Source organism: Nothobranchius furzeri, chromosome 10 (assembly GCF_043380555.1).
Source record: "Nothobranchius furzeri strain GRZ-AD chromosome 10, NfurGRZ-RIMD1, whole genome shotgun sequence".
Lineage (NCBI taxonomy): Eukaryota > Metazoa > Chordata > Actinopteri > Cyprinodontiformes > Nothobranchiidae > Nothobranchius > Nothobranchius furzeri.
Window position 1 is genome coordinate 60,878,780 of NC_091750.1, and position 70,668 is coordinate 60,949,447.

Consider the following 70,668-nt stretch of genomic DNA (forward strand, 5'->3'; position numbering starts at 1 on the left):
ATTGTTTGCAGATGACACAAATGTTTTTTGCTCGGGTGTGGAATTGCAACAGGTCCTGGATGTGGTCACACAGGAAATAAATAAATTTAAAAAATGGTTTGATGTAAATAAACTGTCACTAAATTTAGAGAAAACAAAATTTATGTTGTTTGGTAATGAAAGTAGATACAATGAATTAGATATAGTAATTAATAATGTAAAAATTGAGAGAGTATATGAAATAAAATTTCTTGGGGTGGTCATAGACAGCAGGATCTGTTGGAAGCCACACATCAAATATGTTAGGGGGAAGCTTGCACGGGGCATTGCTATATTGGGGAAAGCTAAGTATATTTTTAATCAGAAAGCACTTTATATATTATACAATACGATGCTACTGCCATATTTGAGCTATTGTGTAGAGGTCTGGGGAAACATGTACAAAAGTCGTTTACAAACAATAATGACAATGCAGAAAAGGGCTATCAGATTAATAACAAATGCAGGATATTTGGATCACACAAATGAACTTTTTATTAAAACACGGACAATGAAGTTCCAGGACTTGGTTAAATACAAAACAGCACAAATAATGTATAAAGTAAGAAATAAATTAATGCCTGATAAAATACAGAAACTGTTCACAGAGAGAGAAGGAGGATATAACCTGAGAGGGACACTAAACTTAAAGATACATAAGTTTAGAACAACATTAAAACAGATGTGTATCACAATAATAGGGGTTAAATTATGGAACAATTTAGAAGAAGAAATCAAAGTAAGCACAAATATAAATGTGTTTAAAATGAATTATAAAAAACATATTCTGAACAAGTATATAGTGGAAAATAGATGATTTATGTGGGTGTCCTTTATTCTAAGGAAGAGTAAATTGTATCAATTGTAAAAAGATGTTTTTTTTCTTTTTTTGTTTTTTTCCATATAATTTGGTGGTTTTTTGGTGACTTGTACCATTTTGTTTGTTTTAATGTAGGTTTTGTGTTAGATTTAAGTAAACAAGTAAAAATGACTTGTATAAAGGGGTAGGGATATATAAGTTTCCACTTCAGCCTACTTCTTTTCAAACACAGATGGGATGATATGTATTTTTTCTGTTTGTGGTACTTTTTAAAAAATTATGTATGTTTTCTTTGTTTGAAATAAACTAAACTAAACTAAAAAAAATGCATTGATTAAACCTTTAAAGGTGGAGGAATTCTTTGTCAAGTCAGAAAACGTCAAATATGTATCGTAATCCAGAAGGTTTGTAATTAATCTGTGTAGTTAGGAAAGTCAGTCATTTTGGATAACAGGAGTAAATAAACAACATGTGTGTCAACAAGAGCTTCATTCCACTTCTGCAACCATGCATGCTGGTCTCTCTGCAACACTAACAAACAGAACTTTTGAAATGGAATGCGGCCCTCATTAATACATCTGTGCTTTCACTGATTTCTCAAATGTCTTCAACAACAAATGCTTTTGAGGTCTGCTGAGAAACTACTATTACCATATTAAACTGATAGTCAGCGGTTTGTTGTGTAATAAAGGAAATATGCACATTCACACTCTAAAAATGAAGTTATTTTCAACTTTGTGTATAGTGTTTCGTCTACTCAGGCAGCATGTGTTTCGCATTTTTGCGCTCTAGATTAAAGCCAGCTGATGTTAAAAGTGATTATTGTTGGGCGTGACATCTGTAGGAATGTGCTCCTCTTGTTCGACCCCTTTTTGAGGGGTGGATGGGAGCGGGGGGGTAATAACAGGCATTAACATGTTTTCCAAAGACCTTTTCCTCTGACATTATACCATTTTTCAACAACTTTTCTCAAAACTCTGAAAAAAACTCTGACAAACATGATGCTGAGTAAAATCATGATAAATGAACCAGATTTGAAATAAATGAATGGTCGAAAACAAATTATGTCTTTCACATCCTTCAAGCTCATCAAATTCTAAATTAAAAGAGAACAAAGTCAAGAAAAACATGCAATGCGCTATTTAGCTGCAGCTGCATTTATCACAAATATTTAAAATAATTTCAAACCTGCATGAGTGGGATAACCTGAGTGTTTTTGAAGCAATCAGTGGAAAATGTACCAAAACATTAAAACAAATAGTCTGATAATTTACACTTTTAACCAAACACCACCAATTGTTGTTGTTCTATTCACAATTGTCCCCTTCTCTGGATCAGGGACCAAATGAATGAATGAAGCGCTCCTCTGTGCGGATCTCAGTGTGCTAATTAGAGCATTCATAAAGAGATTATACCTGAGCTGATGGGAAGCACAAGGCTGATCTCAGAACAGACTTCCACGGTTGAGAAACACACACACACACACACACTTCAATCAAATGAACAACCATCTGGTGAGCACATTTTAAAACTACATTTAGAGGCGTGTAACTGTATCTACACACTGAAAGCAACAGGAAAGGGAGGGAGGAGCAGAGAAACTAACTGGGATGGGTGTTTTCTTGCAGCTTGTGGGTGTCAGAAGGGTCAGACTTGTTTCTCGAAAATCTACTCACCTCAGAGGAGGAACACACGCACAGGAAGCTTTTAAACGTATGGGGAGAAGACAGAACAGTGAGAGGGGACGCCTACCGCCATCACAGCAGCGTGATCTGCTTCTGAACCAACGCATGCAGCCAACCAGCTTCTCCCTCAGCTGGACGGACTGAGTGGTTTGTGTCAGTCATTTGACAGGACAGAATGTCACGAAGGGACCAGAGGTTTCGGAGGGGAATGAAAGGAAGGTGAGGACACTGATTTGTTCACTCATGAGGGATTTGAGTGGAAGGAAAAGAGAAACAGAAGGTGGAGAGAATGAGACGGGTGAGAGGACAACAAGAGAAGAGTAGCATAACTTCTGCAAGCTGACTTCCTCAAACCGGGGCCGAGTAGTTTCAGATTAACTTCATATGTTGGTGAAAAGTTTAGAAGAAAAATGAAAATGTGTTAATGACTGTCGATTTTCAGAAATGTTCTTTTTCTACATCTTACAGCTTGATTGAGACATTTTACCTAAAAACTAGCAGAATAAATAAAAAATGTTAAATATTTTTAAGACATTTTCACATTCTTGATGCACAGATATCATGTGGCCAACGTGCAACAACAAAAGAGAACATAGGAAATGTGTGTTTGGAAGCAAGGGACAAAAACACATACGGATGGTGAATCATAAATATTAGGAAAGTAGAGAGAAAATAATTCCCTGAGCTGAATCCGGGATCTCATCACCACCAGATGTTCTAGTATAATCACAGATGTGAAACTGAAAGGTTCCACATCAGTTGCCAGCAGAACTATAACAAAGGAGACAAAAATAAAACTGCAGCTTTGTGACTGCTTTATTACTTAATTATTTCCTCAGAGCTTCATGTTTTTTATTGAGCCGTCAGAAATGTGCCTCTACGTTTAATGCAGGGATTTCTGCCATTAAATCATTCTTCTTAGTAAGAAAAAAAAATCAGAAAAAGAGAACAAAGTGTTGTTGTTACAACAGTAAACAACGACTCACAAGTTCCAACATTTATGGTAAATGGCCTGTATTTGATACAGCACCTTCTAGAGTCCTGGAACCCCCCAAGGCGCTTTACAACACAAGCAGTCATTCACACATTCACACCCTGGTGGGGATGAGTGACATCATAGCCGCAGCTGCTCTGGGGCGCACTGACAGAGGCGAGGCTGCCGTACGCTGTCGTCACCGGTCCCTCCAACCCATGGACGTAATTTTCACTTTAGAGGTGGGGGGGTGGGGGGGGCACACGGGGGGGGGGGGGGGGGGGGGGGGGTTACAGTATGCTCTAATGGGAAACAGGCTTCAACACAAACGGTTGTTTTCTGCTTGGTCCTAGAGCTCAATCAGTGTCAATTTAACATAGCGTTATATTGTTTTTGGATGGTAAAAAGTACAGGGGTCAAAACTTGACTTTGGAAAAAGTGGGGGGGGGGACATGTCCCCCCTGTCCCCCCCCAAAAAAATTACGTCCAAGCTCCGACCACCACCAGCAGGCAAGGGGGGTTAAGTGTCTTGCCCAAGGACACAACGACAGCGACAGACTGAGTGGGGCTCAAACCTGCAACCTTCCAATTACGGGGCGAGGAATTAACTCCTGTGCCACCGTCGCCCCATATATAAAATGTTATGACCTTTTAATGAAAATATACAAATATCACATAATCTTCTATTGTCTTGTGTTTAAGAATGTTTCTAAATAAGATCAAAAGTCTGATCGACAACAGTGTTTATGCTTTCCTCTAACTTGCCCTCTAAATATTAGACTCCTATTTCGTTCCTGTTCACTGTAAGAAGCTTTTGAAATTTCCAGTTTAGGTTAGAAGAGAGGAAACGTGGATTCAGGAAGTCACCTCCCACTCCGGTGCTAGTGTTGATGAGATAAGGAAGCACGATTTTTGTCATTGTTGCAGCCAGGATGCTGCAAAGAGTTTCAGGACTTAAAAGAGAAAAAATATTCCCAAATTTCATAAAATAACATGTAATAATTTTCCTTTAGGAACAATTTGCTAACTGTAATAAAGGCTGGATTCTGGTTTAAAGCATCACCCGTGGATGGGTGAACTGATGAATGGATGAATGTGCTCTGTCATTGTGACTTAAGCAGTATCACTTATGCATCTTATGACTGCACTTCCTCTAGGCACACAACGGTGAAAAAGCAGCAGCTTGGTGTCTCGGTTTTAAAAAGTACAACCTGGAGGCCAAAAGTGGTCCTTTAACAAATGAAATAACCAGATAAAAACCGGAAACCAAACACGTTCCTAAAGCAGCCTCTAAAGTTTTAAATGTTGTTCTAGAAAAACCAATTTAACTTCACAAATGTAAGGAGCTCAAATGTTGTTTTGCAACCACACAGTGAGTTTAAAATAATTTGGTCACACGTTTATAACCAGTGAGGATGATGTAGCAAGGGGGAAGGCTGCTAATGTGATGCAAACTGAAAATAGAGCTTTGAACAAAGGTAACCAGACTTCTTTATTGACACAGATGTTTGTCATCTGAGGAGCTTTCATTCATTCAAAAGGAAAAGTGTTGAGTATTGTGCTTTTTAAACAGCAAGGAGAGCTTTGTCAATGCAAGCTGGTTTATTAAACCTTCCCCTCCCTCTGGAGGGTTGCTCGGGTCTTTGTTGTCCTGGCCCACATGAGGGGGGATTTGAAGGTGTGCACGGAGGTGAAACTGTCTGAGGATCAGATTCAGAGCTGTTGTTGTAAGAGTTCAAGGGTGGAAACCTCAGACCTCCCTTGCTCAATGTTGTTTTTCCAATTCGACATAAATGGATTATTTCAATGCGAATGATCCATCTTATTTTGTATCAAGTGTGAACGTTCCTCTCATCCAGATTGTCCTTTCTCATTTAGGTGTATGTGGGTCGTGCATGTGAATGTTTGGCTAGCTCTGTTGTGACCTGGCTCAGGTGGCCATCATTAAAATATACAAAAAGATGAGAGATGAGTAGAGATTTTTGTGGGAAATCAGGGAATTGTTAGATTCCCTTGCAGATCCACAAAAAGTATGATCGCGGAAATTTAAGATCAAAGGTTAAATTTGCTCTCAAATTACTTTTCTGTCATCAACAAAACTAATTACGTCAGAAAAACACGCCTTTAAGCCCCCATTCAACAGCCTGGCTTCAGATGAGCTGTTGCTCAACAGGAAATGGATTTAAAAAAAAAAACTCAGAAAATAAACCAAAACTCAGAATACGACGTCCAAAAGTCCTGCAACAAAATCTCTTCATTTACTGCTGTTTTCTTTCCTTTCTATTTGTCTGCAGGTGTTGTGAATGTGGATGCATCTTGTCTCACTGGTACTATGAAAGAGAGGGACAGCTGTTCTGTAAGAAGCACTACTGGTCTCGGTTTGGAGAACACTGCCATGGCTGCAAGGAGGCCATCACTACAGGGCTTGTCATGGTAAGGTAACACAAGAACTGTTCATTTTCAAGTCAGCATCAAGTAAACAAGAAAAACAGAAATGATGCTTTATTTCTTTCACATACAGACATGTTAATGCAACTAGTCCAAGCCAACGTTGTATTTTGTTTACCCACTTGCTCAAAAGCCTTTGACACACAGACAGGAACAAATTGATTGATAGTTGGAGGGTGATTTTAAAAATAGCTGGTTTATTGATCAGTAAAAGCACCGGTTATTCAACAGGAAAGTGTCATCGCAAAGGACAAAACGGATTATTATAAAACTTTCTTATGGAAGAAACACTCACAAAGCCATTAGGAATTAAAAAGGCACCCCTGACCCTTACCAGCTCAGTGGCCTAGTGGTAGAGCGTCCGCCCTGAGACTGGGAGATCAGGGTTCGATTCCTGATCGGGTCATACCAGAGACTTTGAAAAAATGGGACCCAATGCCTCCCTGCTTGACACTCAGCATTAAGGGGGTTGGATTGGGGGTTAAATTACCAAATGGTTCCCGAGCGCGGCTGTGTCTGCAGCTCACCGCTCCCCCAGTTGATGGGTCAAATGCGGAGAACAAATTTCGCACACACATCAGTGTGTGTGACAGCTAATGGGACTTTAACAGACGTTCACCATGCAGGAAGTTAAAGGAGAACATTGTTTTATTATGTTTATTTATTTGGCAAATAAATCCAAAGCAACATACAGTTTTTAACCTATAGGGCATGATGTGATCTGTGGGGGAAGCTGGAGCACCTGGAGGAAACCCACACATACATGAGAGCATGCAACTTCACGCAGAAAGGCCACAGCTGAGTTTTGAACCTGGAACCGTCTTGCTGCAAGGCAGCGGTGCTAACAACTGTGCCACCATGCAGCCCATTACTATAACAGAGCAGAGAAATATGAAATTCTCCAACCACAATGAAGAATAGCACATCTCAGCATGACATTAACTATTAATATCTTCAAAGGCTTCCTAAGTTTATATAGAGATTTGATACAAATGGCCCGGAAGGTATGAAAGCTTTTTTTGTTTGATTATTAAACTAATCCTGGGGATATCCTTCAAAAACCTCCTGAAAAAGCACTGTTTATAATTATCCCAAAAAGTAAATAAAATCTTCCGCACCGAGAGAAAAAAAAGTTAGTTTTCAGTTCTGTTAAATTCTTAATTTGTACTAAAAATTTTTGGCTTTGGCTTCCCAAGAAACTGCTAAATAATTCAGAATGCTGCTGCTAGAGTCTTAATTAGAACCAAGAGAACCGAACACATCACTCCTGTTCTTAAATCTCTACACTATTATCAGAAAACTACAGAAAACATTTCAAAGTGCCTCTACTAGATTATAAACCACTTAATGGCACAGGGCCAAAATACATCTCGGATCTCCTTACAGTATTTACACCGAGCAGGGCTCTGAGATCCTTAGGAAACAGTCAGGTTGTAGAACCTCGGGTCAGAACCAAACAGAGTGAAGCTGCTTTTAGCTACTATGCTGCACACAGATGGCATCAGCTTCCTTATGACCTCAATTTTGTCCTATTTGTAGTAGCTTTTAAATCAAAATTGAAAACTTTCATGTATCCATCAGCTTTTGAATTAATGTTTCTTATGCTGCACCTTCTGCACTGTAACTGATCTCCCTTTAACTTTATATATATATTTATTCTTAAATCTGAAATTAATTTGTGTATTTCAATGTATTTGTGTATTTTAATCGTGTTGTCACGTTTATTTTAATGTTCATGCTATTCTTGCTAATGGAAGACACATTGAATTGCCTCTGTGTGTGAAATATGCTGTACAAAAAAGCTGCCTTGCCTTGAAATAAGCAATAGAGAATTACTGTGATGGATTTGCCAGTTAATGGGTTCAACTACAAGTGTTTGACAACAATTTGTGTCTTTACATGCAGATTGCAGGAGAGCAGAAGTACCATCCTGAGTGCTTCATCTGCATGAGCTGTGAAATGGTCATTGGAGACGGAGACACTTGCATGCTTATTGAACGCTCCAGACTTTACTGGTAAAACCAAATATTGAAAAATAAAAAACATGAAGACATTATTGTCATTTTCCTCTATGTCACCTTTCTTGTGTCTCCTCAGTGGACACTGTTTCTGTCAGGGTGTTGTTCCAGCGGTGAAATCAGCAACCCTTGCAAAGAGACCCCACATGGTGGCGCTGGTGTCGCTCCCTCCTGTTGCTGCTGGTCAGCGAGGCCTGACTTTTGCCACTGACTTCAGCCAGGACACAAAACCTCTCATCACAGTCACAAAGTGAGTGTCTGAATCTCAGATATGAGCTAACTCTGCATTCAGTTATTGAAAAATATTTATTCATTTTTTATTTTTTTAGTTTGAAGCAAGCAAATCATAAATACACTCATTTACAGTAATCATATTTAGTTGTTGATTGCAAACAGTTCTTCAGGCGTAGGTCTAGCTAAGAAGTAATTACATGCAGTTAATAACATTTTTAAAGACTTTACTGACAATTGCATAAAGCTTTTGCAAAGACTCTCTTACATGCTGTCAATCAACTCCGGTCAAATACTGACCGATGGTGGCTTGTTCTTGCATAATCAATGCTGAGAGTTTATCAGAAATTATGGGATTCTTGTTTGTTGGTGAAGGTTCTCAGTCATCCAGGTCAAGGTAACCCAAAGGGGTTAGAATGAAGGCAACTGAACTTTTTATTTTATTTTATTTTTATTTTTTTTTTTGGTTTCTTGAAAAAGCTTTGATTCTCATCTGAGGAGCTTTATTCTGACTGGAATACGGGAGGGTCAAGCTTATAAACTTTAGCTGTCTGGTGTTTCTTAATGAGTACCCTTCCTGCCTACACTAAGGCATCATTGATTTTGTTAGGCTCTATTGTGTTCGAATGGCTGTTTTGATAAAATGCAGGAGGATGTGACCTAGTCTAAAACTTTTTTTGGTCCAGTTCATCCAACTCTTGAGTTTCTTGAACATGAACCAAAAATGTGGTGATTATGTTTGCTGAGCCACTTAATTATCACTTGAGTCTCAATGGCCGACTCCGACCCAAGAATGAGTTTCCCTGTCCCGCTGGGAGGGTTTCAAACACCGCCTTCCTCTGCTGAAGACCGTGGCATACTGCTGCGGCGCATTATTCGGTTATTGTTACCGGTACTTGTCTTGCAATGTGAAACGCGTCGCTTTGTCTCAGATTTTGTAAGAAAAATAAAATTTCCCCCCAAAATATGACTTATATATGTTTTTTTCTTCTTCATTATACATTTAATGACTGGTGCGACTCAGGAGCGACTTAATAGTCCTGAAAATACGGTACGTGATAAATAGTGAAATCTTGCTCAAAGCAAAATATATTTTCATTACGGAAATAACTTATAAACTAACCGATTTAATATTTTTTATTCACAGAAAGGTACTTCTCATGAAAAAGCACCGCAAACCTCCACCTGAACTCCATGCGGTCGATGGGTGTTCCACAGAGTTAGCTCCGGTTGTAGCTAGGTGGCTACATCCGTTAGCTCGGCTCCCACCTCCGCGTTAGCTTTGGGTTAGCTTCAGGTTAGCTTGTAGCTAGTTCGACCGGGTGTCGTCACTTGATCCCAGCCTTACAGCCCCACCCTCAGCTCCTCCTCTCTTCCCTTTTATGGAATTGTCTGGGCTGGACGGAACCTGTGACACGGTCAAAATGGCGGTGGTGGCCACCTCCCATTTTAGCACAAAAACTTGTTATTGGAGCCTATGGAAATGAACTGTCCAGTATATATGTCGATGGCCTCAAGGCATGTTGCTCCAATTTGCTGGAAAAGTAATTGTTCATCAGCAAAATAGCCTTGGATGGCTAGAAGAAGTTCCTCTTGGAAGATATTTTGGTACCTGTCTTTATTTTTGGTGTTCTGCCCTCTCTCTTGTCTTGGCCAGTAAATAACCTTACTTATTAATGGTCTTGGGATGATTCACTGTTCCCCAGGTGTACGGCTTATTGTAGAACTCCTCTTCATTTGTACACTTTGAAATCATTGTATCATGGCTGAACGTCTTTTCTTGGAGAGAAGTGGCTTCTTTGCTGCCCTTCCTGACACGAGATCCTTTAAATGTCCCCGCTAAATGTATCCACACTGGGACTGGTTTGTGCAGTTTTCCAGGTTTCTTTATTAGTTTCAGTCTTTCATCCTGCACCATTTCTTCATCTATTAACTGGTTTTTACTCTGCTTCAGATTAGACTCAACTGTCCTTAGCCCTGACCTGCTCTCTTCTGTCCAAGTTGGTGATCAAATAGTGGAGGTCAACGGCATCCCAGTCCACAACATTTCTCCAGATGAGGTATCATCATTGCAACATGGTGGCGGTAGCTCTTCAACGGGTGATGTTTAATAAGATATACCAAAGTAAACTCAACATCTTTTGTTCTAGATAATCCGTGTTATTCAGGACACACGCAGACCGCTGCAACTGACCATTGAATACAACCCGCAGTCTTCTCACAGTCTCCTTGGATCTGACAGTCCTCCAGTCAACAACAGCTGTTCTGACTCTCATCTTTGTGACACACTTGCTTCAGCCCCAAATCTCCCGAGCCTGGAAGAAGAGCCAAACAAAAATCAGGGCGCAGAGGAGGAAAGGAGGAGCCTCTCGCCACATCACTACCAAGGAAACACCGGGATTCGATCTAGACACATTTTGTAAGTGCTGTCGGCCAAGTCTCGCTGACTTCTTGTCTCTTTGCTTCTGTCTAAGCCACGTTTTCTTTTCCAGGCGCAGCTGTAGCATAGACAAGTGTCGTCTGTCTCCTGGAACATTGAACCTTATATCTCAAAAGAGAGACATGGTTCGTTCAGAGTCTCTCAGAGTAGACCCCGGGGAACGCACACATCGTATCTTCAGACCCTCAGATCTCATCCATGGAGAAGTATTGGGCAAGGGCTGCTTTGGACAAGCTGTAAAGGTACTACTGCAGTTATATATATATATATATATATATATATATATATATATATATATATATACATATGTGTATTGCATTTAGAATTTGTTCAAATCAACACTGTTATTAAACTTCACTGTAAAGGTCACGCATCAGGAAACAGGGGAGGTGATGGTGATGAAAGAGCTGATACGCTTTGATGAAGAAACACAGAGCACATTTTTAAAGGAGGTAAGAGTAAAAGATTTATGAAGCAGCTCTAAGAGATCCACTTTGAATTTACACAGTATCTGTTGAACCTGAGTTCCTTAATCTCTTCAGGTGAAAGTGATGCGCTGTCTTGACCATCCAAACGTTCTCAAGTTCATTGGACTGTTCTATAAGGACAAAAGAATTCATTTTGTCTCAGAGTACATCCAAGGTGGTACTCTCAGAGAGACGATCATAAAAATGGTGAGTAGGGTTAGCTTTTGCCTTTGTTGGATCCCCCAGCAGTGAGGTGAGCTGGTTCTTATTTAATCGCAGGAGGAGGATTTTCCCTGGAGGGTAAGAGTCGGCTATGCCAAAGACATTGCTGCGGGAATGGTGAGGGTTTCTGCTTAATATTCTAGAACCTTAAAACAAATACATCCTAAAACATTGTTTGATGTAAAAAAAATTTTCCCCTCGAAAGGCATATCTACACTCCATGAATGTTATCCACAGAGATCTGAACTCGTACAACTGTTTGGTCAGAGAGGTGAGCGAGTGAATCCATGATCTGCATGATAAATATTTACCTCTTCCTGGTTTCAAACGTGAAAAAAGTCTCCTATACCTATCTACTGCATTAGCTTCTGATGGAAAATAGACAATGAAACACTAGGATTTGAAAAGCCTGAGATCTACATCACACTGACACTTAACATTCATGGACTCACCCATGTTGACTCGTGGCCAAGAAGTCTGTTTAGCATTCAGGAAACAGCAGAGGATGTCTTGGCTAGTAGAAGCTAACTGTTAGCATTAGCATATCCAGGAAACGGAAGAATTCCTTCAGGGTTGTGTTGTCTGTGGAGATAAAAAAACAACACTGCAAAGCAAACTGAGTCAGTGGTGGAGTAGCATTGCTGTTTGCCCATCAGAGGCTAGATGTCCAAATATTAGAGTCCAAGTCCTGACGTCTGAATCTGCATTGTCCTCCAGCTGACTTGTTCTTCATGAAACAGGCCCATCTGAGCTTTATTTCCCCAGAGTACGACTTACAGGGCATTCATTCTACTAGAGACCACTGCAAATATTTTGATTAAACAAGTGTTTTAAGATTTTCTAGTCTGTTTGCCTTAGAATCAGTCTGTGGTGGTGGCAGACTTTGGACTTGCCAGGCTGGTGATGGAAGAGAGAAATCAGAGCAAAACATCTTCATTGGAACGATCTGCAAGGGGGTCGCTGTCGGAGCTCCGCAGACCAGACCGGAGGAAGCGATATACGGTGGTAGGAAACCCCTACTGGATGGCTCCTGAGATGATCCATGGTAAGTTTCACTCACGCTGACCAACACAAAGAAACCTTTGGGAGAAATTTTTGATTCTTCCTCGAAGTGCTTCTCATTTTTTAATCTATTCTCTTTGCCTCTCAGGGAAAAGCTATGACGAACGTGTGGACATATTTTCCTTTGGGATTATGACATGTGAGGTAAGAACATCCGACAAGACTGAAATATTCTGGAAAATAATTGAATAAAACCACAAACTTTGGAGTTGACTGAGAAATGACTTCTAAAATAATCAGTAATACAAAAACTAAACGTATTTATCTTTAATTCTCCTCAGATTATCGGAAGAGTGAGCGCTGATCCAGATTACCTTCCCAGGACAAATGACTTTGGTTTAAACGTGGAAAGTTTCCTGCAGCAGTATCTCTCTGCAGAGTGCCCCTCTGCCTTCCTGCCAATGGCTTCCGCCTGCTGTAACATGGATGCTGATAAACGGTATGATGGCATGAATATTTAATAAAGAAGGACATTATTCTCAGAAATGATGGGCATCTTGTTCAGTCAGGTCACGTATTTTTAAATGACTCTCATATATTCTGCATCTTTTTACTTTTCAGTCCCTCGTTTTCAAAGCTTGAGGAGTGGCTGGACAACATGTTGATGCACCTGGACATTAGTCTGCCTCTGCTTTCTGAGCTGGAGCATGTCTCTAGAGCCTTCTGGGAGAATCACACCCCAAAAAGCACTCACAACCAGGATGCGCCTCTTGTTTCTCACAAGCAAAAGAGTTCAGCACCTGAACCACAGAGCCACAGTCAAAATAGCATAAATAGGAAGGAATTGAATGGGTTTCAACAAGTTTGTGACAACGGCCATGATATGAAGACTGGATCACAAGACACATGTCAGTCTTGTTGCAGTTCTACAAGTATGGATTTAGGCATGTCTGATTGTGAAACTCATGAAGACAGTAAACTTACAGGTCAACCAACATCCCAACACGAACCCTTACAACCACAGCAGGTCAGGACACCACTGCATGACAACTCAAGCAGGTCTAAAAGGACGTCTAAAGTGCTGTGGGACAGATCTACAGAGGACAGTTCTTTTCTTTGACTGTTCACCTAATGGTTGAGATGGGACACGTCTACAGATCTGAGACCAGTGTTGTGTTATCAATACACCATGCCTTGTCAGATTTCTGGAGAAAACGTGTTCATACAACTGGATACATACAACTTATTGGGATTGCAGAGGGACAGAATGTAGGTTTTGTTTAGTAGTAAACCTTGTGCATCTTGACATGAACTAATTGCACAATGCGAAGACTAAATAAACTAATAAATGTTTTCACTATAGGAGTTAAGGGACATTTTTGGGAGGGAGGAGGTTACAGAGAAATAGCGATGACTTGGTCCTTTCAACCCCATGCAAAAGCAGCCTTTTCTGGACTTTGCTAAGATGTCAGCATACTGAGACCGCTTCGGCAGCGAGTGATGTCATTGGTCAGTGCCAAAAACGGAATCAATTTTTACAGTCATGTGACGTAAAAAGCAGCGTTGATCGACCAAAACAAAGTGTTGTTTTTCCAAAATTATGGCATTGTGGATGGATTTTCTCTGTATTTTTTGGCGCTGGGTATTTAGAAACAGCTCATTTAAAGCAGTGTGAACACATGCTTTTTTCTTTTTCTTCCATTTTGCTTCACCAGCAGCTCTTCCAATTTTACAAATGCCGGTTGTTTGGCGACATCTGCCGATGTCATTTCCTACTCAAATACAACCAATCAGCATGAGTTACACAAGTACCGCCCCGTGACTCTACCAGACTGAGGCCTGACATGGCCTGGTGAAATGGAAACACATGCATGTCATGTGTTATCCAGAAGTCCCAATAGGGGATATGGGCTTATTGTTCCATCAGCCTATCTATAACTACAGAAGCAGCCACAACTATTGAGAATTTTCAATCTTTTAATGATCTTTGAGACTGCCATTTTAAATTTAAGTCACACATTGGGAAAATAAGGTGTGAACACTCTTTGGTGAGTAGATTATAGTGAGGCAGTTTTTACAATGTCTTGGATTATTCCTCATGGCGATTTCTCCTTACACATTAGCCATCTAAACATGTCATCTCAAACTGCCTGATGGAAGGGTTTTTGTTTTGACTTAGTCAAGAAGCTGTGAAATAGATGCCACTTTAAATTTTATTCTTTACTGCCTTATTTATATGATTATCTTGCGTATTTTCCCATGTCCCATGCACTGAGCTGTGAAAGAACTGCTGATTTATCATTGATAATCAATAAAAAAGATTTTTGAGAGTGGATTTGACAGATTTTTCAGCGACAATACAGAAAGATGATAAATGTCAGGGATGGACATACTTTGTTTTCATCGTTTTATTCAAACTACAAAAAAAAAAAAAGAACAACCATTAACGAGAATTAATGATTTACTAAGTTATTTGTTGATCGTACGGAAACCCATTTCTATCACTCTGATGAAAAATATTGTAGAATGGAAGTTTTTTTTTTTGTCATCAAGGTGGTGGTGATGGGCTTCCATAAAGTAATAGCATAAAAATATATATTTGATCGCATGTGAACTAAAAAATGGTAAAATAACTTCAAATATACTTATAACAATAAATAAACAATATAAACTGAAATGTCATGTCAAAATCTTGGTTGTTTATTGGCTTTAGTAACAGTGAAATTGTATAATATAACTTGTTTGAGGAAGATTAAGCTTTGTTACTATCACCCTGAGCCCCCCCCCACCCCCCCACCCCCCACCCCCCACCCCCCCACACACACACACAGATGGTGTCACATGAAGCTTCTACCACTGATCTGAAAACAGTCTGGACACCAGCAGCACCATGGAGCACATGTCCTCTCCAGTCAGGTTTCGTAGTAATAAAAAAGGTATGTTTATTTTACTAAACACTCCTAATCATCTGCTTCAGGATAATTAATGATAGTTTCAGCCAATAGAAATGCATCTTAACCTCTCAGCCTTTACTTTTCCATGTAAGCTCCTACTTTTAAGTTAATTAGCTATTTTACATCCTGTTGTCCTTTTATTTTCTCATTTTCTAAAGATTTTTGTATCAAAGTAAGTTTATACATTTTTCGCTCTCTTATGCATTGGTTTTGGGTTTCTGTTTTCAAATAGGACTAAACGATCTTATGTTTCCTTTTAGAATGTTTATTTTGCAATTTTTTTCTGAACCTGCAGCATTTACAGAAAACCAGGTAGGACAATTCCAAGAAACCTTTTAATCATAGTGTTTTTATAGTTTGTATTTGTGTTAGGAGTTAAATCTTCTACCCTCTTTCCCCGCCCCTGATAGAGCATTAAGAGCTAGGTTAAGCCTACTGCAAAGCTTTCTGGGTAATGAGATTTGACAAGCACTGCCAGATGAGCCCTTGTCTGGGCTGTGCTGCTCTGTTGTCTTTAGACCAGGTTTATTATGTGTATCTACTGCGAATCCAGCGGAGATTGGACCTTCCTCGATGCTTATAGAAAAAACTATTTCTTAAATAGTGAAAAAATTAACTTTTAAAATTAGCCTCAGTTAAAAATGCACTCTAGGTTTGAGTGAGTGAATTAATCCCACTAACCCTCAGCTTCATGCTGGTTTTTGTCTCCATCCTGACTGGACAGATGGATGAGTTCCTTTGTAATGTCCTAATAGGATCACAGGTTGGAGCTAATCAGTTAAGAAAGAGTGTAGTCAAACACTGCAAGTGAAGAAACTCAGAAGAGCTTCTTCTCTTACCATCTCAGCAGCCTTAATCTCTTTGTTTTCAGTCCTGCAGGGATGAGCAACCCCCCCATAAATAAAGAAATAAATAAAATTCCTTGTGAGTCAACTAAAAACCCAAACAACAATCTGGATTCCTTATCCATTTAGTGAAATGTCGATTTTAAGGTTTTCATGCACTTGTTAGATTTCTGGTAACTAGAAGAACCTACGAACCCTATCATTGACAGCTTTGCTATTTCTGCTACATTCCAACATTACAGAGAGAAAGGAAAGGGTAGAGACGATACAGGAATAACAGGACAAGTAAATGGTATTGATTTGACACCAGGGTGGAGAAACCAAGGTGTGTATGTATGTACTGGTATGTGTGATTACTGAATAAAAACGGGTCAACTGCCTGCTTTTGTGATTTTAAGCAGAACTATGAAAGTTAGTTCTTGTTTAGTTTTGAGTAGAAATTATTTGTATTTTAAAGATTTAACCTTGATCCATTTGAGTAATGTTGCCGTGATTTGTCTTAGTTGTCCAGTCTGTCCATCGAGGACCAGGAGGACGTTCAGTTTCCTTATGCTATGAGGGATCTACCTCCCATCAGTCAGTCTGCTGAACACTTTCAAAGGCTGGGCCTGCACGAAGAAGAGGAGACTCCAACAGAACCCAATGGAAGGCTGAAGAGCTCTTCCGGGACGTCGTCTCTACCCTGTTCCATCTATTTCCCCCCCACTGGTTCTCCAACAGTCCCTCCCAGACGAAATCATGCAGGATTAGACCCACAGTTTCTGCCTTTGAGGAAACAGATCGTCTCACAGGTATCTCTGGAGTCTCCGCTCAGCCCAGCCTCTCTGCCTCGAAGTCCATGGGGGCGTCCTGACCCTTATGACTCTCCAGAGGTTTGTTTTGGTCTTCTTTACACACTTCAGCTTGGACAGTTATAATGGGAGTTGCCTCAGGTTGCTTGGTTCATAAAGTGAAACTTTAGAGTCAGTGTGTCATTTCCTTCCTCCTCCTCACCCCATCTGTGAGGCGTGAGTACATGCCTTCATAGGAAGCTTGTGGTCAGGCTCAAAAGACTGTGCAGTTCAGCGGCCCATAGATGGGGGGGGGGGGGATGTAGATTATGATAACAAAGGCCTGAGTTTGATAGGTTAGCTGAGAGAGTGGACTGTGAACATGCTGCTGACCACAAAGCATGATGCTGTTGCATTGATGCACCACAACTAAGTCCAAGGCCTTTACTAAGCATCCTTTCAGATGCAGTCTGGCTGTCAAGATCGCAATTGCTTGGTTGTTTTCTGCCACACACTCATTAGATTCATCATAGCACAAGAGTTTTTTTCCCCCGTTTGAATGGGACCTTTGCACCAGTGGGAGCTTTTAAATAGCTGGTATATTTGGCAGGAAGGCCTTGTCCATGGCGTGGGTGGAATCGAGCATAGGGGATTAAAAGGTGACAAAGGAGGAAGCTCGAGAGAATGTGACTTGTGGTAGTTTTGAAGGGTTCGAGGCTGTGTCTTTGTGTCATTTTATGAGCTTTTTGTGGTATATATCAAGTTAACTGAAACTACTCAAACATGGTTGTTTTTGGTGAAAATATTAAGTGTGTGCAGTTCAGCCTTCCCCTGGGAACAGAAGAACCAAAGAACGAGTTCCACTAGGAGGAATTCTGCACAGCAAGGACCATACAGTTTGTTCAAGAACTGTTGGCAAAACCCTTACCAGTTCTGATGTTTGTACATTTCTAACACACTCCTAGTCAGCATGCATAGGTGGGCCCCATAAAGATAAACATGGGCAAACCATATGGGTGCCAACAGGGTTTGTCTGCAGTTGGTGACCCCACAGGGATTTGCCACATAGATTTCAATGGGCCCACATGAGTCACTCCAAGCAGGCCCCTCTGAATACTCATGCAGGGCCCATCAAAATGTATGGTGGCAGCAGTAGCTCAGCAGGTTGAGTGGGTTGTCCAGTAATCGGAAGGTTGCAGGTTCGATCCCGGCTCCGGACAGAGAATTCTGCTGTTGTGTCCTTGGGCAAGACACTTAACCCACCTTGCCTGCTGGTGGTGGTCAGGTGGCGCCTGTGCTCGGCAGCCTCGCCTCTGTCAGTGCGCCCCAGCTACATCGTAGCTCATCACCATCAGTGTGTGAATGTGTGTGTGAATGGGTGAATGATTCACTGTAGTGTAAAGCGCTTTGGAGTCCTTACTCTGAGAAGCACTATACAAGTGCAGGTCATTTATCATGTGGGCAAAAATCTACGTGGGCATTATGGCATCCACAGACAAGCCCTGTTGGCACCCATATGCACATGTTGTACATTTATGATGCAAGTGTGTCTTCTTTCTGCAGGATCAGGACAAAGAATATGTGGGTTTTGCTACGTTACCCAACCAGGTTCACAGAAAAACAGTGAAGAAAGGTTTCACGTTCACTGTCATGGTGGCTGGTGAGTTCTTCTGTTATGTTGACAGCAGTAGCTCAGGAGGTAGAGCGGGTTGTCCAGTAATCGGAAGGTTGCAGGTTCGATCCCGGCTTTGAGCAGAGAATGCTGCTGTTGTATCCTTGGGCAAGACACTTAACCTGCCTTGCCTGGTGGTGGTGGTCATCGGCGGGACCGGTAGCGCCAGTGTTCAGCAGGCCTAGCCTCTGTCAGTGCGCTCCAGGGCAGCTGTGGCTACATCGTAGCTCATCCTCACCAGGGTGTGAATGGGTGGATGAATGATTGTTTTGTGAAGCGCCTTGGGGGTTGTAGAACCCTAAGAAGGTGCTACATTACAGGTCATTTACCATGATTGCTAATGAAAATGCTGAATTATTGTTATTAACTTCTTGATCTTGAACATCAATGCCTCATCTCACTAATGCTCAAGAGTGACCCAAAATTCCCATAAACACACTTAAACATTGTTTATGAGTTGACTGAAACAGATGATGATGGATGTGTATCTCTGTAATCTGTAGGAGAGTCTGGCCTTGGTAAGTCCACATTGATCAACAGTTTGTTCCTCACTGACCTCTACAAAGAGAGAAAGGTTCCTAATGCTGAAGGTAAGATTACTCTGATGAAGCTGGGAACATGTTCAATGATGACTTGGCAGAATCTGCTGCTGTTTTGAGAATGCATGCCTGCTTTACTACCTTGTGAACCGCCTCGTCACTTTTCACACACACGCGTGTCTGCAGAACGAATCGGTCAAACAGTCGACATCGTCAAACACATGATTGGCATCGAGGAGAAAGGAATCAAACTGAGGCTCACCATCATTGACACTCCAGGGTTTGGAGATGCTGTCAATAACATAAAAAGGTGAAATGGAAACTTTTATTGTGATACAACTTGCGTCACAGTCAACCGGTTTATCTAACAAGATTGTTTGTTTTTGAATCAGCTGGAAGCACATAGAGGACTACATTGACCAACAGTTTGAGCAGTTTTTCAGAGACGAGAGCGGGCTTAACAGAAAGAACATCCAGGACAACAGAGTCCACTGTCTTCTGTACTTCGTCTCTCCGTTTGGTCACGGGTACAATAATACCCTGCAAAAACTAAAAAGGTCACTTATTTAACTTTTTCTGTGTTTAAACAAATGTGTGGTTCGTCTTTCATCAGTCTCCGACCACTAGATGTGGAGTGCATGAAGGCCTTGCATGAAAAAGTCAACATAATTCCTCTTTTGGCCAAAGCTGACAGCCTGACACAAGCAGAGATCCTCAAAAAGAAGATGAAGGTTCGTGGGCGTGAACAGCAACATTCACCTCGTTGGTTAGAAGTTGTTTATTCCTTATTTGTAGATGTATTTAAATGAAAACTTCTAAAACAATGGTTAAATTGCTTGTTTTTATTCCTTAACATGGATTTAAACCACTCAATCAGCTGCTAATTCTTTTCCATTCTTTCATTCCAGATCAGAGAGGACATCAGACAGTTCGGGGTTAACATCTACCAGTTTCCAGACTGTGATTCAGATGAAGATGAAGACTTGAAGACACAGGAACAGTTTCTCAAGGTCTGACATTGGATTTATTGACTTTTTGTTGGATATCTGCACTGTCTCAGCAGTTAATGCTCATGTGTGAATGTTGCGGCCTATCCCTGTAGGACAGCATACCGTTCGCTGTAATCGGGAGTAACATACAGGTGGAAAGCAAAGGCCGAAAGTTCAGGGGTCGTTCTTATCCTTGGGGTGTGGTAGAAGGTAGGAATTATGTCAAATGCTCTTAATTAGTATTTGTATTTCAGTTAGAAATTTCAACATTTTAGTGCATTCTTAACAGATAAATGGTAAATGGTCACTTAAACATTTAAACTTTTTCCTTTATTGTTGCTTTTTGACCTAATTTTTGCTGTCGACTGGACAGTGGAGAACCCGGTGCACTCCGACTTCCTGCTGCTGAGGAACATGCTGGTGAGGACGCACATGCAGGATCTTAAGGATGTGACGCGAGAAATCCACTATGAAAACTACAGAGCCCAGTGCATCCAGAACATGACGCGCATGATGGTGCTGGAGAGGAAACGCAGGTGGGTGGAGATGAAAGCAGAGGTAGAAACTCCAACAACAAAAGAGATTTCTTTAAGTGACGCACTCTCATCTGCGTGTGTTCGTGTTAAAATGGGTTTTAGTTTACGGGAGAAGTATCGAGAGGGGTATGAGGCAGACTTTCCTCTACCGCTTGCAGTCGTTGACACCGAGAAGGAGAGGCAGATCTTTGAGAAAGATGAAGAGGTGCGTGTTTTTCTCCCCTACCTGTTCATGTTTTCACTTGGTTACGGTGAGAGGGAGTGATAAACACGCCTTTTTTTCTTTCTGTCTGTAGCTGAGGAAGATGCAGGAGGTGTTGGAGAGGATTCAAGAGCAGATACAGCAGGGTCAATGAGACAGCTGCTGAAAACAATCAAAAAGCCTGCAATCCCAACAAAATACACAGAAACATTTGGCCTGATCAATGCAAGCATCAGCAACTGACCGCATTAAAATCAAGAGAGCTGATCGGTTGAAGCAAACTCTTCAATTTCTTTTGCCAATCAAAGAAACTTCACATTCCTCATTGTGACAGAAACTGATCCAGATGTTCAAGAATTTCTCTCAACATCTACTTTAACCGATTCACTTCAAATGGGCTTTTCCTGCTATTTTGAAGTGTTTCTCTGTCAGTTTTTTTAATGATTACAATATTACTTGTTGCAGCTCAATTCCTGAAAACCTTCAAGCACAGCCAGGATCAAGTGCATCATTTCAGTTTTGCATTGCAGGTTTTTATACAGAATTCTACAGTTATTTCCTAATGTAAATATCACCAACATCTACAAAAGGAAGTATTGTTGGTACTTTTTGTGGTCAAATCCACCAGGAATTTAACATTTCTTGCCAAGATTGTGAATAAGAATTTTTGGCGATTTGAGCTTTTTAAAGATATTTTACGCTATTTCTCTAATAGGGAAGACTGTCCAGGAAGTAAAACAATGCAAAATGTCTGAATGGTTTAATAGATTGTGTTCTTTATTTGTGACAATTTAACACCGTCTAGTGGTATTGATGTTGGTGCTGTATGTGAGTTAATTTGTCTTTTTGTAATTTATCTCAGTAAAGTTGTTGTTTGTTTTGTTAAAGAAATAATAGATTGTTTTTAAAACTTTAAACTAGAGCACATTGATCTCGGTGATTGTTGGATTAGAAACTCAACCAGTTTCCTTTCTGCAGCCCACAAATGCCCAAAACCCACATCAGAGCTTGGGATCGCACGTGTGTTGCATTATGGGATGTGCGCACTGCACAGACATGTTGATGGCCTTACGAGTGTAAACAAACTGAAAACAGCAGTGTGTCGAAGAGAAGAAGCAGATTTGGGATAAAGGAAGTGTTAAACAACATGTTAAAATCCCTAAAAAGATGCTGAATATACAAGGCCGGATCATAATATGGGCAAACTGGGCACAGGCCCAGGGGCCCACAGCCGCAAGGGGGCCCACGCGAGCAGCAGTCTTTTTTTTTTGTGTGCAGCAGTCAACGTTGCAGAAACAAGTTGACAAGTAATTAAAATTGCGCCCACATGTTCTAAGTTAACACACATTTCTTTTAACAATGGTAGTTACATCTTTACTGTTCCCCCGCTTCAGCTGGCCTCTCAGCAATCTTCACAGCAGTAGGAGTGGTGAGGAGTACTTCGCATAGACCTTCACACCGCTGGCTGCCCCAATTTACTTGTTACAGCACCTTCATCAGAACCCAATTCCCTGGTTTCACAACCAGTGGGCGAAAAAGCACAAGAAAATTCTGGGAGATCACTGTTGATTTTTACTTGTTTTCAGCAAAAATTCTTATCATCCAATATTCAAAGTATTTTCTCTGTCACTCTGGACTCCAGTTATTTTCATCCACAGTTGTACTAACAACGGTTCTTTCAGCTCAAATTCAAGGACTCAAACATCCAGCCATTATCTCATTCACAAATGTGTTCTATTCACTTATAACAGAGGCACACAGGTGAGTGCGTGTGTGTAGGAAAATTGTTATCAGCCACCCCTCCTCTTGAGACATGAGACAACTCATGGCTCACCAGAGCAAAAGAGGCATAAACAGATATAAACAAAACAGGTCCGGTACCGGCAAGCATTGCGTCAACCTGATGCAAAAGTTGGACCTCACATAACATGTTTCCTCTAAAGGCTAAAAAAAAAATACCCAGCCCAAGGAACTTACAATTACCAGTTTACATCAGCAGGGGGCAGAGTCATGCAGCACAGTGTGCATAAACCAAAGCAAAATAAAACTAACAAAAAAGCCTTAATCAGTGTAAAGAAAATTGAAAATAAACACAAAAAGTGATTTACATCACCTAGAAGTAACAGGAGAAATCGCAGTTGAAGAGCTGTTGCAGAGGCTTGTAATCTAATGAAGCCAAAAAGAATCAATCATCTGGGGGGAAAAGGTGAGCTTGTCAGCATCCAGAAGCTCAAATTACAAAATAATGATGTCATAGACTCTATGCGTTTTGCTCTCAATATGCCAGAAACATTCACCTTTATTTACATAATCAGAGCTAAATCATGGAATGTGACCAAGACCATATTATGTCCAAGACCAAGTGACTTTGTTTTAATTTTATCTCTGCTTCCAACACTGGAGTGAACTAACAACAAAACCAGTCCTAATTATAAAATTAATTCTTCAACTTCATATAGATTCAGTATATATATATATATATATATATATATATATATATATATATATATATATATATATATATTGAAACCAAGACATCATCTTGCAAGGTCAGGTGCCATGCAATTGAGAAACACCCCAAGTCTCTGGGCGACGCAATGTTTCCTTCTACGGGAGCCCGTGAGGACAAAATGCATTTACTGATTTGTAACTAACGTTTACAAAACTTTCACCATTCATAAACATTGTTTTACACATTTACGTCTTTGTTCATTGCCAGCGATGAAAGGGAGTCTGATGCACTTGTTTTGCTGGTGGTTGGCCTCCCAGGTATTTGTGATGCTAATGGCCATCCTTTGGTGAGGTCTCAACAGAAAAATACCGCTTGCTTGCAATGATTTACAGGTGCTGGCCAGTAAATTAGAATATCATCAAAAGGTTGAAAATATTTCAGTAATTCCATTCAAAACGTGAAACTTGTACATTATATTCATGCAATGCACACAGACCAATGTATTTCCGATGTTTATTACGTTTAATTTTGATATTTATAGGTGACAACCAATGAAAACATCAAATCTGGTATCTCAGAAAATTAGAATATTCTAAAGGCCAATGAAAAAATGTTTGTTTCTCTAATGTTGGCCAACTGAAAAGAATGAACATGAAAAGAATGTGCATGTATAGCACTCAATACTTAGTCGGGGCTCCTTTTGCCTCAATAACTGCAGTAATGCGGCGTGGCATGGACTCGATCAGTCTGTGGCACTGCTCAGGTGTTATGAGAGCCCAGGTTGCTCTGATAGTCGTCTTCAGCTCCTCTGCATTGTTGGGTCTAGCGTATTGCATCCTCCGCTTCACAATACCCCATAGATTTTCTATGGGGTTAAGGTCAGGCGAGTTTGCTGGCCAATCAAGGACAGGGATACCATGGTCCTTGAACCAGGTGCTGGTGGTTTTGGCACTGTGTGCAGGTGCCAAGTCCTGTTGAAAGGTGAAGTCTGCATCCCCATAAAGTTGGTCAGCAGCAGGAAGCATGAAGTGCTCTAAAACTTCCTGGTAGACGGCTGCATTGACCCTGGACCTCAGGAAACAGAGTGGGCCAACACCGGCAGATGACATGGCACCCCACACCATCACTGACGGTGGAAACTTTACACTGGACCTCATGCAACGTGGATTCTGTGCTTCTCCGCTCTTCCTCCAGACTCTGGGTCCTTGATTTCCAAAGGAAATGCAGAACTTGCTTTCATCAGAAAACATAACTTTGGACCACTCAGCATCAGTCCAGTCCTTTTTGTCCTTGGCCCAGGCGAGACGCTTCTTGCGCTGTTTCATGTTCAAGAGTGGCTTGACACACGGAATGCGACACCTGAATCCCATGTCTTTCATGAGTCTCCTCGTGGTGGTTCTTGAAGCGCTGACTCCAGCTGCAGTCCACTCTTTGTGGATCTCCCCCACATTTTTGAATGGGTTTGTCGTCACAATTCTCTGCAGGGTGCGGTTATCCCTAGAGCTTGTACACTTTTTTCTACCATATTTTTTCCGTCCCTTCGCCTGTCTGTTAATGTGCTTGGACACAGAGCTCTGCGAACAGCCAGCTTCTTTAGCAATCACCTTTTGTGTCTTGCCCTCCTTGTGCAAGGTGTCAATGATTGTCTTTTGGACAGCTGTTAAGTCAGAAGTCTTCCCCATGATTGTGGTGCCTTCAAAACAAGACTGAGGGACCTTTTAAAGGCCTTTGCAGGTGTTTTGAGTAAATCAGCTGATTAGAGTGGCAGCAGGTGTCTTCTATATTCAGCCTTTTCAGAATATTCTAATTTTTTGAGATACCAAATTTGGAGTTTTCATTAGTTGTCACTTATGAATATCAAATTTAAATGTAATGAACATTGGAAATACATTGGTCTGTGTGCATTGCATGAATATAATGTACAAGTTTCACGTTTTGAATGGAATTACTGAAATATTTTCAACCTTTTGATGATATTCTAATTTACTGGCCAGCACCTGTAGGTATGTACTGCCCCCTATCACCAGGGAAAGTACACATTATCACTTAAAAAATGTAAAAAAATTACAGTAAGATCAACTCTATGAATAATTATTTTACTCTAAAGGACCACAAGAGAAAGATGTGTTGTAAATGTTATAAGATTTATTAAGAATTTGTATTACTCCATCGGCATAATTCTTCATCATTAATATGTTTTATCCATTATTAATATTATTGTTTCTAAAACAGTGGACAGTTAGATCTAAAAGGCAGCCCAAAGTGTACAGGCGATATATAACTTAAAACTTTCTCCATAGGGAAAACATGTTTTTATATTCATATATAATATCAATGTAGCATGAGGTCCAAGAATCTGCCCACGTTATACACTATTGTACATGGTCCCCAAATTAACAGAAATAACTTTAAAAAATGAAACTAAACTGCAAACTACATGCAAAACCAAAAAAAAAAAAAAAAAAAAAAACAAGCATTAAAGATGCATATACTCATATGCTGGATCATGCGTACGACCACAATTTACAAAAAAACTTTCACACGTACAAATATTACAAAACTCAGTATTAGACATCGTTATGTTATCAGGAAGAGAGCAACAGCCTTTTTTATTATTATTTTCACTCAATGTCTCACACACACACACACACACACACAAAATAAAAAAGAAAGAAAAAAATGTTTTTTTCATTCACCCAGAGTTTACGTGTTTTGCCAGAGTTGTCACAGTGATCGGGGAAACTGGGTACAGGCACACACGATAGCATCCAAACAGGCTCATATATCACCTTTGTGTAAAAAAATAAGCTGCAAGTAGCCACACACACACACACACACACACACACACACACACACACACACACACACACACAATCATGCACAGGTCAAACTGTACAACCAAAGACAGCCATGCTACAGGTATAGGATTAAGTATAATACAGAATATATAAAACATATAAACAGACAGAACATATAGAAACAGCAGAGGAAACACTGGTGTGTGTGTGTGTGTGTGAGAGAGAGAGAGAGAGAGAGAGAGACAAACGTATAATAGGCTGACAAAAAAGCTGAGTGTATCACACAAACTTACACAACAAGCACACACTCGCTCACACACGTGAATGAAGGCGTCACAACACATTCTCAATTTAAACTGAAATAAATGATTTCCTGAAATTCATCTTCATATGAACTTTCTTTTCATTTTAGATAAAAATTGCAAATGATTCTTTAGTAAAGTGCAACAAATGCAGACAGACTTCTATTCTTTTTTTCGCTGCATCCAAACTTTCCGAAACCTTAACAAGAGTGGACTAAACTCGTCCAATTTGGCTTACAAACATGTCCTTAAACACAATCTTTAATCTTATTCTAAGGTTTGTGTGTGTGTGTGTGTGTGTGTGTTGTGACAAGTGTGAGTCAGGAACATTATAAGGTGTGACGTGAGGCAGCAGGGGGCGCTGTTGCATTAGATAGCGGATGGAAACCAACTCTTCCCTTCAAGCAAAAGGGAAAGTTGCAGAGAGCAGGTTTTAGGATGAGATGACATCTTTTTCTGTAAAGTTTAGCCCAACATGGCTGCCATGCAACCACTGATGAGCTTTGGAAAAACTTCACCTGAAGACATGGGGAAAAAAAACACATTGGTTCCTGGTTGTTAAAGAAAGAAAACCCCACAAATGTCACTGAAATTACTGAAAGAAATTCAGACATTTCTTTTAAAGTGTGGTTAATTCTGATGTGGACATACATGATGGATTTTGTTGCACAACCTTTTAAGGTAATAAACACAATCAAGAGATGTCTGCGTCTCTCAGAGACGCCCCTGGGTATTTTGGTCCAGTCCTCACGAGCAAACGTCTCAGGTCTGAAGCATTCTGATCCATTCTGTTTGGGTTTTTCAGTAAATGTTTCTTTTATTCTGTCAGTGGGCGTTTCTTTCTTTAATGGAGGGACACCAAAACTGTTCTCCACATCTGTATACGTTCAGGTCACTTCCAATTAATCACAGTGAAATGATCTTCTCAGGCTTTTAATGGCCTTTAATGTGTTTAGCGTGACAGATAAAGATTTTCCTGCACAGTAAACATAAATCTATTTTCTGCATAAAAACTGACTTCATAACTCTGATAGCTTCTGTTGCACAGATAATTACTTAGATTTCACTTTGGAGGAAGAATTTTCCTGAAACCCTTTCCAGGATGGTGAAGTCATCAACTTTATGTAATTTTATTGAAGCCAGAGCACATGGGGGGGGGGGGGGTCTTTAGATTTAGTAAACATGTCTAGTCCCCACGTGATCAAAGCCACATGAAAAAGTCCCTCAGATCAGCGAAACCACTGAAACTCCTGCTTCTCAAAAACACGAGTGATGAGGCGTCCTACTTTACCGTGTGGACATTATCTGTGTAAACAGGTCCCTACTGTATCGCTGTGGCAACCGTCACACAGTACAGACCTTGTGTACTTTTACTAAATGACTGAATGAATAAGCGACATAAATCCTCGATGCCCGGGTGTGAGCTGAGCTTATTCTGTTAGTGCTTCTGGTTGCAGAGGAAAGAGAGAAGGAAGGAAGGAGGAAAAGGTCAAGCGGAGTTCCTGTCTTTGCAGCAAACCCAACAGATCACAGTCTCGTTTCACAAACAATGGCCTGTCCCTAAAAGTTCCGCATCTCTTTGACAATAACATCTTTTTTTAAGCCAGTTTGAGTGTGCTGACAGGGAAAGTGGGGACTGTAACCATGGTGACAGGGTTAAGGACAGCAGCTTGTCCGACCAGCTGGGGGTGCGGAGCCAGCACTGCTGTGGGTTTCCCTAGCGACGCCGTCCCCTGGTTCACCACTGCCGAGCTGTTCACCTGGGCTCCATTAGTGTTAGCTTGGGGGTTGGCCTGGACGTGGGACAGGGGGTGGTGGGTGAAGGTGTGGGTGATGTGGCCCACCATGGTGGGCTGGGATACGGGTACTCCTTGGGAGTAAAGAGTCGGAAGGTGGGAGGTCAAAGGAGCTCCAAGGTGAGCCACAGGGTGGACGGTGATGTGTCCGATGGGCTGGGCTGAGATTTGTGGGTGGGTGGCGGCAGCGGGGGCAGCTGTGGCTGCCGTGATTGGCTGAGGGGTGGAGGAGGGAGGGCCAGGTGAGGGGGCAATGTGTGTTAGGTGTTTCTGGTTGCCTGAAAGTGCGTGATTGACGGCTTGGATTACAGAGGGGTGGGAGACGGCGGCGTGAGCGATGACAGTGGGTGGAGGAGGTGGACCTGGTGGAGGAGCAGGAGCGATGGCTTGGGGAAGTAGAGGACCAGAGGGAGAGGATGTGGTGAGGACTCCAGAAAGAGGCAGAGCAGCATGCTGGATTGATAAGTGTGGAGTAAGGAGTTGCTGAGCTTGTAGGATGGGGGGTGGTGGTTTGGGGAGGGGCGTTGGAACAGGAGGAGCGGGCGCATCCTCATCCATCTCCTGCTCATAGTTGTCTTCTCCCTCTGTAGATCAGAGAGGAGAATGTTTGTCATAATGATACGGAATAGGAAGACGTCAAGCACATGGAGACATTTTGTCCCTGTACCTGAAGCGGTGGATGTAGAGGCCTGGTCGTCCTCTGGCTGGATGGTCTGTCGGAGGACTCGGTCGATCTCCATCACATCCATACACTGGCTCAGCTCGTTCTTCAGCTCGGCCAGACGCTGCTGCGTAGAGATCTTCTCTCTGGCCAAGCGCTCCATCTCATGCTCGTACTCCTTCTCCTTTCGCTTTAGAGTCTAAAAAAAATAAGATCCAATAAGAAAAATTTCGTTAACAATACATTAAAATGTAACTGACTTTACCAAACAAATGTTTGCATGGAAACAACAATTCAGGCTAAGAGCTAACGACAGCATCCATGCAAACTCTGCTTTCATCATCGTCTACAGGATAAACAGTGGCTCCCATTTTCTGGATAACTACTTTGCTTTTCTGGGGGTCAGAAAGAAGTCAAACTGTGATGCAGTGTGATGGAACCTGCTGAAACAAATAAAACGTAGCTGATGAGACGAAACAAAAACTACTGTGTGCAATCAAACTAAAGTTACGGAAATGTGGGAATACGTTTTATTCTCTTTAGTTGCATCTACTTTTCTGGGGGAAAGAGCCTTCCTGGCCCCAATACTCCATCTGTGTGACCCAGTTTCCGTGTGTCAGCTGACGTATAAAGCCAAACAGAGCCACGAGCTAAGAACATTAACGAAGATTACAACAGAGGACAGAGAGATGGATGGAGGCAGGAGGAGAGCTGGTGAGAAATAAAGTCTGATAAAACAAGCATGCAGAATGCTCACTCCACCAAACAGAGTGGTTTATTTTCTGCAGCCGGTGTTGGTACAAGATTGGCTCGGGGTCCTTCGACTGCCGATGACGTCAAAGTACGGCAAACCCACTCGGACAAAATACACTACACATCTATACTGTTGGAAAGAATTTAGCAGTTTTGTTATTAAAATAATGTTTCTTAAGACGTAAGTTTGTGTTTATAATGGTATTTGTAAAATAAAACACTATATTTTATTCATAATGTTGAACTCCTCTTTGAGCACATCCCTTGAAGGATCATAGGTATTAGCAACACCTGTGAAATTGTATTTGCAGGAAAGAAGTGTGTCCCGTTTATGGAAGTATTTGTGTTGAGTTTTTGACGTCTTGTCCATGCGTAGTTCAGTTACGCTCATAGCTGCTAGCCAAAACTCTGGAGTTAAAAGTTTTCTGGCTTTACTAAAATACCTGTCTGTACTTATTTGATTGATGGTAGTTTTACTTTCTATTAGACTCCAAATGTAATCATTTGGCACGTTTCTAATTCATAATTTGTAATAATGTAATCGGTGATATTAGCATTAGCATTCCTATGGGTTTTTCCACGTATATTAGCATTGCGCTAACCACTCGCTGCCAAATTGCAGCCTTTGCGATTAGAAAATCTCCTTTTGTCACATCGCAATTTAATTGCACATGCAGTTAATCGTTCAGCCCTAATATACATGCAGCTCTATGCTAAAAGTGTATTTTCAAAGAAGTAATGATGGATTTCTTTGTAAAAGTTGTTCCTCTTTCCAACGGAAAGATTTGCCTGGACCAACGTAACGTGATAACAACGTAACGTGACTACGTAATTCCGTAAGGTTCATGTTCAGTCAATCAACTACTTTGATGTCATCGGCAGTCGACGGACCCCGAGCAGATCTTGTACCAACACCGGCATGTAAAAAAGCTCAAGTTCACTTTGCTCTTTTGCAAGTTCCTCCCATCGAGACCTGTTCTAACTCACTCAGAGGTTATTATCTTCAGACACAAGAGCAGTCGTATCCCTGAAGTTAAAAGGTGGCTTCACATTACTGAAACGACTGGAGGACTAATAATGTAATCCTCTCAAACCCTTATTCCAAATCATCAAAGTTGTGAAGCAGCCCCAGACCATCATGCTCCCACCACCATGCCCGACTGTTGGTAGGATCTATTTTTCTGAGATGCAGTGTTACGGCCCATTTATGTTAAACACACAGACTCGTATAGAAGGAGACATCGGTTTGTCCCCTAGACACCTGAACTCAGCAAACAGAGCGGCCGAGTTCTACTTCTCGTTGTTGAATCATGACCAAGTGAGGCCCGCAGCTCACTCTTGAATTTCTTTGTGACGGGGCTCGACTTTATGTTGTCAGACACTGAATTTATTCAAAAACAGAATAACCCTCTAAGGGGGGCAAACACCTACTCATCACAGTGCTTACTTCATCTACATGAGATGAGGAATCGCGTCTCTGATGGTGTGACGTTCTTCATTACCCTGAGAGGAGCTACGACTGCTTCTGAACAGCTTGTGTGCATCCATGAACACCAATCCAAAGCCTTCCTATGTAAACGCCATTAGTCCTGCCGTAAATCACCAAGGAAACAGCTGCCACCCATAGCTGTCTCCTTGGCAACCTTATATGTGGGAATCTGGCTGATGGAGCAGTGGTTTGTACAAATAAATAAACACAAGGAGCCGTGTAACTGGGTAAAAACATTGGGGCATATATCAGGAATAATGTGACTGGATGTGTGCCAGTCATGTGGAGCTTTGGCTTATTCCCAGACCCCCTTTTCCTCCTCAACTATTTCATCCCACACTCTCTCCTCCTCTACTGCCCCATTCATCACCCTCTCAAGACCCATCCCCCGTTTTACCCTCCCTTCCCGCTTCATCTATGGCTCTTTTATTCTGCATCCTTGAAGACATCCGTCTGATTAAATTAAGGGTGGGAGTCTAGACTGATGGGTTTGTTCTAACTCCTATCTTTGCTTTTATCCCATATGAGCTTTTATGTGATGTGAAGATGTGGCAGATTTAAAAAAATGTGTTTTTCCAGTAAGAGTTACTGGAAGCCATTGGATTTCCAGCAACTCCCAACAGAACTCCATCATTTGTCGAAAAACAAAAACTAACCAGAATTTAGTTGGCTTAACCTTTCATCTACAGCTAACTACAGCACCCTGGTCACCTGCTGCCTGTTGCCATGGATACCAAGTGCTCCAAAGGGTAGAGAGACAGCACGGGGATATAAAAGGAAGCACTGAGATGAAGAGAAGGAAAAGCTGACTGCAGGACTGCACCTATCACACGGCGTTTATCACCATGAAAACGCGGCTGCATCGCTACTGTAAACAGCACCTGTCGCCGTCTCCCTACTTTTCCCTGCGGTACCAGAGTGCTGAGGACATCAGAGGGTGGTTGCTAAGGTGACGTCAGCGGGCTTTCTCTAGCCATGTGCTCAGATCTCACATGGCTCAGTGGGAGGGAGAGAGACCCGGATTTGAAGGTTTACACAGCGAGAGATGTCTAAAGGAAGAGGAAAATAAAACCTAGATTTGTGTTTTAACCTGCAAACTGTTCAAAATGATTCAGATGATGAGCAGCTAAACCTCGTTTCTTTAGAGAAACCTGGATATGCTGCAATCCGAGAGTTGAATGCAGATACCGATGTGGTTAACAGTGCAGTGCTTTCTGTTCTCTGTAAAATCTAAAATAAGATAAAAAAAATAGCAGAAATACGTGATTTTAATGACAAAAACTGAACAATTCACATTTTTCATTATATTATGTTTTTATTAACTTTTATTAATCATTGCGTGAAGTCATGTTTGCCCCCTAAATCCTTTTTTCTTGCCCGGCTCCCAGGGGACCGCTGCTCCCCGCAATCTTACTCCTCCATCTCGTGACCTAATTTAGTCTTTCAACTGACTGTCCATGGTGTACCACGTTGAACTCAAAACATCAAAACATCCACTGCACAAAAAAGCACAGCAGCAATAACTGCAGCTCCGGGCTACTTTTCACTTGTGCATAAGAGCAGAAATCCTCCTATCGTCTGCTTTTATACACCAAAAATTTGCGTCTGCAAACTTTGCAGACATCTATAGAACAATAGCTAGCTTCATTTACTTATTTCTGCAAATAAAACTAGCCACCAATTTGTTCCTCTCAAAGACATTCATGCAAGCATGCTGACTTCTGGAGCTTTATTCATTAGTAAGCAAAAGGTTGGCTCAACCTCAAGTTGTTATGAATTAAAGGTGCAATATGAGATGTTTGTCTTGCTGTTCAAGCAAGCTACTTTTTGAAAATACACAATTCAAAGGTCAAAACCCCCCTTTTGTCCAGCATCCCCTCTAAGTCGAAACTCTAGAATACAAGAATGCATAATGCTTGTATCGGAGAGTTCAGTTTTACATTTGACAAATTGCTTGCACCTCTCCCTGGGCTGCCACCTTACCGTGGTGGAGGGGTTTGAGTGTCTCAATGATCCTAGGAGCTAAGTTATCTGAGGCTTTCTGCCTCTGGTAAGGTCACCCATGGCAAACAGGTCCTAGGTGAGGGATCAGACAAAGAGCAGCCCGAAGACCTCTTATGATGAATTATATAAATGGAAACCGTATTCCCTCGCCCATGTGGGTCACCGGGGCCCCCCTTTGGAGCCAGGCCTGGAGGTGGGGCACGTTGGCGAGCGCCTGGTGGCCTGGCTTTCACCCATGGAGCCCGGCCGGGCACAGCCCGAAGAGGAAACGTGGGTCCCCCTTACCATGGGCTCACCACTCGTGGGAGGGGCCAAAGGGGTCGGGTGCAGTGTGTGACGGGTGGTGGTCGAGGGCGGGGACCTTGGCGGTCTGATCCTCGACTACAGAAGCTGGCTCTTGGCACATGGAATGTCACCTCTCTGGTGGGTAAGGAGCCTGAGTTGGTGTGTGAGGTTGAGAGGTTCCGACTAGCATGGACGTAATTTTCACTTTAGAAGTGTGTGTGTGTGTGTGTGTGTGTGTGTGGGGGCGGGGGGGGGGGTATCTAATGGGAAACAGGCTTCAACACAAACGGTTGTTTTCCGCTTGGTCCTAGAGCTCAACCAGTGTCAATTTAATATAGCGTAATATTGTTTTTGGATGGTAAAATATGCAGGGGTCAAAACTTGACTTTGGAAAAAGTGGGAGGGGACATGCCCCCCCCCCAAAAAAAATTACATCCATGCTGACTAGATGTAGTCGTACTCACCTCAACGCATGGCTCTGGAACCAATTTCCTTGAGAGGGGTTGGACTTTCTACCACTCTGGAGTTGCTCCCACTGAGAGGCGCCGAGCAGGGGTGGGCATACTAGTTGCCCCCCATCTTGGTGCCTGTATGTTGGGGTTTACCCCAGTGAATGAGAGGGTAGCCTCTCTCCACCTACGTGACGGGTTCTGACTGTGGTCTGTGTTTATGCACCAAACTACAGTTCAGACTACCCACCCTTTTTGGAGACCTTGGGAGGGGGTGCTGGAAAGCGCTCCTTCCGGTGACTTCCTCGTTCTGCTGGGGGACTTTAACTCTCACGTGGGCAACGACAGTGAGACCTGGAGAGGTGTGGTTGGGAGGAACGGCCCCCCTGATCAGAATTCGAGTGGTGTTTTGTTATTGGACGTCTGTGCCAGTTATGGATTGTCCATAATGAACACCATGTTCAGACATAAAGGTGTTCATATGTGCTCTTGGCACCAGGATACCTTAGGCCGCAGCTCGATGATCGACTTTGTTGTCGTTTCATCTGGCCTGCAGCCGCATGTCTTGGACGCTCGGGTGAAGAGAGGGGCGGAGCTGTCAACTGACCACTACCTGGTGGTGAGTTGGCTCAGATGGTGGGGGAGGATGCCGGTCAGACCAGGCAGGCCCAAACATATCGTGAGGGTCTGCTGGGAACGTCTGGCAGAGTCTCCTGTCAGAAGGAGCTTGCCACCTCCGACAGAACTTCCAAAATGTTCCGAGGAGGCGGGGGACATTGAGTCTGAATGGACCCTGTTCCGTGCCTTCATTGTTGAGGTGGCCGACCGGGGCTGTGGTCACATGATCGTCGGTGCCTGTCGTGCTGGCAACCCCCGAACCCGCTGGTGGACACTGGCAGTTAGGGATGATATATTTTGTGGATTTGGAGAAGGCGTTTGACTGCATCCCTCGGGAGGCCCTGTGGGGGGTACTCCAAGAGTATGGGGCACCAGGCCCTCTGATACGGGCTGTTAGGTCCCTGTATGACCGGTGTCAGAGCTTGGTCAGCATTGCTAGCAGTAAGTCGGGCTCGTTCCCAGTGAGAGTTGGACTCCGCCAAGGCTGCCCTTTGTCACCGATTCTGTTCATAACCTTTATGGACAGGATTTCTAGGCGCAGCCAAGGTGTGGTCTTGATTCGGAAAAGGGTAGAATGCCTTCTCCGGGTCAGGGAAGAGGCCCTGCCCCAAGTGGAGGAGTTAAAGTATCTCGGGGTCTTGTTCATGAGTGAGGGAAAACTGGAGCGTGAGATCGATAGGCAGATTGGTGCTGCATCTTCGGTGATGCAGGCGTTGTACCGATCTGTTGTAGTGAAGAGAGAGCTGAGTCAGAAGGCGAAGCTCTCGATTTAACGGTCAATCTACGTTCCTACCCTCACCTATGGTCATGAGCTTTGGGTAGTGACCGAAAGAACGAGATTGCGGATACAAGCGGCTGAAATGAGTTTTCTCCGAAGAGTGGTTGGGCTCTCCCTTAGAGATAGGGTGAGAAGCTCGGTCATTTGGGAGGGGCTCGGAGTAGACCCACTGCTCCTCCACATTGAGAGGTTGCAGTTGAGGTGGCTTGGGCATCTGGTCAGGATGCTTCCTGGACGCCTCCCTGGTGAGGTTTTCCAGGCACATCCAACTGGGAGGAGACCTAAAGGTAGACCAAGGACACGGTGGAGGGACTATGTCTCTCACCTGGCCAGGGAACGCCTTGGGATTCCCCCGGAGGAGCTGGCCCAAGAGGCTGGGGAGAGGGAAGTCTGGGCCTCTCGCCTTAGGCTACTGCCCCCGCGACCCGACTCTGGATAAGCGGATGAAAATGGATGTATGGTTTGCACGTTTTCTGCCATAATCCCTAATGTAATGCACCTACATATAACAATTCTGTATGTTACCTATTGTAGAGTGGCATTTTTATGGTGGAAAACAAGGCAGTACAGCAGCTATGTCGCTCCAGCAATCTGGAAAATACTGACAAACAGGTCAAAATTTCCAGAACCCGCGCCAAACCTTCTCAGACTTGCTCTCTCCTTTGCACTGGGCTCCCCACACACACAAACACACACACGTTGCCATGGTAACAAAGTGACATACAGCTCTGTCGGCAGAAAAAAAGACAGGCTGCATTTACAGTCAACAGGTCCATCACCTAAATGTTCCCTACAAGAAAAGAACCAGACTCTAAACAGAACTTGTAAAACAACTCCTTAAATGAAAATTGCAAACAGAACAGAATGTCCCATCTGTTACACTAGGCAGACCGGCTCTGGCTTTGCTTCCTATTGAGCTGCTCTGAGTTGAGAATGCACTGTTTGTGCACATATTGAGAAAAAAAACACTGGAGAATGTTGCATTAATTGATCTCCTGCTTTGTAATCTGATTAATCTCCAGTTGTTGTACGTAAAAGAAGAATCAATCACAACACTAAATGGTTCAAGGACTCAGAATCACATGTTGTGTATCAGTTACACAGAAGCCTGTGCTTCTCTCAAATGTCAGCTAAAAACCAGAACCATGAACAAGAAGAAGGGAACCTTTTAACTGCTACAGTACTACAGTAGGAACAATGACGTGTAATGGTAACATCCTGTACCTGTATGTAACGCAGAGCACTGCGTAGAACGCTGAGGTTGGAGGTTTTCTTCTCGTCAACATTTGGAACGTTCTTCTTTAGCGTCTCAAAGCACTCCTTGAGGTGCGCTCGCCTACAACATCCAAAAAAGGATTACAAAAAGGCTAAATGTGAACGTCATTAGGAGGCTAGAGATTAATTTAGTTTGGGGTGAAATTCCCAGCTTTCAATAAGTTGAGGAAATGCTTTTGGGACTAGGGTTGTCACGGTAACCGGTGTAGCGGTAAACCCCGGTAAAAAAGTTGACAAAAATAATAACCGTCTTGTTTTTAAAAAAATATATTATCTCCGTGGATTACCGTGGCCGCGGTGTAGGCACGGTGACCCTTACCAACCACCGTATCATCTGCTGAAGTTGCCGGAGGCATATGCGCGCTTTATTGTTTACAGCCAAAACTTTCTTGAAGCTAAAGCTGAAATAATGGTCAAAGGAGGAGACGGCAGCACTCAGGACATTTATTATCCCTCATAGAAGACAAAGTCGGAAGTACGGGCATTTTTTTGGATATTTGAAGAATGACGAGGGACAGCTGATAGAAGACGGCTAACCTGTTTGCAGCACGTGCAGAAAGTGTCTGTGAAAGGCAGCAACGCTTCAAATCTCATGACACATCTGCGTGACCATCACCCACAACTCTACAGTCAACGCAAGGCAAGCTAACATTAGCGTTTTAGCTAAAATGCGTGATCCAAGGATTTGGGTCGAGGGAGATTGCAACGAGTCGCTATATAAAGCAGCCGCAGCGCCGCTACCTGCATATGAACCGTGTCACGGACACCCCCATGTTGAAATGACGCTATGCATTACGGGGCTCCCAGGGGCAGATAAGAGTTGGTCTCTCTCCGAGAATAATTATGAATTTAACAATGATTACTGCCTGATAACATTTACCCACATCTGCAATGTTCACTGGAAGGACACAAACCGAGGACAATATTTTCCTGATATAGGGATTATTACTCAAGTAAGGGTAAAAAAGTACCTGATTAGAAGGCTACTTGAGTACTGAGTATCATCTGATCTAATATTTTTAAAATGATGACATCAAACAGACATAAAATAAGAAGTTATGGGCAAATATTGGTATTTCAAAGACTAAAGGGGAAAAATTTAAACAAATAAACAACATAATTACAAAATAACAAACTTTAGGCTAAATTTAGACACAAACTGAGAACAATATTTTCCTGATATACAGGATTTATTTAGTTGTCTGAAAATGTAACACGTTTAAAAAAATACTGCGATAATAAAGAAAACCATGATATTTTTGGTCACAATAACCGTGAGGTTAAATTTTCACACCTTGACAACCCTATTTAGGACACAATGATGTGCTGATTTATAACTCACCTGTTCTTCTCTAGCTTATTATGCACCTCTCTGGTCCCCGCTCTGAAAACATACAATAATTATCAACAACTTTTAATGTTTTTTATAAATAAACAAGACACAAGGACAGAAGGACTGACCCTCCTGGCCTCCTCTTTCCATCCATCCCCCTCATGTCCTCCAACGTCACTCCATTTGGCCGTGGCTGGGATGTGGGCAGAGCTTGATGGGGAGCCAGTGTGTGATGTGCGAGGGAGCTATTTGTACTGTTGTGTGCTGAGTAATGGATCTGAACCTGAGTTTGTGATAGGCTGGGCTTTACATCAATCAGCTGCTGAGTGGATTCTACTTTGATTTGGGATGGCATCAGGTGATGGGGTGCTATCTGCTGCTGCAGAGGGGAGGAAACATTCTCTTTCTTGAGAGGTGGCGGACTATTGAGAGACGTCGCCGCCGCTGCGATCGCCGTTGTAAGCGGGAGTGGTGGGACAGAGGGAGTCGCGTTGACAACTGGAACCATTGGGATGACTGTGATGGGGACTTGTGGAGGTGGGAGAGAAGGTGGTGGTGGGGCAGGCGGGTGAGGCGGCTGCTGACGGTGAGTGTCATGGCCCCAAGTGATGTGATTGGCTCTGATTGGTTGGGAGGAAGTCACAACTTCCACACACCTCGACTCGGCCTCCCAGCTGTTCAGCTCTTTTCCTTTACACTGTTCATCTTCTGAAAGGGGGGGGGGGGGGGGGGAGAAGCATACATGAGGGAATGATCAAGTTAAGATGACAAATAGAACAAAATAAATCTGGAGTACATCAACACAAACATGAGGGTCATTCACACACTGGGAAACCTGATCTTTGTGAAAAATGATGAGTGTAGCTATTAAAGTAATTTTCCATGCTAAAAAAGTTTAAACGGTTGCTTTAATTGATCAATACCAAAAATCAAATGACACAAGACAATTCTGGGTAATCTGAGTTTTACTGCTAACGTTTCTTTACTAAACACACAAGTCCACACAGAAAAATGATGTCATCGGGAAGACTGTGGGTGTGGAGGGGGACGTGACAAACAGAAAGTGTGTCTGGCAAAGCACCCCTCCCTCCGCTCGATGTTTGGATGATTCCAGCACTGAGCATGCCTTTAACCTGGGTGACATCATAACGTCTGACCAAAACCAAAAGACTGCTCGGGGCAATCTGCGTTGGCAATGTGTCGCTCTATAAATAAAACACTGCTGTGCAGTGATCAATGAAATAACTTCAAGCAAAAACAGAAAAGACGAGCAGTCTTTGCACACCGTCTCTGCCTGCAGACTTGTGGAAAACCCTCGGTTTCCACGGAAACAGCAACATTAGGCACAGAAGATCCCAGGGATTCCTCCATCCTTTCCAACAAAGCAGAAGCGCTGCCGCGCCACAGTGCCCGGCTGCATATTAAGCAACACTTTCGTTTCTATCCTGCGTGACTCCGCAAACCCCTGATGGCGCAATTTCCTTCCACCAAGGGCAATAGTTCACCCCTGAGAGGCCTTGCACAGATAGATACTGTTGTCATGATGACACAGGAAAAACAAACTTTCCATGCTGCACGCTGTTATCATTTTATAAATTAAGTGATTTGTATATCAGCTGTAGATGTGTCATTTATTGCAGGGTTATAACTCTTTATGCAGGTGTTCAGTTGCAATACAATAAAAAATGAGAAAAATTATGCAACCTTGACTCTTGCCATCTATAAACAGAGCAGTGAAAATCGTTTGGGTTTAATATGATTTTTGACATCCGAGATTAGAGAGAAAAGCTGCATAATCTTTGTGGCCCAGAGGGTTGATGTTATAGTAAAATCCACAAAAACGTAAATCAGATAACTCGTTTGGAGACAGAGGCCGAGCTGGGGGGGGGGGGGGGGTAAAAAGCAGGGAGTTGTCCTACTTAAACCCCCCCCCCCCCCCCCCATGTCTGTCTCTGACGCGCCACTGTCAGCCATCTGAATGGGAAGGGCGGTGACGACAGAGCGTGTAGAGGGAGGAGGGGAGAGGGGTGACGCGCACGTGGTAGCTGTGGGTGGACCCTAGCACGCGGTAGGGTAAGTATGCAGGAGAGGGGGGGGGTGATGGGGGTTGTCTGACACGTCATCAGCGGGGTAAAAAAAAAACACACAAAAAGAGCCCCCCCGCTTTTATCCTCTCTCACCTACTCACGTCGAATTAAAACGCATCGCTTTCGACAACAAACGCGAGGCGCAGACTGACATTTGGAAGTTTAAACTCTGTATTCACATTCACGCAGCAGCAGGCGCGTGGCCCGCCCCGGTGCGCGTGTGTCATAAGATAGCTGAGCAGTGTCAGGGTATTATGTAAAGAACAGCCTCTGCTCGCCACCGCCCTGCCGGTGCTCGACGGACACAATTTTAGGGGATAAACCGATCTAGACGCACCCTTTCCTGACGAATAAACGTCAAGCCGAGGAGTAAAACTATTTTAAAACGTTTGTTTAGTTTAAAAAAAACTACTTTGATTAAACAGATGTTTATGAAATGCGTAGACACGCTCGGTTAAAGCATTATATTTAAATTAAGCAGAGATAAGGAACTCCACTATGCATCTAGTACACTCACGCGCGCGCTTACGGTGAGTCACAAGTGTCGAAACTGTGACACACACACACACACACACACACACACACACACACACACACACACACACACACACACACGGGCGCGCGAAGTAGTTCAGAAAACAACTTTGCCCGTTTCCGCATTAGGGTGGGTGTTGAGTACATTGAGAACTACTTTGGTTATCACTTCCAGCTACTCTTTTTAAACTAGCAGGATTTCAAACCGATCCGACTTCTCTTAAAGTGTGAAAAACATTTGTTCCTGTCGCTGGTAGCAACGGGTCCCAGCTCCACAAGAAAGCACCTGAAGGTGTCAGGACACACTGTTATATGTGGTCGTGCACGTAAAGCTGCGGCAGTCCGCGACTCAACTTACCACGTTTGGTTTGTTGTTGCTGCTGGGCTTGCCATTCCAGGTACCTGGCCGCCTCCAGAAGTGTATCAATACTCATTTCGCGTAAAGCCTAAAACAGAGGACCCGGCGGCCCCGGGGCGGATAGGAAGGGAAAAGGGGGGGAAAGAAAGCGGGGTAGGTGGTGTCCCGGTAGTAAGCTCCGTATCTGCGGTTCACGGCCGTATGCTCGGACGCTTCGCCCCTCGTGTTTCTGCTGATGTCTCGGCTAATTTTTAATCCGGGCGAACAGAAAGTAGATCCTCGCATACGTAAAAAATAGGATCGCAACAAGATGGCGATGCGAGCACGGGAATACACACAACAAGGCGAGTCGTGTTCTCATTAAGACCCGCCCCTCCCGGATTCCCGCCCCGCCCTGTTACTACGGGCAAAACCAAAACCCGGAGACTGACCCTCTGCGCCTCCAGTTTTGGCGTGTTTTCGACCCGTCAAAACTGTCCGTTCTAAACGTTACAGTTCTGTAATCAACATCTAAAACCCACGCGAACAAATAAACACCTCGTTTGGAGGCATATTTACATAAAATTCGATTGAGGAAGTATCGTCTGACGTCAAAGTTGCTCCGTGTTTTGGTCCGCGCAGCTTGCCCGCAGCGCATGAAGACAGATCAGGCGCGAGTGAGCCAATCAGCGCTCAGAACAACAAGGCATGGTGCTGGTCCACATGGGCACCCGCCCGGCCCGAGTTCTGCTCATTTGCATGGCGAGAGCGTGACTGGCCACCCCACTGTCTCGAGATCAGAGCTGTCAGTCAAACTCAGAGGGGCGTGGCTTACTAATGGCTCGTTTCTCAGAATGAGCGGCTGACAGCCGCTTTTTGTCATCTATTTACTCTGTACACCGACAATCAGAGCTTCTTCCAGCCACTTCGTCAATGCTTTGACGTGTTCTGAGAGAATATACTAAAAATTTGAACGTAGACTAAATAATCGGACATGCTGACCTCTATCTAAGCATAATTAACACAGTAGGCCTAGTGTCTTTTTGATTATCATTTTGTAGTATTTTACAAACTAATTACAGATTTCCTGTCTTCTGATGGGTTTCAGCCTGCAGTGCTCACTGAATTACTCCAAGATCAGTTTGCTTTTCAGGCATCGCTTTTAAAAATTCTCACCGTCTAAAATGAACCTTTCATTTCTGCTTTTACTTCTCATTTTCATTCCTACTTTGCCTTCCCCAAAGTTCAATGACATTGTAAATTTTTATATGCTTGACAAGAGATAACGGCAGTGATTTGTGCAATGTGTTCCCCTATGAGGAACATTAATTATTGTGTGTTATTAATAATGTTAGGACATAATATTTGCCTGTATATCAGTGCACGTATGAAAGCTTACGGGTGACTGCATGGTAACAGTCTTTGAATGGACAGCATGTTCTTCACCACAAGGTCTGACATTATCAGCCAATCATAAACAGCTTCTCAGAAGTACACGGTCACTTCCATTAGCATGTCATGTACCCTCCGTCCACATATGGACACTATCGTCTCAAAATCAAACTAATAATAATAAGAAATCCACTTTGTGTCTGCAGAGCTGGGAGTCATCTAGCATCAGGCTAATGAGTTATATGACATAATGCATGAGAATGCCCATTTATCAGGCACAATGAGTGAAGACATTTTTAACAAGGATGCAGCACATGATAAGCACATGAGCTGCATGTAATGAAAAAATTACAGAGCTGTGTGTTAGGAGGAAGGAAGCAGAGGAGGAGGAGGAGGAGTGCCTTGGAGAGACAGTAGGTGGGAAGGATGGGAGAAAGGGATGGGCCGACCCAGTTAGAAGTGCTGCATCACTTGTGTGACTAAAAAGGAAGCAAAGCAGAGGAGGAAAGGAGTGGAGTCAAGAGGGTGAATAGATATGTTAGATCTCCATTTAGATTTAAATGGATTTGTTGTTTGTGTCATGTTCACAAAAGCCAAAAATGATGTTAACATTCCACTAGAATTGATTTTCTGCAAAGGTGAAAAACCAAAAAAGCCTTTTTAGGAGACAAGAATGTTCATGTAATCATGCTTGCTGCCTTTTGCTTTAGAGACGAGGCTGTTTTCATGAAAATCTATTAACATAATTATTGAAACACATTGAGTTTCATTTTTCTCTATTTGGGTTGTAAGATGTAATTTTGACTCTTTATACTAAATCTGGAAAAAAAACGTAATCCTTTATTTTAAATTATAGAAATAAAATTGCAGCATCAAGGGGAACAATGAATGAGCGTTGATGCAAATATGAGCATTAGAGGTCCACTAGGGGGCGCTGCATCCTGCAATTCTGCAGCTCTTCTCATCCTTTTTCTGCAGGGATCACAATGCAAGTCACGTCAACTACAGTGAGACTCATGTGAGATGTGCCAGGAGATGACACATAAACCCATAAACCACCAGAGACCCTGCAGCCGTCCGGCCCGTTTACACCGGATACACTAAAAATAACTGCACAAATCAGTAGCAAGATGTCAGTCTGCTTTTTGAAAGTTGTTCCACTCTGAGGGGTGTAATCATGACTCTGCACCGTGAACACCGACCTTAAAACATCTCAGAACATTCTGGTCACAATGTTTTATTTGGATCAACATTAACTCACGAATCTGTAGCTCCTTAGACTTTCTCAGGCAAAAACTCATCAAAGATGCTTTGATGTGTGCAGCCAACAAGGGAAAAGGTGGGAGGATGTAGGCCAATATTTCTACTTCAGTGCCTCTGCTGAGAAACATCAGATTTGGGTTTTAGTGAGTCTCACGAAGTATCTCCAGTTTCTGTCCAATGTTGTTTTTATTACCATCACTGTGATTTTGTAATTCCTTGTGACATCTACATAGAGTTGGAGCTGTCACCCCAGATCTTTCCACCCTCACAAACTCAAGAGGACAGGGAAAGGTGTGGTGGACTGAACTTCCTGGAAACGGTTGCCAGGATACCACAGAAGAGTGTGTGGGTGAGTGAGCAGGTGTGTGAGAGCTCAGGAGGCTGCAGTCCTATTCATAATTAATGCATCTCAGCTGCCTCCTGACGCTTTTACCTCTGAATGACACTTGGAGTGGAAGTGGGCCTGAGGGATAAATGTCCACTTTCAATCTTGTCAATGCATTTTCACCAATCACAAATACACAAGCTTATGGTCCACGCACTGGTTTTATGGTGCCTTCTCATGCTGTTGCTCAGAGATGCAAAGAAGGTCAAAATAAATTATCACTAGTGCAGCTCAGTCTGAGTTACACATAAATAATAAAGGTTGTCTAGAACAAGTTTGGTTTTTTTGGAGGGGAGGAAGTCTGGTGACCCAGTTTTCTTTTAAAGCTTTAAATTGTTCCTTTGAATATTTCAGGATGAAGGTTTTTCTTTGTAACAGGCTGTAATGAGTCCATGAATGATTTCGTCCTGATTTAAATGTAAAATCTAAATGTCAAACTTTTGGTTTAACCCTTTGATGAATGAATTATGAAATCTTCAACCATGATTTTTTAAACAATTTTTTTCATTCGTCTTTAGGTGTGAATGAAACAAGTTTCAATGAATAATTTTTGTAAAATTTTATAATTTACAAATAATTTATTACATGTCCACCCCAGTGGACAGCGTGCATTCTGAGCATGAAATATGTTGGCTTGGCTTACTGAACTACAAATGGAGGGGCTCACATGTAATAGTCTTCAACAGCTGTGCTCAATAGCAAAAATAAATAACTATTTTGAGTACCTGTCCACTGTAGTGATCATTATGCATCAAAGGGTTAACCCATCACCTCACCATTACTGCACAAGGAACTGAATAACGTAACTAAGTACAAACACGCACGAGGACAAAACCAAAATTAAGATGAAAATGACAGCACTGGGATGACGAGGTAAAGTTGGATTTTTGGAGAATGTGGTACAGAACCAAACGTCACCTTCCTGACTCTCCTTCAGCTCGTAAGGCCGTCCTTTAAAAAAAGGAACACAAATCATTTATATTTACAGATTTTTATTTCATTATGCTGCAAACAATGACATCCAGATATATTGATACACAACTTTTTACTGTGCGTGTATGTGCATTTGTGAGTGTTCGTGTGTGTGTAGAGCAGTGAGACCACAGAAAGTTGAATGAAAACCCATCTGAGGGAGCCCTGGATGGGTCAACAAGGCAGAGAGCGAGTAAGAGGGCGCTGGGCGATTCTGTGGAGTGACACACACACACACACACACACACACACACACCTAGAAAAGTGAAATGACTTTTTACTTTGGGGCTCACGCCCGTGCACTCAGCAGCTTGTGGACCACTAGGACCCAGTGAGTGTTGACTAGAAAGCAAGCTTGTTAAAAGAGATGAAGTATGAAACACAGAAGGCAAGAAACTTTGCCTGCTCTCCCTCCCGTCTCCTCACCAGAGCAGAGGTAGCGGAAAGATTCTCCTGTCAACACACACACACACACACGCACGCACACACACACACACCTCATGTGATTCAACTGAGAAGCTGCTTCCTGCTTTTTTCCTTCATCCTCTTCTGGACAGATTCTTTTTTTTTACGTTCTTTCTTCACATCTTCATCCACTGACATCACAGTGACAGATCCCAAAAACAGAGGTATGTAGTGAAAAAACTAAACACATAACCTAAACCCCTCAGTGAGGGGTGGTTTTAGTTTATGTGCACCGTCAGTTAACCAGAACACACCTGAGCCAGCACACACAGGTTTACCCTTTGACCCAATGGGAAAGAATAAAAACAGTACATTTTTTGATCTAACAGTATTGTTTTTCTTTTTTTGTTGTTGTTGTTGTTGGCGTCACCATGCAAAGATGTTTCTTATGGTTTTGAGTGTATTTATGTGTCAGAGATTGCGTGACATTTATTAAGCGTACCCTACATCCAGAATAATTTACACAAAAAGGACAATGAGTCATCTTAACAGGGCTGGACCAATGTAGAGGAGTAGGGAAGCAAGGAGGGGGGTTAAGCATCTTGGTCAGCTATGGTTTGGACTGCTGAAGGTGAGGAGCTGGGCTGGGCGTCAGTACGAAGGGAGAAAGGTGCTAGGAAACATAGGGATGGGGCCTCCTTTCATTTTTTAGAGGGGAAACTGGGAAAAACGGGAGGACGAGAGTTGACGGTAGTCTCAGCGGCACTCCCACACTTTCACTGTCTGATCAACACTGCCCGTGACCACGTAGGGAGCCGTCTTATGGAAATCTGCACAGTAAGGAAAGAAATCTGTTCAGGTTCATGCTGAGAACATTTCAGCTCGGATTAAGCTTGTGTATCTGTAAACGTGTAAAGCTGCAGACGCCTAAACTGTGTCTCACCCAGAGAAGTAACAAAGTGTTCATGGGCAGACAACGTCTTCATGCAGCGTTTGTTTTTGTAGTCCCAGATTCTGAGGGTTTTGTCATCAGCACAGCTCACTATGAACCGTCCTCCAGGATGAAACAACACACCACGCACCCAGTTGTCGTGTCCAACCTAAAAACAGAAGACCAATCACCCACAGGACTCTCAGCAACACAGAGACCACTTCAGGACTACTCACTCACCAGAGTCATAAGGCACATCCCTGTGCTGACATCCCACATCTTAATGGTTTTGTCTCTGGAGCCAGAGAGGAGGAAGGGACCAGGTTTTCCACTCTTTTTACTCTGAAAACAGACACAAGAAGAAAAATGATTAGTGGTGTCTGCCCACACATAAACTCCAATGTAGTTAATCATAAATAAGATGTTTTTATTAGAGGAAGCAGAGTAAGGATGACAGAACAGCTTTATTTTAAGCCGTTTTTACAAAACGCTGTCAATTTGCCGCAACAGCATGGCAGCATCAGGGAGCCTTAGGTTGTTTTATAAGTGGTCAGACCATAGAGGTAATGTGGAGCAATCGTGTCTTTATTACAAAACATTACGCGACGGAGGCATAAAGGGCGTGGTCTCTGCGCTGCTGCAGACTTCCGTTTATCTCGGGCATATTGCAATTGAAGCTGCGCTCGTTGAACATCTTTTAACAAGCAGCTCCTAAAGGTGCCTGTCCTCCACAGTCCCCGTGGAGGCTCTGGTGATCGGACCTGCAGCTCTAACAGAGAGAAGCTCCAAGAGCGCTGCATCGCTTCAGTTTAACATCTCAGCTGATTCTCTTTACAAAAGCAAAATTTACGCCCCGTGTTTATTTTCATTTGCTGACCGGAGCTCAGCAGTAACTCCCCACGTCATCATGACACCTCCCTCTGTCGCACCAAGGCACAATCGCTGTTTATAAGACAGACAATTACTGTAACATTACTACCATGCGAGGCAGAACGAATGCCACAACATTTGCGCATCACCGTGCATGTCTAAAGCCCCCTTCAGACAGGCCATGAAAAACGGAAATGTTCCGGACTCTGTCTGTAAGACCTTTGTGTTTGAATACAAACATCCGGATAACGTGTTCCGGAATTTAACCGGACGAAGCCCCTAGTAACAGGTCCGGACTTGTTACGGACAGGGTGGCTGCTTCAGACTGGTGAGGTCGAGTTCCGGGGGAGGGGGAGGAGGAGGGGACCGGGGGACGCAGTGCGCACCTAGATAGCTCGCTCCTGTAGCATGCGGCGAACCACGGCAGCTCGCCTCCTACGGTACCGCCTAGACGCGCGATAGAGCGCTTCACACCGCTTCAGTGATTCCTTTAACCATTGAGCTTCATCATCCAGGTCTCTGCGCGTCTTCGTGTGCGCAGAATTATGCTTAAGCGCCTCGTGATTTTTATCTTGAGAGGCGCTATAGAAATTATATTTTCTTCTTCTTAACATAAGTCCGATTCCGCCACCACCCCCCACCACCCCCCGCCGCCGCCAGACATCTGGAACTTTTCCCTGCTTTGTGAACGCAGCCGAAAAGACAAGTTCCGGTACAAAAGTGGTGTGTCTGAAAACACAGTTCCGGTTAAAAACCGGATTGACTTGTCCACACATATTCCAGAATGTCTATCTGAAAAGGGCTTAAGACACACCGTTGCGGTAATAAGCCGATTCGCCTGTGCGGTGTGTCTTGTAAAAAGGGCTTCAGAAAGCTCGTCTTTAACTTGTTAACAGAAGCTAAAGGGCTTAGAAAAGTGACTGCAGTTTGGTTTTATTTACATTACTAAACAAGTTTTTGTATTTCCTCAGAAAGCAGAGTTATATAATATCAGCTTTTTCTGATCAGTTGTGATGTTTCATCAGTAATTATTGCATCAATTAGCAACTAACTCAACTTAAAACAATTACTATCAATGAACATTAACGTGTTATGTTGGGATTTAGTTTGGTTAGAGCTTTTCACAGAGGCTGGCAACATCAGCATAACTTAACTCACCCACGAAAATGAAGCACAAATATCTTCAGACACATCAAACTGTATGAAATAGAAAACTACCAAATCTGTTTCAACAGCTTGAAACTATTGTTTAAACTGTGAACGACTCTGCTGACAAACATCAACATGAAAAAAGCATCCTCACGAGGTAAATTCACTCTGAAGCACTAACGTTCACCTCTGAGCCTGTAGCTTCCAGGATGGTGGGGTGAGCGCTGTCAGGAGCCCATGAAATACACTCCACCACGTGTTCATGCTCCCTCAGCTCAGCTTTGCACTCCTTTGATGCCACCACCCAGACACGTACTGTCTGGTCGTTGGAGCAGCTAGCGATCAATGAGCCGTCTTGATTTGGACGCACCATCCTCACCCACTCCCTGTGGCCTGTAAATGTCTTCACACAATACCTGCAGACAGGAAAAACAACCCATTCACTTAGAAATTGAACCAGTGACAAATAATTAGTAACTAAAATTGTAAAATAAAGGGAATTTAAAGCCGCATCTTCCTTTTCCTTACCCAGTAGCCACCTCCCACATCTTCATGGTCTTGTCTCTGGAGGCAGACACTATGTGGTCCCCATTTGGCATGATGGCTACAGACGACACATTGTGATCGTGACCTGAAAGACACAACAAGCATCACTGATCTGTGTTCATATTCATACCCAAGAAGCAGAGGGTTGGGGTTACTAAAAAGTCCCAGAGAAACTAAAATCCAGTAACAGATTCACGTTTGTAGGAACAATTTCTTCAGGAACTGAAAGGATTTCTCACCATGCATGGTTCGGATGCACTCAAACCCCTGAAAGTCCCAAAGTTTGATGCTCATGTCAGCTGAACATGAAGCCAGCAGCTTTCCTGTCTGGTCAAAAGAAATGTCCTGCACCGAGTCCGTGTGTCCTCTGAGGGTTCGCTCAAAGTCTCCTGCCTCATAATCCCACACCTACAACCAGAGAAAACAACAGCCGCTGAGCCACTTCAGTCTTCCATTATCAAACTAAAATAAAAACACTTTGAATTTTATATAACATCTCACATTTAAGTACAGAGCTTTGCCTTCATTTTGTTTGAAACCAAATTGTTTTGATGAGCACCAGGGCTGAACGAGTTTAGGAACAGACTGAATAGCGATTTTTCTAGCAGAAATTGCGATTTCAGATCAGTTCACAATTTTCTTCAAACACTGGCCTGCCATTAAGTGAAAATATGGTCTAGTTTCTAATCTAGTAAAACAAATCAATCACAATAATATTTACTATCTAATCATACAATAAAAACAGTTAAAGCTATTAACATTTTCTCCCATTATTATATTTAGATCTTTTTTGTGCTTGTGAAGCAACTTGTGATTTTTATCTAGGTGCTTCATAAAAAAACATGTTCTTGTTCTACTACAAAAATGCAAGGATGAAATCCAAAGGTAGAAACAGCTTTCATATGTATTAAATAACAAAACATGCATAGTTTCCTCTGCATTGCCGAGGCAGGCTGGCTGCACGTTTTTCAAAGTCGTCTGATAGTTTTTCCTCACTAAAACTTCGCCTAGTTCATGCTGCGGTCAGCTCTGTGAGAGAGTCTTAAAGCTGATTTATGTTTCTCCGTCTGCGTCAGTGCGGAGATACGCAACGCCATTATCCGTCCTTGCGTAGGGCCCCGGCAGGCACGGAGTCGAGCCCACTTTTTTAAAACATCCGTCGAACGAAATGGATTACGCAAGCTTGTGATTGGTCAGGACGCCGCTGTTGTTTACAGCGCTGCCATTGCAAAGAGAGCCGAGTTTAACTAGCGGCAGACACGGAGAAGCTTGAAGAATACCTCGCGAAAAAACTCTAAAAATATGAACGTTTCATCCTCCCGTGACTGGAGGAGTGAAAAGATGCGCAGCAAGCGTTTTATTTGTGGACGGAAATGGCAGGAAACGTGGGTTTAGAGGTGGCGAGCGCATGAAGAGGTGGGAGAATGAGAGACAAATATGTCCGTGTTAAAAGTCTCTTATATACACAAAAAAACACAATATAAACACACGATCTTGGACCGATACATGACAGGATACCACAGAACAGCGCTACGCCCTCTGTTGTCCTGCCGGGCAATTGCTTTGCAACACTCTCCAGGAGACGGAGAAGTAAAAGAGCAAAATGCTTCCGTCAATCCGTGCGTGTCTGTCCCTTGCGGAGCTGATGGAGAAGCATGAACCAGGCTTTACACATTGAAAGAGAGACACTGATGCGTTAGCTTGTTTAAAGTAACGTGTGCAATCAGAAAAATCAAACCGTTTTTAAAAGAGAAGTTGAACTTTCAATTGAACTAAAAGGCACGACTCCACACTCGTGCTGATGAAGCATAAACCAAGCTTTAAACATCAACCTGAAACTGCCCTGATGTGGGAGGAGTCTCTCTCCCTAACTCGCCTACAGGGCCATTATTATCGGCTCTAGCAGCACGGTGGGTGGCAAAATAAAACAGGGAAAATAACCTAAACATGCAGCTCTGTCAGCTGTGGAATTGGGCTCGGCTCCTCCCCCTCGCTGGCGGTTGCCGCTGCAGTGACACAGGGAGAAACCCCGGATGTAAAGTTAAAAAAATAAATAAATAAAAGTCGACATAACAGAGCCTGGATCAGTCAGAACCGCTAAAAACTGCAGCTTTGATGGTCACGTAATCGTGCTTTTTGAAATTGCGAGATTGTTCAGCCCCAATAAGCACGGTTTATACCAAATGCACATCATTTTGAGAAAATGTGAACAAAATATTTTCCTGGGGACATTAATTACCACTCTGACCCCAGTTAAGACTCTTGGTGGATCGGAGACTAAATTATTTATTCCTTGTGTTCTATCTTGAGTGGATGTAATAACAACACGAGGTCAGTGTGTTGACCCTGTTTGGAAACATGGACACACCTTGATGGTGGCATCCTCAGAGGCTGTGACCATGACAGAAAATACGGGGTGGAATATGACCCTTGTGACGGGAGCACGGTGCCCACTCAGGGCGTATCTCTCTGGGGGACGGGGAATCCACTCCTTAGGATCTCTCTTCTGACCCACAGGTCCTCCGTATGTCATCTCCTCCTTGGCCTCATTTAACTTAGACTCCAACTCCATCACCTGAAGAAAAATCAAAGAGCAACACATTAAAAGCTATCTGGGCAAATACAGAACATTCAGTCTATTCTTTTCCAAACTATTTTAAACAACAGTTGAAGACATTCCTCACCTTCTTTTGTAATCTGATGACAGAAGTCCATTTCTTTTCCAAAAGCCCTGCATACTTCTTATCTACCTCTTCATTCTACAACCAAAGCACACACCCTGAGAAAAGGCTCACCGTACAACATGAAAACACGTGTTTATGCTTTCGTCCATCCTTACTATATCTAACTCTGCTTCTTTCTTGAAAGTAGAATAGGCTTCCTCATATCCGTTGGAGCGAAGATAGTCAGCTATAGCTCGATTTCTAGGAAAGCAATAAAGATTTGTTAGGAGGTGCTGTTTATCACATATTCTATCACATGATCAATTCATGTATTTAGTAGTAATGCAGTTTTATTTAGTCACCATAAATGAATTACAGCATCATCCCAACTCCTCAGAAGGGGAACAGAAGCATCTATAGTGAATATTTAGGAATAGTGTTTGTGCTGCTATGGAAACGGGAGACTGACAACAACAAGACCTTATTAGTAAGCAGGACAATGCAGAGGGGGTAACCCAGAAGTAGAAGGAAACCTTAAACAAACACACTTATGTAAATGAAGGGCTCTTTCATGAGATCATGGGTAAATATTTCATGAAAGAGCTAAATATAGACTCAGGTTTTGTGACTGTAACCTCATTTAAACCCTACGCAGATATGAACCCACGCAGACATGAAAGATTAAACCATCGCTTGTTGTTGGATTTCAGGTATTTTGTCGCACAAAATCATCACAAAAAAAAACGACTTAACACGTGATCCCTTTATTGACGGCATTGGGGTTATAAACAATCAGTCCAGCAATAACAACTGCATAAAACCAGCCATCACTTTCTTAACTCATTCACTGCCAATGACGACTAAAGTCGTCATTTACATTTTTTTTTTTTACTGTTTGAGCATCGGAACGAGCCCCCGCGCTGAGAGAACAAACATCTCAGCCCTGAAGCCGATCTTCATCCGCATACGTCACATGATCAGGAAGCAGTCCATCCATGTATTAGGAGATCGTTTTGGGCCGTTCCTGTAAAAAAAAAGTGAGGCGCGAACCGGAAGTGTCTGCCGATCACAATTCAACAACGGATTATGAAAGAATGAATAACGCTCGAAACACACGGATTCTTCCTGATTTAAGAGGTGAGTCTCCTCTTTGTTTTGGTTGTTTTGGCATCGACATCATCCTAGCGCGCAACGTTCTGTGACTCTTAAAAAAACAGTAAAAACGGTGAGAAACGCTGGCAGTGAAGGCCGTTAGCCATCAGGAAACGGCTGGCAGTGAATGAGTTAACTTCTCACTTGTTGCCCATCCCACCCACTTTGTTGCTCCCATCATGTATCTTATGAAATATTCATGAAGCAGCTATCAAGAGAAGCACCTTGAGCTCACAGCTTTTAACATTTACAGGTCCTTCTAGAAAAATTAGCATATTGTGATAAAGTTCATTATTGTCTGTAATGTACTGACAAACATTAGACTTTCATATATATTAGATTCATTACACACACAACTGAAGTAGTTGAAGCCTTTTATCTAAAAAAATTAGCATATTTCATCGACCAATAAAAGAGAAGTTTTTAATACAAAAAAAAAGTCAACCTTCAAATAATTATGATCAGTTGTGCACTCAATACTTGGTTGGGAATCCTGTTGCAGAAATGACTGCTTCAATGCGGCGTGGCATGGAGACAATCAGTCTGTGGCACTGCTGAGGTGTTACGGAGGCCCAGGATGCTTCGATAGCGGCCTTAAGCTCATCCAGAGTTTTGGGTCTTGCATCTCTCAACTTTCCCTTCACAATATCCCACAGATTCTCTATGGGGTTCAGGTCAGGAGAGTGGGCAGGCCAACTGAGCACAGTAATACCATGGTCAGTAAACCATTTACCAGTGGTTTTGGCACTGTGAGCAGGTGCCAGGTTGTGCTGAAAAATGAAATCTTCATCTCCATGAAGCTTTTCAGCAGATGGAAGCATGAAGTTCTCCAAAATCTCTTGAGAGCTAGCTGCATTGACCCTGCCCTTGATAAAACACAGTGGACCAACACCAGCAGCTGACATGGCACCCCAGACCATCACTGACTGTGGGGTACTTGACACTGGACTTCAGGCATTTTGGCATTTCCCTCTGCCCAGTCTTCCTCCAGACTCTGGCACCTTGATTTCTGAATGACATGCAAAATTTGCTTTCATCTGAAAAAAGTACTTTGGACCACTGAGCAACAGTCCAAGACTGCTTCTCTGTAGCCCAGGTCAGGTGCTTCTGCCGCTATTTCTGGTTCAAAAGTGGCTTGACCTGGGGAATGCGGCACCTGTAGCCCATTTCCTGCACACGCCTGTACACGGTGGCTCTGGATGTTTCTACTCCAGACTCAGTCCACTGCTTCCGCAGGTCCCCCAAGGTCTGGAACCGGTCCTTCTCCACAATCCTCCTCAGGGTCCGGTCACCTCTTCTCGTTGTGCAGCGTTTCCTGCCACACCTTTTCCTTCCCACAAACTTCCCACTGAGGTGCCTTGACACAGCGCTCTGGGAACAGCCTATTCATTCAGAAATTTCTTTCTGTGTCTTACCCTGTTGCTTGAGGGTGTCAATGATGGCCTTCTGGACAGCAGTCAGGTCAGCAGTCTTACCCATGATTGCGGTTTTGAGTAATGAACCAGGCTGGGAGTTTTTAAAAGCCTCAGGAATCTTTTGCAGGTGTTTAGAGTTAATTAGTTGATTCAGATGATTAGGTTAATAGCTCGTTTAGAGAACCTTTTCATGATATGCAGATTTTTTTAGATGGGGAATTTGGGGTTTTCATGAGTTGTATGCCAAAATCATCAATATTAGAAACAATAAAAGGCTTCAACTACTTCAAGTGTGTCTAATGAATCTAATATGAAAGTCTAATGTTTATCAGTACATTATAGAAAACAATTAACTTTATCACAATATGCTAATTTTTTGAGAAGGACCTGTACTCCGATTCCTCGTCTGTGGGAATGTTTCTGGGTAACTTTAACAGGAAATCATGCGGGTTTTCATGAGCTTCTGCCCTAAATGCACATTTTAATGCAGCCATTTATCTCCGTGTTGGTGTACATGCCTGTTCTTGTTTGTGTGTGTAATGAGCCTGTAATTCCAAATGTTATCACACTCACAGTTCATCCCTTTGTCTCTGTGACAGCACCATGGTGGCTGCTGCTCTCTCCCTCTCTAGGAGGTGAGGATGAGGTGATGTAGGAAGTTCGACAGGGAAGCGTGCAGCGTTGGGGAGGAGTCTGATCTGTCAGAGGCTCAGAGGTAGAAGAGAGCGAGCCAAGGAGATGGAAGCGGCCTGGAGATAATGCGGTTAACCAGGATGAGGCTCCACAAGTATTCACAATGGTCCAAATGTCTCACAAATGCAACATGTCCTTCACCTGAGCAAGACAACAAAAACACAGATATTTAGGGTGACATCTTTTACTCCGTTAAAACCTCACATATGATCTGTAACGATAAGCAGTGGCAGATTTGTTTGTGACAGACAAACATCACTTAACTGAAATTAAAAAACTATGTTCATCAAAGAAACTAACTTGTGCCCGTTTGATTTATCCTGCAAGTAAATAAAATTAAGGTACATTTCTAGATGATATTTGAAGCTGGCTGCGCAGTGGCTAGAGCTGTTGCCTTGCAGCAAGAATGTCCTGGGTTCGCTTCCCGGCCTGGGATCTTTCTGCATGGAGTTTGCATGTTCTCCCTGTGCATGCGTGGGTTCTCTCCGGGTACTCCAGCTTCCTCCCACGGTCCAAAAACATGACTGTTAGGTTGATTGGTCTGTCTAAATTGTCCTTAGGTGTGAGTGTGTGTGTGCATGATTGTTTGTCCTGTGTGTCTCTGTGTTGCTCTGCGATGGACTGGCTCTCTGTCCAGGGTGTACCCCGCCTGATTGCCCATTGACCGCTGGAGATAGGCACCAGCCCCCCCGCGTCCCTGCGTGGACAAGCGGGTTCAGAAAATGGATGGACGGATGGATATTTGAAGCTTGCAAAGATCCTCACTATTTTGGACCAACACTGAAGAGCTAAAGAAAATGATGCTGTGTAACTGAGGTATCATTTTTTGAGTGTCCCATGGAATTCTGCTGATCTTTCTTGTGTGATCATGTGACCAACAGTTTATCAAAAAGGGTGTTTTTAGTGTCCAAAGGTGCACAGCGTGTACTTTTAATTTCTATTTCTTTTGACACATAATGGTTAGTTTTATTCTTTAAAAACAGCAAAAGTTGGCAACATTTGCTCCAGAATCCATTCACTGTGTTTACCGATTAGAAGCTAATGATAGCGCTCACATCTTGAACTCTGCTGGAGCCTGAAGCTGCATAAGCACTAAGCAGCTTTGCAGCTAGACCAGACAACACAAAGACTGTGTGTGTGTGTGTGTGTGTCAGAAACCATGAGTCCTCCATACAGCTGACAGTGCAGTGTAAAGCAGGGGGACTGAACAGCAGCTAACTGGATAAACACCAAACATGGGGACAGGACATTTATGGGACTTTGTCCTTGTCTGCATTGCTGTCTGGCAGAAAGAAGCTGTGATTTTATTTTGGTGTATTTTCTTCATCCATAAGAGTTTTTCTATTTTTATGTCATGTTTAATCAGGATGTCTCTAGAACTCGAAGTGGCCAAGGTGGCAAACATCTAAATAAATCAAACTCGTCCGTTTTGTACATTTTTATTACACCATAAAATCTATTTAGTAAATTTGATGTTGGAATGAAACTTTATTGTTAAGAAATGAAATGCAGCACAGTCTAAATTTATAAAAATATAAACCACAAATGTGTCATAACTAGGTGGCAATCAAAAACCGGTTCTTGTAGAGAACCAGTTCCCACTGTTTCAATTCCTAGGTATTGTTCACCACTTTGGCAAAACAATTCCCCTCATCAATTCCATTCTGCGCGAATGGCGTCGCCACGCACGTTGCGTAGCTTACGGAAGCAGGAAACATGGCGCTTAAGGCACACAAAGCTCGACAATTTGTTAATTATTTTTTACAAGAAAGGATTACAACAGAGCAACTTGGAGAAATTGCAAAGTAGATATTTCACCAAGAGTAGGAAACACTAAAAACATGCAAAAGCATTTGGGCACAAAACACGCAATAACTTAAAGTCAATGACGTGTTTTTACCCCCTCCAAACTAGTGAATTTAAACACAGCAGCGGTGATGTTCACACGTCCTCTTCTGTCATTACTGCAATTGTTTTGCCACCTATTGAACTACTCTGGAATTGAATCGATAGGAGAAAAAAAAAATCGACTAAGTCTTTGATATTGATAAAAACTTATCAATTCCCACCCCTAGTCACAACTATTCAAAAACCTCTCTCCTTTCCTGCTTGCATCACGATGAGCCACTTATGTGAAGGACCAGAGCGGTTTCAGCTGATCTGAATTTTCAGGGAGGTTAAAGAATAGCCATTTGACCGACCAGGCCAACAACTATTAACTATTACATAAACACAACAGCCTCTATCCTCTGCACCGGTTTAAAACACCCAAACTTCACAATCTGTGTCACAATATTCTTGAAGGAACACCAATATAAAAAAATGAGGGGAACGCTGAAAAGTGCCAGAGTACCATGCTTGTTTCTGGTCTCACTCACAGATGAGCTTCATTTAATGATCCCTGATTTGTGTTCAGTCATAAATCAGTTAAGAAAGGTTTCAAGGTGGTGGGGGTTCTAATCAAACCATGTGACTATTTGACTACAAAGTCTGTCTGAATGTCATGAAGATCCAAAAAAGAGAACAGTTTAGTAATGTTTTAATACCCACCAGTTTATCCAAATGATCACAACGATTAGAAACGTTGGTGGTACTGAGAAATCACAATACAGGCCTTCCTCAAACAATTAACATATTGTGATAAAGTTCCTTATTGTCTGTAATGTACTGATAAACATTAGACTTTCAGATATATTAAGGATGCACCGATGGATCGGCAATTGATCGTAATTGGCCGATAGCGCCCCTATCGGTTTTGATCGGAGTTTTCAAAATAGATCAAAGCAGACCGATCAGGTAGGGTTGTCACGGTAACCAGTGTAGCGGTAAACCCCGGTAAAAAAAAAGTTGACAATAATAACAGTCTTGTTTTAAAAAAAAACTATATTATCTTGGTGGGTTTACCGTGGCTGCGGTGTAGGCGCGGTGACCCTTACCAGCCACCGTATCATCTGCTGAAGTTGCGCACTTCGTTGTTTACAACCAAAACTTTCTTGAAGCTAAAGCTGAAATAATGGCCAAAGGAGGAGACGGCAGCGCTCAGGAGAACATTTATTATCCCTCAAAGAAGACAAAGTCGGAAGTACGGGCACATTTTAGATATCTGAAGAATGACGAGGGACAGCTGATAGAAGACGGCTATCCTGTTTGCAGCACGTGCAGAAAAAGTGTCTGTGAAAGGCAGCAACACTTCAAATCTCATGACACATCTGCGTGACCATCACCCACAACTCTACAGTGAACGCAAGGCAAGCTAACGTTAGCGTTTTAGCTAAAATGCGTGATCCAAGGATTTGGGTCGAGGGAGATTGCAACGAGTCGCTATATAAAGCAGCCGCAGCGCCGCTACCTGCATATAAACCGTGTTGCGGACACCGCCATGTTGAAATGACGCTATGCATTACGGGGCTCCCAGGGGCAGGTAAGAGTTGGTCTCTCTCCGAGAATAATTATGAATTTAACAATGATTACTGCCTGATGACATTTTCCCACATCTGCAAAGCTCACTGGAAGGACACAAACCGAGGACAATATTTTCCTGATATAGGGTTGATTACTCAAGTAAGGGTAAAAAAGTATCTGATTAGAAGGCTACTTGAGTACTGAGTATCATCTGATCTAATATTTTTTAAATGATGACATCAAACAGACAAAAAATAAGAAGTTATGGGCAAATATTGGTATTTTAAAGACTAAAGGGGAAAAATGTAAACAAACAACATAATTACAAAATAACACATTTTAGACAAAATTTAGACACAAACTGAGGATAATATTTCCTGACAAACAGGGTTTATTTAATTGTGTGAAAATGTAGCACGTTTAAAAAAAATACTGCGATAATACCGAAAACCGTGGTAATTTTGGTCACAATAACCGTGAGGTTAAATTTTCACACCGTCACAACCTTAATACAGACCATTTTAGATTAGGTTACATTTCCTTTATGTAGTTTGTAGCACTCATAATGTTGTAAAAAATTTCTGGCCAATCCACGTGATCGGTATCGGTGATCAGCATTCTTTGATATCGGTATCGTGATCGGCAGCAAAAAACCTGATCGGTGCATCCCTAATATATATTAGATTCATTACACACAACTGAAGTAGTTCAAGCCTTTTATTGTTTCTAATATGGATGATTTTGGCATACAGCTCATGAAAACCCAAAATTCCCATCTCAAAAAATTTGCATATTTCATCCGACCAATAAAAGAAAAGTGTTTTTAATACAAAAAAAGTCAACCTTCAAATAATTATGATCAGTTATGTACTCAATACTTGGTCGGGAATCCTGTTGCAGAAATGACTGCTTCAATGCAGCGTGGCATGGAGGCCATCAGCCTGTGGCACTGCTGAGGTGTTATGGAGGAACAGGATGCTTCGATAGCGGCCTTAAGCTCATCCAGAGTGTTGGGTCTTGCATCAATACCATGGTCAGTAAACCATTTACCAGTGGTTTTGGCACTGTGAGCAGGTGCCAGGTTGTGCTGAAAAATGAAATCTTCATCTCCATGAAGCTTTTCAGCAGATGGAAGCATGAAGTGCTCCAAAATCTCCTGAGAGCAAGCTGCACTGACCCTGCCCTTGATAAAACACAGTGGACCAACACCAGCAGCTGACATGGCACCCCAGACCATCACTGACTGTGGGGTACTTGACACTGGACTTCAGGCATTTTGGCATTTGCCTCTGCCCAGTCTTCCTCCAGACTCTGGCACCTTGATTTCTGAATGACATGCAAAATTTGCTTTCATCAGAAAAAAGTACTTTGGACCACTGAGCAACAGCCAGTGCTGCTTCTCTGTAGCCCAGGTCAGGTGCTTCTGCCGCTATTTCTGGTTCAAAAGTGGCTTGACCTGGGGAATGCGGCACCTGTAGCCCATTTCCTGCACACGCCTGTACACGGTGGCTCTGGATGTTCCTACTCCAGACTCAGTCCGCTGCTTCCGCAGGTCCCCCAAGGTCTGGAACCGGTCCTTCTCCACAATCTTCCTCAGGGTCCGGTCACCTCTTCTCGTTGTGCAGCGTTTCCTGCCGCACTTTGGGAACAGCCTATTCATTCAGAAATTTCTTTCTGTGTCTTACCCTCTTGCTTGAGGGTGTCAATGATGGCCTTCTGGACAGCAGTCAGGTCAGCAGTCTTACCCATGATTGCGGTTTTGAGTAATGAACCAGGCTGGGAGTTTTTAAAAGCCTCAGGAATCTTTTGCAGGTGTTTAGAGTTAATTAGTTGATTCAGATGATTAGGTTAATAGCTCGTTTAGAGAACCTTTTCATGATATGCTAATTTTTTGAGATAGGAATTTTGGGTTTTCATAAGCTGTATGTCAAAATCATCAATATTAGAAACAATAAAAGGCTTGAACTACTTCAGTTGTGTGAAATGAATCTAATACACATGAAAGTCTAATGCTTATCAGTACATTATAGAAAACAATTAACTTTATCACAATATGCTAATTTTTTAGAAGGACCTGTATAAAACTTTTAGGGTTTGCTTATTAGCCTGTTTGGGTTTTTGTTTGAAAAAAAATGTAATAAAATAAAGTTTTAACTGTTGACAAATCAGGGCTAAAACATGACTGATGAAATTAAATGCTAAATTCCTACTATTAATACATTTATTTAACCTTTATTTAATCAGATGAATGGATTGAGAACTCCTCATTTACAACAACAATCTGGTCAAGAGGCAGCAGCAACAGACACACACAGTTAGCTTTCACCAAAGGAAAACAGATAAGATAAAAACATACAAGATCAAAAAAAGATAAAACCATTAGACAAAGACAAACTAGTCTATTTATCTTGACTAATGCAATTATGAATATCCTTAAATATAATTTCTGCTTCTTCATTTCAATATTGATTAGAAAAATATAAATTTGGACAAGGATAAATTATATTTTAAAATAGGATTTACAATGACATGTTATTAAATGTCAAAATGGCTTGCCGTATAGGCTTGTCAGATAAAAGGAGAAGGTAGTGCAGCACAATAAACCACTGTTCACTGGATTGTTCTGTTAAATCACTTCAGTCTCTAACATCATCTGACTCAGTTGGAGTTTATTTGTCCACATGATGATGAAACAAGTTGAGGCTGTCACAACTTTTTTTTCTGCAAGCTCTGCAGGCGATGAGGCATTGTCCTGAATTTCCCCTTTAGCGTATTTGAGTGTCTAAAACATTCCCATACGAGACTTCAAGCACTTCCTACGTGGAAACAGAGCAGTTCTGGTGGTTGTTGCCGCTGGTTCTGCTTCTGCCATGACCCGCGTACCGGTTGAGTGCTATTGTCTTTGGGGTTTTTCGGCAGTGTGGGAGAAGTCTCAACCACAGTATTTCACATCGCGATTAATAGTCAAGCCAGTTCATCGCTGCAACCCTAATAAACACTAATGCACTTAGTTTTGTTTAAATAAAACAGAATAAATTGTAACATTTTAAGTTTTAACTAACTGGAAATTATAAAAATAAATTGCTGCCAAATTGTCTTAGAAATCTACCCAATATATGTCACATGGTAGATGATTTCTAGTGACGTCTGTCCTTTAATGCAGCAATAGTTTAGTCCTGTCACACCATTCAACATACAGCTGGGCAACATCAGGGTTTTTCACTTGGATACTGTGCTGGGATGCAGGGCTATAACCTGGAAGTATCCACTCATAATCAAATTAATCTGTACCCCACAACCCACTCTATCCTCCACTCAGGGGCGGTTTTACCATTAGGCATAGGTCTGTGGCCGCCTGGGGCCCCCTTGTGTTGGGGTCCCCTAGCCCTGACCACCGGCACCCCTCTGTTAATGCCACAGTATTCTTATTACTAACCTGTTGCCGCCGACGGGATTGGACATGCACACTTCTCATTACCATACTTCCTGAACCGTTCAAGATATCTGTAAAATTCCAAAAGTGCTGAAAAGATTAAAAATGGGGCTTTTCGTGCATATGCAATACATTACGGTGGCCTCCGGGATTCCCTGTCTTGAGCGCAACAAATCACAACACAGATTCAGAGACGTGCCGCGTTTGTCATCCAAAATGCTCCGTTTTATAACTTTTGAATGGCCGATCAGATTTAAAAAATTCCAACGGTTTCTAAAAGTACATAAAAGCAGCTTTCCAACGATCTATAGCATGAAGCAATCAAGAGTTATGGAAATCCTGCTGTACAGCCTGATTGAAACGGAGCGCAGTGCCACGGTGAAAGCGGATAACGGGCCGGGGAAGCTAATTAGCATAAAAAGCCAGCATGAAATTATAGCATAGCATAGTTTATTTATAAAGCACGTTTAAAATGCAGCATGGGAGCTGCCCAAAGTGCTGCACAGGCTAAAACAAAACACAACCATTACAAGGAGCTAAAAAAAAGGATAAAAATCTCAATCAAAGGCAGGTAAAACATGATGAATACTAAGAACACAATTAAAACAATGATACAATAAAACACTAAAACGAGTCACTGTCTAAAAGCCAAAGTGTAAAAGTGGGTCTTTAAACGAGATTTAAAAACCGCCAGAGACGGAGCCTGCCGAACTCCAATGGGCAAAGAGTTCCAAAGCTTTGGGGCAGCATGCACAAATGCTCGATCCCCCAGCAATTTTAGTCTCAAAGAAAATCAACACGATCTATTAGGTGTCCCAGAAGGCTTATATCTGAAGACAGTGACCACGAAGAAGGACAGATCTCCGGTGAACCAGGATATGAACGTTTGTTCAGTCTTTATTTTTTTTATTTGAACAAACCTCAAATATTTGCTAATTGTAAGATTCAGCTTCATTCCAGCATTGTTTATCTTTTTACAATAAATAATTATTTTTGCTAAAACAAAAGTTTTTGGTATAGCAGTGTACAGTGTGCAAGAGAAGCACCCCATGGCAGTGTGAGGTGTGCAGAGTGGGACTCTGCCTGCAGCTGGAGAGAAACTGCATCAAGGTCTACCACATCAAATAAAAACGTTTGAAAGTTTACAAAAATAAATGGTCTTAAAACCGCTAAAAAAGATACCAAGGTTCACACTTTTTTAAGAATAGATGCATTACAGTTCAAAGTTTAAAATGTTCATTCCAAATTGTTTGCCCAGTAATTTAGAAGTTCCTGTTCAGTAATAAATGTAAAAAATGTTTTTTGCTTTTTTCACTTTTAAACAGATTTTTAAAGGCTTTTATAGAAATAAATTCTAAATACAAACCATATGCTGAAAGCTGAGTTTGTTATGAAAAAGGGAGCAGAGTTACACACACTTTGTACTTTTTATAACAATTTTACAGCCATAAAAAAGTGCCCGGTGGCCCTGTTATAATTATGGTCATAAGAGGGTCATTAAGACGACGATGCACAAACAGGAAGTGATTGGTAGTCATTCCACTCCAATCCAGTTGGTGGCGGTAATGCACCATATTGTTGTTTGCCAAGTGCCATAAGACCACAAATAAAAATTATAGGAAGAGAGGCGGGAGCGTTTGTAACAAACTGAAAGCGATAGTCAAAACATTAAACATGAAATGGAGTTATCCTAGTGGCTCCAATAAGTGAAAGAAGCAGCTTGCTTCATAAAAGCTTTTATTTTCACTTCTGAAAGTGACATAATTTTTCGATGCAAACATCAAAGGAAGCAGAAAAGGAAAGACAATTGAAAATGTTTAAAGGGAGGAAAACATGGACCAAAATGAAAAAAAAAAAAAAAAACAAAGGCAAAAGCATAGGTGCACTGACAGGAAAAAGAAAGCAGAGCAAATATTGAAAGCGCTCAAAGGGAGGGAAATACAGGAAAAAAGAGGAGGACTACTAAAAAGGGAAAATAACTCATGTCAGAAGAGGGGGGGAGTTTCGCAAATCCAGTTAAAGGTAAGATTGTCGAAAATTTTGTGTAAGGGGTCCCATGTCTGTGTTCGCCTTGGGCCCCCTAATTGCTAAATCCGCCACTGCCTCCACTGAATGTTAAATTCTCTTGGTTTAAAGTTTCACACTGACCTATGCACTTGAAACCAGCAATCAATTTCAATTCATTTTTTAGGCTTAAAATTTAAGACCAATTTTTACATAATGATAAAGAGAGCTAGACATGCCAACATATATAAATAAAAAGGGCGTACACTAGTCTTCAGTATGACCTATACAAAAACAATTTGGTGCTCTTTTATCAGGAAGCAGAAAACGACAGGATTTGGAGTCTCTGTCATCATATGGAAATCTTGCTTCTGATTGGGTAACAGAAATGTGACTCTTGCTCTGCCTTCATTCACTCTGAAACATTAACATTTATTCCGCGCAATTAACACAAGCTTGAAGGAGTTCTGCCATGTTGTGGAGTTGCTAATGCTAATTGTTAGCTTCTACTGCCAGAGACGTTCTCTGCGTTTTCCTGGACACTAAATAAACAGCTTTGCCTGTCACGAGTCAAGATGGGTGAGTAATGCTAACTTAATTTACAGTTTGAAGTAGAGCTATGTTAGCCTAGTGAACTAGACCAAACTCTTGCTTTGCAAAGTTTGCTCTAGGAACTAGGGTTGTCACGGTAACCGGTATAGCGGTAAACCCTGGTAAAAAAGTTGACAATAAAAATAACCGTCCAGTTTTTAAAAAACTAAATTATCTCGGTGGGTTTACCGTTGCCGCGGTTTCAGCGCGGTGACCCTTACCAGCCACCGTCGCTTCAGCTGAAGTTCCCACGGCGCGCACACGCACTTTTTAGTTTGCAACGGCACCAAAACTTTGAAGCTGAAATAATGGCCGAAGGAGGAGACGGCAGCGCCCAGGACATCCATCAGCCCTCAAAGAAGACTAACTCGGAAGTATGGGCATATTTTGGATTTCTGAAAAATGCTGAGGGACAGTTAATAGAAGACGGCTATCCCGTTTGCAGAACGGGCAGGAAACAAGTGTCTGCAAAAGGCAGCAACACTTCGAATCTAACGGCACATCTGCATGACCATCACCCATGTCTCTACAGCCAGTGCAAGGTAAGATAACATTAGCATTTTAGCTTAAATGCATGACGTGAGGACTTTTGGTTGACGGAGAATGCAACGAGTCACTATATACTGCAGCCGCAGCGTCCTCTGCCAGCATTTAAACCGTGTCACGGACGCCCTGTTGCTGGATGAAGCAGCTTATTTGTTGATGATGAAGAGAAATATACAATTAGTTCCTTGTCATTGATTTGTTTACTTATTCAATGCCATTTATACTTGAACATTTGGATTTGATTACATAGTGTAGTAGTTATTTTAGTAATTTGTTTAAAGTGGCTATTTATTTTAAATACATATTTTTTTAAGGTTGACTTGTACAGTGCTCAAGTCAAGTGTGGACTGGAGTTTTAGATTTTCATTTTGATAATGAAGAAAACAAGTATATGAGAAAACAAGTGGTGTTTCTTTGATTTGTTAACATATTGTTTATGTTTTGAATGTTTGGATTTGTATAATTTAAACCTGCACTGACTACTGTAACACGTTCCAGAAAAAGAAGCTATTTGTTCCTTTACTTGTGAAAAGTTGCACTTTTGCTAAGGCTTTGTGTTATTTTAGGTTTAATAAACACTGTTAAACCTTTTCAGAACTATTTCAGTTTGTGTACAACAGGACTATCAATGCTTTCTGAACATATGCAACACCGTTTAAAAAATACCGCGATAATACCGAAAACCGTGATAATTTTGGTCACAATAACCGTGAGGTTTAATTTTCATACCGTGACAACCCTACTAGGAACGCTCCACTGGAACCTCTGCGGCCCCTAACCGCATTCTGGCTGGCCAATCACAGCTCTCTAGAGGGGTTTCAAACACATAAGAGCTGTGATTGGTTCATAATGGTGGGCCAATCATAGTGTTCTATCTGCTTAGTGAACAAATCACAGAGCTTTATCCGCTTTGTGGGCCAATCAGAGCACTCTATATGCCTGGTGGGTGGGATGATGCAACAGAGTGAAACAAGATGGCGACAGCTCGTTTGAAACAGCTTTTACATCAATTTTGGACTATTAGAACTTGGGCTTCATTAGAATCAGGAGCAGATAGATGTATTTAAGATTTTTTTAAAAAGAAAAAATGATAAATTTTCTCCTTCTTCAACTGCGGGCCGCCTCATTTACCGATAGCTGTTGCGGTGAGTATGTCACATTCATTGCCCAGTAGCATGCAGAGATCATTTGAAAGACAACGGTAGAACCCGCCCCACAATCGAGAGCCGTCAATGGAGCGTTGCCAGACTAAATAATACATTTATTTAGTCTGGCTTGCCAGGCTAGATCTCTGTGGCTCTTTCTGACTCCAGATTTTCCTCTATTTTCTTTTGGTGGCTAAAACAGTAAAAAAGGGTAGAAGAAAACCATTTTCACATTCAGCCTGCATGTGAAACTCAGAGTGATGATTGTATTTCAAAAAGAACAAATCCTGCACGTTTCTCAGTGAACCTCACCTGAATGAAAACAACATTTTTAAAATAAAAAATGCAACCACGTCAATGCGTTACCTGCTTCAACCATTTTAAAGTTTGTCAAGCACGACAAAAATGCTAAACCTGACCTTGATGCCCAACAAGTCCCTGATCCCATACAATAAACTACAATGATGTTTGCTTACAAATGAAACATCAAAACAGATCAGATGGTTTCACCTGACTGACAGCTCATTATATTTTAGAATAACTGTCTAATCAATCATGTTTTTGAGATTTATTTTAGGACACTGGCCTGAAAAACACAATAGTTATTGCTCCTGTTCCTGTGCAGAGAAAAAGAAAGGGAATCATGCATAAGTAGGACAATTTCACACCATTTAAAACAAAAACAAGACATTGTCACAATCAACTGTTCATGTCAAAAATTACAAAAACAAGCACATGGTTGGCAAGAATGAAGGGATGCTGTTCACACCCCACAATTTTTAATTAGCAAGGGGAAAATCAAGCCCTCTTTTGCACATGCAGAGACAAGTCAAGTGAAGTTAATGATATGTGGACTGGTGACAATTTATGCTACCGTAAACACGATTCCATTTTCCCAGTGAAACCATAAATAAATCACATGTCAAAAACTTGATCCGAATCTGACAACAGCAAACGTTCTGCTTCTTAGAACAAATAAATGAACCCTGAAAGCATACATAAGAGATGAATGACATTACTGGTCTGAAGTTTATCTTTGCTGGAAAAACAAATTACAAAACTGAACATTTTCTAATGGTTAAAAACATGTTTATCAATTAATATAGGGGTGAAATGAAAATTCGGTGTCCTAAAGATTCTAAATGTAGCACTGTTGCTTTATTCCTTTAATAAGGGGTTGGTCAGCACATGCAATTGTATATAGCATGATCTATATTAGAGCTGAAACAACTAATCGATTTAATCGATTATAATCGATTATTAAAATAGTTAACAACTTTTTTAGTCATCGATTAGTTGTTTAATAATCATATTTTACCGCATAAAGTCTATTTTTACCACAATCTGACATCGGTTACAAGCTGTTAAATTTGCCGCCAGTGTGTGGCAGTAATGAGCCACTGATCTACCAGTGGGGCCGTAGAAGAAGAAATGAGCCAATGAGTGCCCTCGGTTTTCATGACGTATCACGTTACTGACGCTCATCTTGCTGTGAGAGATGGCGGAACAAAAGGAAATACGGAAGAAAAATAGAAACGACAAAACTGAAGAGAAACCCCGGACAAAAACCTCACGAGTATGGGAGCACTTTACTCTAGATGCCTTGAAAAGACGGGTGACCTGCAAAATATGCAAAAAACATCTAGCATGGCACGGAAGCACAACGTCCCTAAGTGAACATTTGAGACGAAAACATGTGGGGGCTGATGCAGCAGAGGAAGAGCACCGCGGTCAAGTGAGCCGTCATTTGGAAGAGCCAGCCCGGTAAGTAACAGAAAATAAACAAGCTGGACTTAATGTTTTAGCTGAGTTCGTTATAGTGGATGTTAAACATGTTTTTTTGCCGTGTCAGTCTGCGTTGTTCTACTTCTGATTGACTAGATGCAATCGTGAATCTCCTCCGTGTTGTGAATCATGCGCTTGCCAAATTTAGCACGCCTGTTTATAAGAATGTTCTCGTTAAGAGAAAAAACGGCACAAACCCATAACTATGTTCCTCATTCAAAAAAGGACAATTCTGCGGTGAAAAATATACAGACGAGCTGTGTCCAGGTGAATATAACGCGGCATAGTTGTACGCTTTCAATTTTTAAATACAGGAGAAATTCAGAAAAAGTCATTTTTTTTTACTATTAAAAGGCTGTTTTGTCTAACGCTGTAAAACGCCTCACAACACATTTTTATCATGTTTCTTAAACAGTATTACACAAAATAAACATTTTTCACATTTCTCTAGCTAATTTAAACACTCCCGACTCAAAGTAAAAACCTCATGAGCTTCTTACTCAGAGCTTTTTAATAGTAAAAAAATTAGAATTTTCTGAATATCTCCTGTTGCGGGCTATTTTGTAGAACGTAACCCTCAAAATAAATGATCACTGTATATTGTTAATTAATTCAAATAGTATAATATTGATTTAGTGTTGTAGTGTGTGTGCTGCTTTATTTTATATGTGTACTTATTTCAGTCTATTTGTGTTTCTTATGCAGAAAAAAAACAAGCAACGATGGACAACTACATGGGGAACAAGACACTCACCCCCCAGCAATTCATACCACTTACAAACTCTATTCTAAACATGCTGGTAAAAGACATGAGGCCACTATGCATGGTGGAAGGAGCAGGCTTCCAGCTAATGCTAAAAAATTATTCTGGACTGATATTTTGCACTGTTTAGCTCATTTTATACTGCTGACTGTGTTCATGTGCAATAAAATAGATTGCAGTCAACTGCACAATTCTCTTATGTTTTTTTTCTTAACTGAAATGCATCCATCACTTGTATAGGTTAAATAGCTAAACAATAACAAACCGATTAATCGATTAATCGAAAAAATAATCGACAGATTAATCGATTATGAAAATAATCGTTAGTTGCAGCCCTAATCTATATCAGACTATTAAACGAAAACGGATCAGCTCAATCTAAGCAACCGAGTGAAAGAAAATCCACATTCCAGATGTGTGCAGTTTGATTTACTAGTACTGCTTCTTGGTCTCCACCCTAATTGCAATTCATCCTACCTAGCTTGCAGCAGAATGTTGAAAATAACGACTACGAGCAGCAAACACGTTACTTTTCGTAAGAAATAACAGAGGCGAAAACGTTTGGGTGGTGACTCCATTTGCTCGCAGGGACACAAGGGCAAAGTTGCAGCGATGCCTGAGCAACGCCCTTTCCAGCTAGCTAGTTAGCTTTAGCACAGCAACGCAGTCATAGATTCTCAGTAAGCAACAAAGACACGCCGTTGGGTCTCTGACAACTAGTTTCGCTACTTTATACACACATCGTGTTATAGAAAATAAGATTACAGATACTCGTTACTGTCACAGGGGAACATGTATGCGCAACATAAGTTTGTTGGCGTATTTAGATGATATATCGAGTCAAGGACAACACTAAACTAACTGTTGAGACAGAAGCCTACAGCTGATAAGGTTCTGATAAGGTTTGCAAAAGAAGTAAGTCGACCCTCATTTTAAAAAAAATGCACATTTGACAGTAACAGCACCAGGGTTAGCTCATGTCCTGAGAACTTCCATAAAAAGGCGTTGCTAACAGTCTTCACAACAAGTGCTTGCATCCGGCCCTTAGCGTTGATTAAAAAAAACACATGATGTTTGCTAAAACTAACTCCGTTCAGCATATCTGGTTTATATAATTGTGTCACTTTCGTAACGACTGTTCTTCTCGACGACGCTTTCTAACAATGACAACTTTACCTCTTAGCTTAGCACAGCGTTCGGCCTCTCCGCCATTTTGAGCTCGGGATGGGAACGCGCAGCCACTGCAGCCCAATACGTCGTCAAAATAACAAGTCTTTTAGTGCCAAAACACCACAGATGCGCTCCCAGAAACTCGTTACTTACCGTTATTAACATGATAAACATCATATTCCCTTGGCAAACCTCAGCGTCCAACAGAAAGTTTCAGTCTGAATGACTTTTCACAATCACCCGGCACGGACGGTGAGATTTTCTCCTCCCTGGTACCACCGCATTCGCCCGGCTACAGCTAACGGTCGCGTTGGACACCGGCGGCGCGCACGTTTAGGTGGGCGGTGGCGCGCGCAGTGTGTACGTCAAACGTCAACAAGTCTGATATTTTTTATTTGCATTATTTTTTTAAATTTTAATTGATTGAGAAATGTAAGTTATTTCTAATAATTTTAATTTAACAAGTCACATTTTGAAAAACATTGGACGATAAACAAAACAAGCAAACAAATAAATTCATACTGGATCGTGCCTAATGCCTTCATGCCATAAATATGTTAAATACTGTGATTTTGTAAGTAATGTAATCTAAAAGCGCAAGGTTGAGGAGCTTTCAGCAAGGGCAAGCAAGAAAAACAACCAACAAAATCAGTGAACTACCGGTATGTAACTTTTTGATCTTCTGCTGGACCATTGTCGCCCTCTTGCGGACATTTAGTAACACTGCAATAAGCTCAACACGGGATTATTGTACTTTACAAAATATGTTTATTTTAAATCTAACTAGAAAACAAACAGAAATCAACCATTATGAATAATTAATTGTTTATTCATTCATTCGCTCATTAATTCTAATTGTAGCCCACCTTTACTCTCTGCCTAGGTAAAGGCTTCCTAGATTCTATGATGTAGCATTAAATATTAGAATTTCCTGTTGAAATACTGTACCTCTTCGCAACCTGGCTGGAACCTGAAATCTGATCTGTCTTAGGGGTGTTACTGGATTCTGGTGGCCAATCGTATTCATGCAAATAAATAAATAAAGTTCTGTATTTCTGTCTGGATTACAGTACACTCACATAGACATATGTCTGTGGTACTTCTTGTTCTGCAGGCTGTTTAAAGGGATACAAAAGGGAGCCTCAGTCTCCTCCCCTTCCGGTCGGCTCACGGGTCCCCGGAAAAACGAAAAAATGAATGCAAGTCAAAGG

The 70,668-nt window shown here is 42.1% G+C and overlaps 4 protein-coding genes across 6 annotated transcripts; 2 read left to right on the top strand and 2 right to left on the bottom strand.

Moving 5' to 3' along the window:
• Positions 1-2,483: 2,483 nt before the first annotated feature.
• Positions 2,484-14,209, top strand: LOC107386885 (LIM domain kinase 1). The gene is made up of 15 exons (XM_015961546.3): positions 2,484-2,742; positions 5,791-5,929; positions 7,850-7,959; positions 8,042-8,212; positions 10,148-10,253; positions 10,344-10,612; positions 10,686-10,875; positions 10,999-11,085; positions 11,176-11,307; positions 11,380-11,439; positions 11,528-11,593; positions 12,181-12,367; positions 12,473-12,528; positions 12,666-12,823; positions 12,946-14,209. Exons 1-15 carry the CDS (start codon positions 2,699-2,701, stop codon positions 13,442-13,444), a joined length of 2,274 nt encoding a protein of 757 aa, XP_015817032.3. The 5' UTR covers positions 2,484-2,698; the 3' UTR covers positions 13,445-14,209.
• A 942-nt stretch (positions 14,210-15,151) lies between these two features.
• On the top strand, positions 15,152-21,753 carry LOC107386887 (septin-5). Of its 2 annotated transcripts, XM_054730779.2 has the most exons (13): positions 15,168-15,260; positions 15,574-15,590; positions 16,627-16,995; positions 18,457-18,553; positions 19,069-19,155; positions 19,291-19,414; positions 19,497-19,631; positions 19,718-19,835; positions 20,013-20,114; positions 20,207-20,303; positions 20,467-20,629; positions 20,732-20,834; positions 20,926-21,753. In XM_054730779.2, exons 1-13 carry the CDS (start codon positions 15,215-15,217, stop codon positions 20,983-20,985), a joined length of 1,518 nt encoding a protein of 505 aa, XP_054586754.2. In that variant the 5' UTR covers positions 15,168-15,214; the 3' UTR covers positions 20,986-21,753. The 2 variants fall into 2 exon arrangements, with proteins under 2 accessions (XP_054586758.2, XP_054586754.2); XM_054730783.2 differs by lacking the exon at positions 15,574-15,590 and having other exon boundaries at positions 15,152-15,260.
• A 3,655-nt stretch (positions 21,754-25,408) lies between these two features.
• On the bottom strand, positions 25,409-41,346 carry mntb (MAX network transcriptional repressor b). Of its 2 annotated transcripts, none has more exons than XM_070555849.1 (6): positions 40,804-41,346; positions 37,953-38,529; positions 37,834-37,875; positions 36,441-36,552; positions 28,847-29,039; positions 25,409-28,763 (listed from the first exon to the last, which is right to left on the bottom strand). In XM_070555849.1, the coding sequence occupies exons 1-6, from the start codon at positions 40,877-40,879 to the stop codon at positions 27,982-27,984; spliced, it is 1,782 nt and encodes a 593-aa protein (XP_070411950.1). In that variant the 5' UTR covers positions 40,880-41,346; the 3' UTR covers positions 25,409-27,981. The 2 variants fall into 2 exon arrangements, with proteins under 2 accessions (XP_070411950.1, XP_015817033.3); XM_015961547.3 differs by having other exon boundaries at positions 37,953-38,532.
• A 4,230-nt stretch (positions 41,347-45,576) lies between these two features.
• pafah1b1b (platelet-activating factor acetylhydrolase 1b, regulatory subunit 1b) lies at positions 45,577-54,753 on the bottom strand. The gene is made up of 10 exons (XM_015961550.3): positions 54,499-54,753; positions 51,535-51,619; positions 51,380-51,454; positions 51,064-51,270; positions 48,935-49,103; positions 48,678-48,780; positions 48,337-48,565; positions 46,371-46,472; positions 46,143-46,299; positions 45,577-46,029 (listed from the first exon to the last, which is right to left on the bottom strand). The coding sequence occupies exons 1-10, from the start codon at positions 54,528-54,530 to the stop codon at positions 45,956-45,958; spliced, it is 1,233 nt and encodes a 410-aa protein (XP_015817036.1). The 5' UTR covers positions 54,531-54,753; the 3' UTR covers positions 45,577-45,955.
• Between the last annotated feature and the right edge of the window lie 15,915 nt (positions 54,754-70,668).

Excerpts from the sequence above, each read along its gene's own strand:
- mntb (XM_015961547.3), bottom strand. The coding sequence starts at position 40,879 with ATGAGTATTGATACACTTCTGGAGGCGGCCAGGTACCTGGAATGGCAA. Across the intron at positions 37,876-37,952 it reads GGAAAGAGGAGGCCAGGAGG|AGCGGGGACCAGAGAGGTGC; the intron begins GTCAGTCCTTCT and ends GTATGTTTTCAG. Across the intron at positions 36,553-37,833 it reads AATAAGCTAGAGAAGAACAG|GCGAGCGCACCTCAAGGAGT; the intron begins GTGAGTTATAAA and ends TGGATGTTGTAG.
- LOC107386887 (XM_054730783.2), top strand. The coding sequence starts at position 15,156 with ATGGTGTCACATGAAGCTTCTACCACTGATCTGAAAACAGTCTGGACA. Across the intron at positions 16,996-18,456 it reads ACCCTTATGACTCTCCAGAG|GATCAGGACAAAGAATATGT; the intron begins GTTTGTTTTGGT and ends TTCTTTCTGCAG. Across the intron at positions 20,304-20,466 it reads TCCTTGGGGTGTGGTAGAAG|TGGAGAACCCGGTGCACTCC; the intron begins GTAGGAATTATG and ends TCGACTGGACAG.
- pafah1b1b (XM_015961550.3), bottom strand. The coding sequence starts at position 54,530 with ATGGTGCTGTCACAGAGACAAAGGGATGAACT. Across the intron at positions 48,781-48,934 it reads GTGCATCCGAACCATGCATG|GTCACGATCACAATGTGTCG; the intron begins GTGAGAAATCCT and ends TGTGTCTTTCAG. Across the intron at positions 48,566-48,677 it reads ATGTGGGAGGTGGCTACTGG|GTATTGTGTGAAGACATTTA; the intron begins GTAAGGAAAAGG and ends TCCTGTCTGCAG.
- LOC107386885 (XM_015961546.3), top strand. The coding sequence starts at position 2,699 with ATGTCACGAAGGGACCAGAGGTTTCGGAGGGGAATGAAAGGAAG. Across the intron at positions 10,254-10,343 it reads ACAACATTTCTCCAGATGAG|ATAATCCGTGTTATTCAGGA; the intron begins GTATCATCATTG and ends CTTTTGTTCTAG. Across the intron at positions 12,368-12,472 it reads GGCTCCTGAGATGATCCATG|GGAAAAGCTATGACGAACGT; the intron begins GTAAGTTTCACT and ends TTTGCCTCTCAG.